Source organism: Thamnophis sirtalis, unplaced genomic scaffold (genome assembly GCF_051295495.1).
Source record: "Thamnophis sirtalis isolate CommonGarterSnake01/CBP01778 unplaced genomic scaffold, rThaSir2_p1.2 scaffold_11, whole genome shotgun sequence".
Lineage (NCBI taxonomy): Eukaryota > Metazoa > Chordata > Lepidosauria > Squamata > Natricidae > Thamnophis > Thamnophis sirtalis.
This window is the reverse complement of record NW_028261391.1, coordinates 5,283,600-5,343,282: the sequence shown is the minus strand read 5'-3', so window position 1 is coordinate 5,343,282 and position 59,683 is coordinate 5,283,600. Positions and strand designations below refer to the sequence as shown.

The 59,683-nt window shown below is 41.1% G+C and overlaps 3 protein-coding genes across 8 annotated transcripts in view; 2 read left to right on the top strand and 1 right to left on the bottom strand.

Moving 5' to 3' along the window:
• Window positions 1–8,665, top strand: part of LOC148043460 (cytochrome P450 2J2-like) — a 17,295-nt gene extending 8,630 nt beyond the window's left edge. For 2 of the 6 annotated variants that reach the window (XM_087726103.1, XM_087726104.1), the window contains 5 exons: window positions 540–717; window positions 3,079–3,225; window positions 6,135–6,322; window positions 6,595–6,736; window positions 8,481–8,665. In XM_087726103.1, the coding sequence (XP_087582229.1) occupies window positions 540–717; window positions 3,079–3,225; window positions 6,135–6,322; window positions 6,595–6,736; window positions 8,481–8,665 (840 nt within the window). Of the gene's footprint in view, window positions 1–539; window positions 718–3,074; window positions 3,226–6,134; window positions 6,323–6,594; window positions 6,737–8,480 lie in introns of all 6 variants that reach the window. The other 4 variants (XM_087726106.1, XM_087726107.1, XM_087726105.1 and 1 more) reach the window with 3 other exon arrangements.
• A 4,854-nt stretch (window positions 8,666–13,519) lies between these two features.
• LOC148043459 (cytochrome P450 2J5-like) lies at window positions 13,520–27,225 on the top strand. Its single transcript, XM_087726102.1, has 9 exons — window positions 13,520–13,687; window positions 17,566–17,728; window positions 20,018–20,167; window positions 20,388–20,548; window positions 22,021–22,197; window positions 22,898–23,039; window positions 25,491–25,678; window positions 25,986–26,127; window positions 26,944–27,225. The coding sequence occupies exons 1-9, from the start codon at window positions 13,520–13,522 to the stop codon at window positions 27,126–27,128; spliced, it is 1,476 nt and encodes a 491-aa protein (XP_087582228.1). The 3' UTR covers window positions 27,129–27,225.
• A 3,762-nt stretch (window positions 27,226–30,987) lies between these two features.
• LOC148043458 (cytochrome P450 2J5-like) lies at window positions 30,988–47,956 on the bottom strand. The gene is made up of 9 exons (XM_087726101.1): window positions 47,789–47,956; window positions 44,587–44,749; window positions 44,037–44,186; window positions 40,068–40,228; window positions 37,973–38,149; window positions 36,659–36,800; window positions 35,427–35,614; window positions 33,185–33,326; window positions 30,988–31,644 (listed from the first exon to the last, which is right to left on the bottom strand). The coding sequence occupies exons 1-9, from the start codon at window positions 47,954–47,956 to the stop codon at window positions 31,448–31,450; spliced, it is 1,488 nt and encodes a 495-aa protein (XP_087582227.1). The 3' UTR covers window positions 30,988–31,447.
• Window positions 47,957–59,683: the final 11,727 nt, after the last annotated feature.

Below are 59,683 nucleotides of genomic sequence, written 5' to 3'. Positions count from 1 at the left end.
GGTGGTATGTGGCAGAAGACGGCTAAGGCTCCTTCCTGTCTCCTTGTTGCTCACACAGTAAATTTCAGAGTCCAAATAGCCCTCATTGGCTTAGTTGCTATGCCTATTCATTGGCTGACCTTGTTACCATGTGTCAGCTGAATACCATGGATGCTGGTAGGCAGAAGTAGATTTTTTTCTTATTATTATTTCCCCCCCCCCGAAAAAAACCTAAGATGTGTCTTATACTCCAGAGCGTCTTATACTCCAAAAATATGGTAATAAATATTTCACATTGTAAGTTTCTTTACTTTCTAATGATTCAACTTTAACTTTATAATGAGTTATCTGTCTCCATCATTATCTGATTTCTACAAAAATTTGGAAAGAGCTTTTCTGGAGGATTTTTGAGATCTGACACAATGTATGTCTGCCATGTTTAATATATTTTTCTTACTGTTTTTCTTTGATTATTAAGTACTGCCTATTATACTGAGTTATTGAGAGTCTTCTGTAACTCTGGTAGAAATAGATAACATTACCTCTTCTTTTTCTACTAGATGTCTAGTGAGTTCCCACGATTAATGAAGCACCTCCCAGGCCCTCACAAGGAGGCCATGGCTGCTGCAGAGTTTATCCGTTCCTTTGCAAGGCAGGAAATAGAGAAACACAAGGAATTTCACTCTCTACATGAGCCGCAAGATTTTATTGATCATTATCTTCTTCAGATGGAGAAGGTATGGATTTATTGTACTTCAATACTATTACATTTATTACATTCCTCACTATGTATAAACAAGAGGCACTGGTTCCACCACAAATGCACGCACAACAAAAGCGCGCCTGACTAAACTGTGGTGTCTAAAGCGCAGTGACAAAACCGCGCGATGAATGAGCGACTAATTAGCCCTAAAGCGTGCCGACAAAAGCGCGCTGACAGAAGCGCGCTGTAACGTAACCCTCAACCTAACCCTCAACCTAACCCTAAACTTAACCCTAAACCTAACCCTAACCCTAACCCTAAACCTAACCCTAAACCTAACCCTAAACCTAACTGTAAATCTTACCTTAAATGAAATTGCGCTTCTGTCGGCGCGCTGTTGTCGGTGCGCTTTTGAAATCACGGTTTTAGTGCCGCGGTATTGTCGCCGCGCTTATGACGTTCGCGCTTTTGACGGGTCACGAGAGGCACTACTAGTTTTGTTTTCCATGGAGGTCTTTGTTTTTTTTCATTCAGCTCTCATTCTGAATTTAGCCTAACCTAAATTCTGGATGCTTCTAAGTAAGAGCTACATTGTACCTCTTCAGTATCATACATTTGTTAGATATGGGAAATTCTTTATAGCAATAGCAATAGCAGTTAGACTTATATACCGCTTCATAGGGCTTTCAGCCCTCTCTAAGCGGTTTACAGAGTCAGTATATCGCCCCCACAGTCTGGGTCCTCATTTCACCCACCTCGGAAGGATGGAAGGCTGAGTCAACCTTGAGCCGGTGAGATTAGAACCGCTGAACTGCAGATAACAGTCAGCTAAAGTGGCCTGTAGTACTGCACCCTAACCACTGCGCCACCTCGGCTCACCACCTTTATGGTGGGGAGGGGGAGATAGAAATGTTTCTTTTTGTCATTCTCTTATGTTTACCTATCACTTGTTTCCTCCTTTTCTAAAGAAGTTCCACTAAGAAGGAAAAGAATTAACAGGGCATTTTGATTAATGAAATGATTGGAAAAGGACAGATACTTCCACAACCTTGACAATAAGTAAAAATGTAAAACAGTTTGAAATAAGGAAGAAAGTATGGCATAGCAGCCACAAAAGCTTATAGTTAGAGACATCTCTTTGGCTATAACTTTAAATTAGAATGCATGCAGGTAATCCTGCTTGCAAACGTTTGTGATTCACTCTAGTATTTATACATTTATACATCCAGATAAGACCGAGTGGCTGCTGTGCTTCCCTCCTACTAATTGGCCAAGTGTTCCATCTCTCAGGCTGGGGGGTCAAATAGTACACCCCTCAGATAGGGTCCGCAACTTGGGAGTCCTCCTGGACCCACAGCTGACTTTTGAACACCACTTGTCGGCTGTGACCAGGGGGGCATTTGCCCAGGTTCGCCTGGTGCACCAGTTGCGCCCCTACCTGAACCAGGAGGCTCTCACAACAGTCACTCATGCCCTTGTGACCTCTAGGCTGGAGTACTGCAATGTGCTCTACATGGGGCTGCCCTTGAAGAGTATTCGGCGACTTCAGCTTGTCCAGAATGCAGCCGCGCGAGCAATCGTGGGTGCGCCTCGATTCACCCACGTAACACCTATCCTCCATGAGCTGCACTGGCTGCCTGTTGATCTCCGGGTATGCTTCAAGGTGCTAGTTGTCACCTACAAAGCCCTTCATGGTATTGGATCTGGGTACTTGAGAGACCGCCTACTGCCAATTACCTCCACTAGACCAATAAGATCCCACAGACTAGGCCTCCTCCGAATTCCATCAGCCGGCCAGTGTCGACTGGCGACTACCCGGAGGAGGGCCTTCTCTGTGGCTGCTCCGAACCTCTGGAATGAACTCCCCATGGAGATTCATACCCTCACCACCCTCCAGGCCTTCCGCATAGCCCTTAAAACCTGGCTGTTCCGACAGGCCTGGGGCTAAAGACTTGCAGCCCCACTTTGAATGGTATGATTGTTGTGCTTTTTTAACTGTGTATGGTCTTTATGTTTTGTAACTTTGTCTGTTTTTCCCCTCCCTTGAGTTGTGAGCTGCCCTGAGTCCCTTCAGGGAAAAGGGCGGCATACAAATAAAGTAAAATGAAAATGAAAAATGAAATCATTAGTCACTGTACTGAATATTTATTAAAGTAACCAATCATAAAATAAAAACGAAACACATACAGGTTCATCCAAAGCCAAAACCCTCTTCAATCTTGGCTATGTTAAGACAGTGTCTTACTCAGTGTGAATTTATTATATAATTATTACTTTCATGCACTGATTTTCCTGTAGAACTACCTGGACAATATTTATTCTCATGACTTGCAACATGGAGGCAGAAATAACCACGCAAAAGTTCCATATAATTCATTGTAATTTTCATTTTAAACATCAGAGCAGCAATGACCCCGATTCTACCTACAATGAAGAGAACTTGGCTCAGTGTATTAGTGATTTTTTTACTGCTGGATCAGAGACAAGCTTCACTACTATAATGTGGGCTCTGCTCCTCTTGACCAATCATCCTGACATCCAAGGTGAGACAGCCATGGGAACAAGGATCACTCTCAGGTTCTAAAACACATAGAAATGATTTGAAAAGCTGGATGATGGAACTGAATCTATTCTTCATAATAATCTTTCTATGGAGATCGTTGTCCCCATAAGCAGAAGCATGAACTTAGCAGGGTTAAAGGAAAGCCTGGAACATATATCCAGAGATCTTTCTTTGACTCATCAATAAGATATTGAGTAAGGAACTAAAAACTCGAAATCAGTACAAATCTGAAACATTAACACAAATTAAATGCAGATATTTACCAAGGTTTTTGTCCCAAATTGCATTTAGAAGACCAAGTTACAATAGGATAATGAATATAAAAAATATCAAGATGGCGGGCATGAGGTGATGTTCAATGTGAAGCTCCATGCCATGAAGAGAAGGGATGGGAACATTGTAGGGAGAAAAAAGTGTTTGTACTGCAGCTCCAGATGAAACAGATCATCTGGATCCCTTTCAGTCAGGCTTCAAGTCTGGTTGTGGAACAGAAATAGCATCATTTGTACTTATAGATGATTTCTGTGGGGAGCAGGATGTGGTGGTACATCCATCCTTGCTCCTTTCAACTCTCAGTCGCTTTTGATAGCTTCACCAATGGTTTCCTTTGGGCCCACTGTTGGAATTGGGGCTGGGTAGCTCAGTGATGTGCTGGTTCAGCTCTTTTCTTCAAAGCCAATTCCAATTGGTGGTGATGGGGAGGAAAGAGATCCAGCCCATGGATGCTCCTTTTTGGCATGCTGAAGGGCTCTGTACTCTTCACTCCTCGTTAACTCCACATTACTGGTGTCTGCTTGTATTACAAAGGGCTCATCTGGGTCAGTGTGTTTTAGGACTGGTTTGGCAGCATAAAGATGTTTACATTTTTCAAACATGGCTTAGCATTCTAGTTTAGGAGTTGGCTGGGCCTGGGTTTAGCTTTCCCATACATTTTCAACAGGTTCATGATCGATAGGGCTATCTGAGTGAATGTGGGAATGAATTGATGATAGAAGTTAGCAAAGCTGTGGAAACTTTGTAGTTGTCTTTTTGTTCACTGGGGCTCCCACTCTAGAAACACTCTGACCTTCCTAGTATCCATCGCTGTACATTCTTTGAGATTTGATAACCTAGGTAGTCCAAGCTGGTCTTACAGAAGTCACACTTGGACATTTTCACATAAAGCTGAGCTTTCTGCAGTTTCTCAAGCATTGCCCTGAACAAATTCACATATTCCTCTTTGGTTTTGGTAAAGATCAATATATCAACCAGATAAACCAGGACCTCCTTGTACATGCTTGCATTCCAGAGTTTCACTCCCAAACTTTCTAGTGCCTTCCCTCCCACCTTCCATTATTGTTGTCTGGTTATGAGCAGGCTGAGTAGTAAGTCAAACATGACAGAGTGGGCTATCACAAAGAAGATAGGATTGAATAATTCTCTAGGGCATTAGGGGGACACGAAATAATATGTAGAAGCTTATATAAGAGAGATCCAACCTTGAAGTATGGAGACATTTCCTGTTGTGGAGAACAAATAATCATTGGCTTACCTCTGGAGGTTGTAAGTGCTCCATTACTGGAGGTTTTGAATGGAATGATATAAGTGTTGTGGCCCACCAGCAGCCAGCAAAGCTGGCAGCATATTCACACAGTGAGGAAGTTGGGGAACAAGATGGGCCAGTCTTGGAATCTGGGGAAGACTCGGATAAGGGCTCTGTGTCAAAGGCAGAGAGGGGGCCAGAGCCATATGCCAGTTATCAGCTGTCTTCAGAGTCAGACATCACTGAGGCAGACGAACAGCTGGAGCCTGTTCCCAGTATAAGCATGCACAGAGTTGCCAGATGAAGGGAACAGCTAAAGAACAGGGGTTGACTTGGGAGTAAGGCCACAGGTGGACGATGAATGGCCTCTCCCAGAGGAAATAAAAGAGGAGCAAAAGGGGAGTGGAGTTTGCAGGAGACAATTAGTTCGCTTCATTGGTTTGTGACTCTCCGAGTCTCCTTGCCATATTCTGCAGATATCGGCCTGTCAGCTCTCCAAGCTAGATAAGGTCTGGGACTGTAAATCCTCCCTTGAAAGACTTTGCTGTATGTGAATGAGCAGAATTCACAGTAAGCAGGGATTGGACTAGAAGATCTTCATGGGGCTGCCCCTGAAAAGTGTTTGGAGACTACAATTGGTCCAGAATGCAGCCGTGCGAGCGATATTGGGTGTACCAAGATACACCCATGTTACACCTATCCTCCGCGAGCTGCACTGGCTTCCTATCGGTCTCCAAACGCACTTTAAGGTGCTGGTTATTACCTTTAAAGCCCTACATGGCCTAGGACCCGGATATCTGCGAGACCGTCTTCTGCCACATACCTCCCAATGGCCGATAAGATCACACAGATTGGGCCTTCTCCAGGTGCCGTCGACCAGACAATGTTGTCTGGCGGCTCCCCGGGGGAGGGCCTTCTCTGTAACCGCTCCGACCCTATGGAATGATCTACCCCCAGAGATCTGGATCCTTCCCACTCTCACGGCCTTCCGAAAGGCTACCAAAACCTGGCTATTCCGGCAGGCCTGGGGCTGTTGACCTCATGAATGAGGTCCACCCCCGCCTAGATTGAGTGCATGTAGTGATCTTTTAATCTTTTTTTTTCTCTATTTTTTAATTTTTTATTCTTTTAGAGATGTATTTCTGTAAGTCCCCCCGGAGTCCTTCGGGATTGGGCGGCCTATAAATTTATTAAATACTTCAATACTTAAGTTCCTCCCAGTCACATGAGTCTATCAAATGATTACTTTTAATGCATTAAATGCTATTCTACATCCTGAAATTCTATTGAGGATTAAGATTTGGAAATAAATAAATGAAACACAATACTGAAAATAAAACTTCTATTCCTGTCATTTTTTTTCCTAGAGAAAGTCCAGAAGGAGATTGAAGATGTGTTTGGCTTCTCAGAGTCAATTTCCTATCAGGATCGGAAGAAGCTGCCCTACACCAATGCTGTGATTCATGAAATGCAGCGTATAAAATATGTCTTACTAATTGGAGTTCCCAGGGAAAGCACAAAGGATGTGAAGATGAGGGGCTACCACATTCCAAAGGTGAGAAACACAGTCAGATTGCATTCCAATAGCCCAAAATGGAAGGAAGAGCAGAATATGGATTTGGGCAGAAGATCTCTATTTTAATGAAAGGGAGGGGAGAAAGAAAGCTGCCATTGAATAACCACAGCTCTTAGGATTTGCTTTGAAAATAAACAAATAGGGGCCCATAAAGCCAAACTAAAAAAAATGTTTCATTAATATTGTTTGAACATTTTTGCCCATTTCCTTATGAAACTGTTCTATTTAGTCCTATCTTTCTTTTTTTACAGGGGACCATTATTGTTGCAGACCTGCGCTCTGTCCTTCTTGATCCTGAGCAATGGGAGACACCTGAAGAATTCAACCCCAATCACTTTTTAGATAAGGATGGGAAGTTCATTGAACGGGAAGAGTTTCTGCCATTTGGAATAGGTACATCTATGAACCCAAAGTAACCTATAATTTATAGTTTATCACCACCACCATTGAGTTATTCTGAAACCATCATAGTTTGAACAGAAAATCAAGGAATCTGAATTCCTTCTAGTTGCAAAACTGTGAGAGTCTGAAGTTCTCCTTGGGCTACAGAGTTTTAACAACAAAACCCTGACAAAATACTAGTTATAATTACACTCTAGTCAGTATAAGGTATTATGGCCCAGCAGGAGCCATTGGAGCTGCCACCAAACTCCGACAGCAAGGGGCCCTATGAGTCGGCCCTGGAGGATGTGGAGGACCCTGGATAGGGTTCCGACTCCGAGTAGGGCGCAGAGAGACTGGTTGGCCACCAGGTGGCGCCTGAGCCTTGGATCAATGGAGAGGAGACAAGGGAGAGTGATCCAGAAACCAACAGTGAGTTGTTCCGGGATGCACGCTGTTGAAGAGCTACTTGGCGTCAAGAACAACTACGTAATTACAGGAGGTAATTACGCTCAGCTGATGGTCATTAGGCTCCTCTCCAGACTATAAAAAAGACTGCTTGTGCCACACCCTTCTTGCAGAAGTCAACGCTTTGACTAAAGAGAAACTAACTTGGCAGGCTGGATTGCTGCCAGAGTTAGTCTGATTGCCAAGGTTTGTCGGACTTGCTGCCAAGATCCTTATCTGTTTGTTTACTTGGCTTTCAGCCACCGAGATTCTGGTCTTGTTATTAAAGGACATTCCAGTTAAGCATGTCTCAGCTTTTGTTACTGGACAGAGGAGGGGTCAGAACAATAAAGCATGTAGAAATTTGCACAATTGTGCCCTGTTGCCTCCTGAAAAAAATACCTTTGGGATAACCATGTCTTGGATTACTGGGAATCTCTACAGACTCTTATGATATTTCAGAATGACTTCTAATGATAAATCAAGCTGTGATTAAGCTCTGCTAGTAAAAAGAAGCACTTGTGAGTGATGCGGTCACTTCCCAGACCTTCTGCATATTTGATAAATCAGCCAGGACTCCACAGAAGGATGAGGCATAAGATTCCCTTGGTGTAATCCATACAGGACTGTCTGGTATCTGGACCAGACTATTTTAGTGGTCATTTGTCCCAACGGAATGTGGTCTGAAGAAGGTCATCTCCAATTCTACAGAAGCTGATTTCCAGCCCTGCAGAATGAGAATTATGGAAAGCTGCATCTTGTTCTGATGGGAACAAAATACAAAAGGTGCCGACTGGGACTCAATACTAGTTGGGACAGGTCCATGCTAAATCCAATATCCAGGATCATTCCTGAACTGATAATCTCAGCATGAGTATTTAAATCCCTGGGTGAAGAAAATCAAATGTAGTCAAATTCCACTTACTCGGATAGGGGTGGAAAGAAGGGCTGTTTTGTGACATGCTATTTTCACATTCATCCAGGAAGTCAGATGTAGCAAGCAAAAAATAATAGGAACAGGTGATTATCTCCATTCCACCTCCTGTAGTCTGGTGCACCATAGAATAGTTTGGTGGACGGAGACGTGAGAAAGTGTCTTCCCTCTTGCGGGCCCATCTCTGGAAATACATCCAACATCTGTTATTTTCAAGGATGCATAGCTTTGCCTTTGAAATGGTGTACCATCCAATACAACCTGAGTTAAAGTTATGCTCAAAGATACTAGGTCAACAGGAACAACTTGATGATGTAGTTATACTCCGAAGAGAAGCTCATTATCCTTTTTCTGTATGTCTTGTCTCATCTACAGGTGAACGTGCCTGTGTGGGAGAGCAACTGGCAAGAATTGAGCTCTTCATCTTTCTGGCCAGCTTGTTGAGGTCCTTCAGCTTCCGGTTGCCTGAAGGAGTGAAAGAACTCAACGAAGAGCCTGTTGTAAAAGTGGTAGTGCATCCACACCCTTACAAACTGTGTGCTATTCCCACCCAGGCTTAAACATAGACACCATAAAAGCATAAAACTAAACACAGAGTAGCTGTTCGGTATGATACCTGTACCTAGTCATTTAATATTGTGATTTGCTCCTAATTACTCAATACTGAAACTTTGTCAATATATTGCTGGGTTCACACAGCATAGCTAACGTGGTCAACCAAAAACCAGGAGGTTGTATATGGAAAATGTGCTGTATGCCTAACTTTTTTTCTTTTCTTCGCTTTGGGTGCCAATAAAACTTACTACTTGAGAAGGTCTAGCTTGTGCATTGAGTACCAAACAAATGATGGCTACCAAGTCAAAATATTTGAGAGGTTTCCACAAAGAGGACAGGGTCAACTTATTTACTAAAGCACCAGAGGAAGGACAAGAAACAATGGATGGAAGCTAATCAAGGAGACAACAACCTGGAACTAAGGAAAAACATCCTAACAGTGGGGACAATTAATCAGTGGAACAGAAGTTCCCTTCAGAAGTTGTGCGTTCTTCATCAATGGGTTTTTTAAAGAGGCAATTGGACAATCATTTATCTGAAATAGTATAGGGTCCCTTGCTTGAGCAGGGGGTTGGACTAGAAGACCTCCAAAGTCCCTTCCAACTCTATTCTGATTGATTAATTGATTATGAGCCACATTGATTTGAACAGTGGCACAATGGTTAGAGTGCAGTACTGCAGGCTACTTCTGCTGACTGCCGGCTGACTGCAATTTGGCAGTTCAAATCTCCCCAGGCTCAAGGTTGACTCAGCCTTCCATCCTTCCAAGATAGGTAAAATGAAGACCCAAATTATTCCCACTAGTAACCAATCTTTGAAACCCCCTTTATCATGTTTTTCCTGGTGAACAGCTTTTCTTATCAAAAGGTTTCTTATAATAAATTTCAAAATCTTCATATATTTTTAAATAAAATTCAAGTCTGCCTGGTCCCTCAGTTTGATTATCATTTTCCAAAATAAAGATTCTAATCACTCTTTTGCTGTTTATTCCAAATTAAGAATCTTAAAAGACTTAAAGTTTCATAAATCTTCATTAGCCAAGTATTAAAGGAAACTCACATAGTGTAAGCAAACTTGCCGTTCTGAGGGTTATTAATATATATATTTAAAAAGCCATTAACAAGCAGATTCCACAAATGATTGAGAAAGGAAGTATCCAAACTTAGTATCCCTTTGAAGGTGTCAACTATGGTTTGGGTAAAGATAGCGATCCTTTGGATTCCTGAGCTCCAAATTGTCTGATACCAGTGTCTTCATAAAGAGTTTCTGTCCCACTCAGTCACATGGCCAGCAAGCCACTCCCACCCAGTCACATGGCTGGCAAGCCACTCCCACCCAGTCACATGGCTGGCAAGCCACTCCCACCCAGTCACATGGCCGGGAAGCCACTCCCGCAAAGCAGGCCACACCTACAGAAGAGGTACTAAAATGTTTTGAAACCCACCACTGCCCAATGACCAATGATGAAATACTCTTTTTTAAATGATTCAGCTGTCAGTCTGTTCTCAGCATGACACACATCAAAACAATCAGTGACTTGGCAGTAAGGAATAAAAAGAATAATAAAAGTATTGGGCCATAAGGCAAAACACAATATCATAAAAGATGGCTAGGTCCTACCTAGGTCACTTGACCTTCATTGAGTTTAATGATGATTTAGAGTTAGGCAGGAAGCCCTGTTCCTGTTAAAAGTTGTGTTATTGTTAGTTGCAAAGTCATGTCTGACCTATCGTGACCCCATGGACAATGTTCCTCCAGGCCTTCCTGTCCTCTACCATTCCCCAAAGTCTATTTAAGCTCACACCAACTGCTTTGGTGACTCCATCCAGCCACCTCATTCTCTGTCGTCCCTTTCTTCTTTTGCCCTCCATCTTTCCCAGCATGAGGCTCTTCTCCAGGGAGTCCTTCCTTCTCATTAGGTGGTCAAAGTACTTGAGTTTCATCTTCAGGATCTGACCTTCTAAGGAGCAGTCAGGGTTGATCTCCTCTAGGACTGACTGGTTTGATCATCTTGCAGTCCAAGGGATTTGCAGGAGTTAAAGTTTTAGCATGGATTTTTAGCATGTTGAAGTGTTAGCATGGATCATTTCCAGGTTTGCTCTAGGCAACTCATGCGCTGACCTCATTTTTTGGTAGATATTGCTCAACATGTATAGTTCACTACCTATAATTTAATGCTTGGATTAAGGAGAAATGTTAATTAATAACAGCTGCTGTGGAATCTATAATAGCTCCAATTATTAGGGTGAGGGTATTCATTTCTTTTAGTTGCAAAATATAACTGATAAACTACAAAGAATGTTCTCAAACAATCTGATGCCCACATGAAGATGTTCTCTTATTTGCAGGGGAAGATGAGGGAGATTTTTTTTTCATGATAATCTCCTGATGAGCGATTTACATGGGTATACATGAGACATAATGCTGAAGTACAAATATCACTATGACCCACAAGATTCTCATTTATTTTCATACAATTGAATTGAAAACTCCTGATACTGCATTAATATTACCCTACAGAGTAGAATTCAATATAGTTACTGCTCTGGGATAGAAGCAGTTGTACAGCCTATTTGCCCTTGTTTTGATTGACCTGTACTGTTTGCCAGATGGTAATAGTTCAAAAAAGGGGTGCCCAGGATGAGATGGATCTAATTTGTTTCATGAGATGGTTTAATACAGTACAATAGCAGAGTTGGAAGGGACCTTGGAGGTCTTCTAGTCCAACCCCCTGCCTAGGCAGGAAACCTTACACCGTTTCAGACGAATGGCTATCCAACATCTTCTTAAAGACTTCCAGTGTTGAGGCATTCACAACTTCTAGAGGCAAGCTGTTCCACTGATTCATTGTTCTAACTTTCTGGAAATTTCTCCTCAGTTCTAAGTTGCTTCTCTCCCTGATTAGTTTCCACCCATTGCTTCTTGTTCTGCCCTCAGGTGCCTTGGAGAATAGTTTGACTCCCTCTTCTTTGTGGCAGCCCCTGAGATATTGGAAGACTGCTATCATGTCTCCCCTAATCCTTCTTTCTATTAAACTAGACATACACAGTTCCTGCAACTGTTCCTCATATGTTTTAGCCTCCAGTCCCCTGATCCTCTTTGTTGCTTTTCTCTGCACTCTTTCTTTGGGACGGTTTAGGTCCAAAAGGACCGTCCAGCGGCAAAAAAAATCCACTGCAATCTTGGAGCTCCAAGATCGCACGTCGTACCGTTGCGACATCAGCTCCTGTTTTCCTATTTTCAGGTAGATTTCATGGACATAAGGCACACCATGATTTTAAAATAATTCTGGCCTAATATCATGATAGGGAGAAATAGGTTTATATAGTTCTTGTCTGTGGAATTTCTCAATCATCCAGGCCATGCTTTTTCCAAAAGGCAACTGGACTTCTTGTTTTCTTTCTTATCACAAAGGTATGCACTTGTCTGTTTGTGTCAGGGTGTTTTGTCTTTAAGTGAGCAAGCTTTAATGTATTCCTGGGTTTAAAGCAGAGGTGAAATGCTCTGAAGTCTGCTACTGTTCACAGGCACGAAGAAGCCTTTTCTGCAAAGGTAAGTAGACCAGTGATGCCAGGCAAGAGCTGTGCCATGTGATTTATATTAGCTAGAAAGCAGGATTTCCTGCTTTCTAGTGAATATAAATCACATGGCATACTTGATTGTCACACAGCTGATTTGATTCGCCCAAACCGGTAGTAAAAAAAATGCTTTAAAAAGTTTTTAAAAGTTCCTACGATCAGCTGTGCAACAATCAGCTGTGCCGCACAATTTCCAGTGAATATAAATCATGTGACGCAGCTGATTGTCACACAGCTGATCGTCGGAACTACCAGTTTGCCCGAACCGGTAGCATTTACCGTTTGGGGCGAACCGGCCAGAACCGGTAGCATTTCACCCCTTGTTTAAAGTATTTAAAGCATGTTGTGTTGGTTGAAAATCCTTCTGAGATATTCAGATATTCCTGCAAAGCATGGAATAAGAACATCATTCTGTTTGCTGTTCTCTTCTTTGTCTTTATGATTCATGGATGGATTTTCCTGTGGAGAGACAAAATAGAGCAATGCGGGATATGCAGTGAAATAGAGCAAGACATGTGGGGACCCTGTAAATTGGGGAAACAAAATCACTTCACAAACACATGACACAACAAGGAGAACAAACTCATAAGGACAGGATTCAGCAGTCCATGTGCATCTGAAAGACACGGGTCACTATTTTGAAGACAATGAAGTCCACATTTTGGACAAAGAGGATCACTGGTGTGAAAGAAGAGTCAAAGAGGCCATCTATGTCAAAATTGAACAGCCTTTCCTCAACAGAGTAGGAGGAATATGACACCACCCACCTCCCATTAACAACACAGTCCTTTCAGGAGTCCCAAGAAGGTTCCACACCCATTTACATTCTGATTCAGGTGACTCTCACTCCAGAGAGATGAGGATCAGATGACTACAAAGAATATAAATCCATCCATTTCCCCACCTGTTAGAACTGAAGAAGCTTCTTGGGTGAGAGGTAAAATGATTTCAAACAAAAAACCAAGAAATTCCAATTAACCTTTTGGAAAAAGCATCTTTGGGATACACAGTCCTTGTCTTTGTTTTTATTTCTAAATGTCTTCCTTGGTTATTTGCATGACATTGTGATCAGAGGCAACTTATAAACACAAATTAATGTGATAACATCTTGTTGACAAAGTGCTAGCACTAATCCGACAGATGAGCATTAAAAGACAGGTTGATATTTGTTTCCCATCAATGGACTAGATAAAACAGGAAGAAAAGGAAAAAGCATCAGGTGAAAAGTATACACCCAGCTCCAGATCACCCAGAAAGTCTCATAGATCCAGCAGAAGAATTATGGCGATGGGGACATTTCTGTTCATTTTGTTGCTTGCTCTACTGGTTCTCTTCTTCTTGAAGCAACTCTGGTCCCGAAGACATTTGCCTCCTGGTCCTTTGGCTCTACCTCTCATTGGTACCTTGTGGGCTAATGGGGTTTGGCTTCGTGAAGATTATTTCATTAAGGTATGTCATTCTAAATAATCAACCAGTCGTATGCAAAATAATTCTCAAATTTTTTTGTACCACTAATGCAGACAAATGAATTAACCTAGGAAGATATTCTTGCAGGATGAGAAATGAAATTAATCAAATGATGGTGATGACACCTGATTAGTTATTCTCCACATCATGCCAGATTATTCAAGTCTAGACCTGCATTTCACAGAAATAAGGCGTTGAATTATTAGAAGACAGATTCTAGTTCAATCTTGCCAATAAATGGACAGATTTGATAATGGAATCAATTGACCAGAGGGAGGGTGGTTTCCCTTTCACTCTGCTCAAATGAGGTTAGACATCCCTCTCTGGAAGATGCTTTATTTTGTATTTCTGCAATGCACAGCAGGTGAAACATTATAGACTCTTCTATAATGATGAAAAAATTATGGATCTAAGTTATAAAGAATAAGATGTGATTCGCATGTAGGTGGTTGGGGAAGGAAGGAATAGAAGAGGTTTCTATGCAGCCTTCATATTAAGACCTAGATATCAGTGATTAAAAAATCAAATTGAACCACTTCTCCAGTTCTGGCAGTTCTCCTGTACCAAGGCTCTTCGCAATGTAAGATTCCTAACTTCTTAGAATTCAGAAATAGTTTTATGGAAATTGTGTTTAATGGGATGTACTGGGGCAGTACTGTTGGTGCAATTATACTGTAGCAATATTGCTCCAAAAGACAATATTGTAATTATTGTGTGCTAAGTCAAGTTGAAATGATACTTTTGTCTAGATAACTGAAGCCACATTCTTCTTCATCATTCCATGGTTGCATTAAAAAAAAAAAGGGAAAAAAATCATACAACTCAAGATGTAGGTAAATGAAGCATAAGATTCAGAGTGTGGTAGTAGATTCATTTGAAGTGGCTGAGTACTGTAGAATTATTTTGGGATCCTAGAATAATACCCATAGGCTTTTTTTAAAAAAAAGGTATGTATCTTCAGGCAACAGTTTTACAGAGCAGAACAAAAAGTGATTTTAAAAGTTTATGAGCTGGGAATGTTATTGGTGACTGACTTCCAAGCAACATCTGTGCATTTTAAAGAAATAATTCAGCTGGAGAAATGAAAAGGCTCATTCCCTTTTTCTTCTCAGTCTAAGAAAAGCCAATGAAGAGCTTATGATATTGGTGATCTGAGAAGTATTTGCTGTGTTATTTTCAAAAGCAGGTTGGATAAAAATTATTTATGTGAAGGATTTGCTTCTAGGCTCAAGTTCTTTTCCCTGAGACTAATGTGACCATGTTTTTTGCCATTTTGTCTAAGAGTGGGATCATCCAGGGGGGAAAATCTTCCATTTCCCTGATAGATTTTAGAATTTCAGTACATGAATAGCGTCTCTTCCCATTTCAATAGATGCACCTTGAAAGGCCACACAGCATATGTAAACCAGCAATTCTGTGTCATTTCTGTATGCAGAACATAGTCTTATTTATTTATGAAATGTATACATTGGCCCTTTCATTTACGTGATTCTGGATGGTTTACAAATAAAAGCCATACTGACAGATAAAAACCAAATGAAAAAAAATAGCAGTAGATCATCATTGGTGAGGCTACTCTAATTCTATTCATTAAGTTGAAACTTGCTATACTTGCAGCCTTGTCTCCAGCTTTTCTATCTTTCTCAGGAGCCAGAGAAATTAGCCCTGCTTATTTTCCAAATTTAGCAATTTAATAAATTTGTATGCCGCCCAATCCCGTAGGACTCTGGGCGGCTTACAGCAAGATAAAAATAAGAATTAGAAAAATAACGTGAGATATAATTTTAAAAACAGCACACCATACATTCCATTTAAGTGGGGCTGGACCTTGTTCAACAGCCCCAGGCCTGCCGGAACAGCCAGGTTTTAGTGGCTTTTTGGAAGGCCGAGAGAGTGGGAAGGGTCCGGATCTCTACGGGTAGATCGTTCCACAGGGTCGGAGCAGCTACAGAGAAGGTCCTCCCCCAAGGGGCCGCCAGCCGGCATTGTCCAGTCGACGGCACCCGGAGAAGGCCCAACCTGTGAGATCTAATTGGTCGTTGGGAGGTATGTGGCAGGAGGCGGTCTCTCAGATATCCAGGTCCTAAGCCATGTAGGGCTTTAAAAGTAATAACTAGCACCTTGAAGCGCGTTCGGAGACCAATAGGAAGCCAGTGCAGCTCACGGAGGATAGGTGTAACATGGGTGTACCTAGGTACACCTGATATCGCTCGCGCGGCTGCATTCTGGACCAACTGTAGTTTCCGAACACTTTTCAGGGGCAGCCCCATGAAGATCTTCTAGTCCAATCCCTGCTTACGGTGAATTCTGCTCATTCACATACAGCAAAGTCTTTCAAGGGAGGATTTACAGTCCCAGACCTTATCTAGCTTGGAGAGCTGACTGGCCGATATCTGCAGAATTTGGCAAGGAGACTCAGAGAGTCACAAACCAATGAAGCGAACTAATTGTCTCCTGCAAACTCCACTCCCCTTTTGCTCCTCTTTTATTTCCTCTGGGAGAGGCCATTCATCGTCCACCTGTGGCCTTACTCCCAAGTCAACCCCTGTTCTGTAGCTGTTCCCTTCATCTGGCAACTCTGTGCATGCTTATACTGGGAACAGGCTCCAGCTGTTCGTCTGCCTCAGTGATGTCTGACTCTGAAGACAGCTGATAACTGGCATATGGCTCTGGCCCCCTCTCTGCCTTTGACACAGAGCCCTGTCTCCGAACACTTTTCAGGGGCAGCCCCATGTAGAGCGCAGTAGCAGTGAGAGTAATATAGGTTCACCAGGGCATTTTTCTCCTCTGTTGAAAATGAAATCTGTTCCCAACCATGTCATAAGTCTCCCTTCAGTCTAAAAGATGTTGTGTGATTCTATTTGACTTGGGACTACTATTAACTAATAAGGTGTACCACCGAAGTATTTTCATGAGCCATGTATCCCATGGAATGTGGTCATTTATTTTAAAACCAACTTACCCAATAATATGTATGCAGATTGTATGGAGAACTGGACATCCAGTTGCCTCTTGAGAAAAGCACCTTTGGGACAACCATGACCTGGGTCACTGAGAACTCCCATAGACAATTAATTCAGGTTGCAATCCATCAGATAAAGGGCAACATTCCAGGGCAGATCAAAGTCTCTAGATTGTCCTGTGAACCTAGCAATCAGTTGGAAAGTTGCAAAGTTGATGACTTAAGCGGTTGAGAAACCCTCTACAAACCATTCAAATTGCACTGCTCAAAAGATGTGACTCATGAACAAGCTGTTTCAGACAACCATTGGCTCACATATCTGTCAGTCGCAGGAGGGGTGGGCACTAAAAAGGCCATCTCTCATCCAAGGCAAGGGGGGAATGGAGCAAATAGATAGGAGATGGTGGCTTTCAGGCAGAAACAAAGGGAAAGGAATATCCCCAGAAAATGGAAGTGGATCAGGAAGTTCTTGGTATGAATCTTAAAGAGAGAAAATCAATCCTGTCCGGAGGATCCGGATCCTCCCTACTCTCCTGGCCTTCCGTAAGTCTGTTAAGACCTGGCTGTTCCGGCAGGCCTGAGGCTGTTGATCTTGATTGAGCTTCAGCTCCATTACAACTGAGTGCATGTTGTGCTTCTGTTTTTAAGTCGTTCCGTCTCGTGTTTTTTAATCTAATCTTTTTTAATATTTTAAATTGGTTTTATGTAAGCCGCCCGGAGTCCTTCAGGATTGGGCAGCATACAAATCTATTAAAATGACAAAATTACAAAAATTTCTAAAGAGTAGAAAATACAGTGAAGGAACTTAGAATTTAAGAAAGATTGTAGATGGCATATTACCTATAAATCATCTGTTTTCTTTGATTGTGACATTTCTCAACATTGATTCTCTTGGCAGGATGTAAAACAATATGGAAACATTTACTCCATGTGGGCTGGACCTCACCTTATAGTAGTACTGTCTGGATTCAAAGCTGTGAAAGAAGGAATGACCAGCTTCCCAGAAGAATTCTCTGATCGGCCATATGATGGTTTCTTCAGTACTTTAGAGATCAGAAAGGGTATGTGCAAATAGTAAGAAATGGTATCTTATGGTAACCACCAGACTATAATAATTTGGGCTAAAATTATGCATATCATGTGAAGGAAATTTTTTACTACCGGTCCTGTGGGCATGGCTTGGTGGGTGTGGCAGGGGAAGGATACTGCAAAATCCCCATTCCCACCCTACTCTGGGACCAGCCAGAGGATTTGCCGGTTCTCTGAACTACTCAAAATTTCCGCTACCGGTTTTCCAGAACCTATCAGAACCTGATGAATTATACCCCTGGGGAAATGTAAGGCATAGAAAACAAAATGATTTAAAGGTGTGTGTGTGTACGTGTGTGTGTGTGTGTGTGTGTGTGTGTGTGTGTGTGTGTGTGTGTATAAAATTTGGTGTAAAGTGGAGTAAGATAGATAGATATAGATATAGATAGGTATAGGTATAGGTATAGGTATAGGTATAGGTATAGGTATAGGTATAGGTATAGGTATAGATATAGATATAGATATAGATATAGATATAGATATAGATATAGATATAGATATAGATATAGATATAGATATAGATATAGATATAGATATAGATATAGATATAGATACAATACAACACAACACAATACAATACCAGAGTTGGAAGGGACCTTGGAGGTCTTCTAGTCCAACCCCCTGCCTAGGCAGGAAACCCTCTACTGTTTCAGACAAATGGATATCCAACGTCTTCTTAAAGACTTCCAGTGTTGGGGCATTCATAACATCTGGAGGCAATTTCTCTTCCACTGATTCATTGTTCTAACTGTCAGAAAATTTCTCCTTAGTTCTAAGTTGCTTCTCTCCTTGATTAGTTTCCACCCATTGCTTCTTGTTCTGCCCTCAGGTGCCTTGGAGAATAGTTTGACTCCCTCTTCTTTGTGACAGCCCCTGAGATATTGGAAGACTGCTATCATGTCTCCCCTAGTCCTTCTTTTCATTAAACTAGACATTCCCAGTTCCTGCAACCGTTCCTCATGGTTTAGTCTCCAGTCCCCTAATCCTCTTTGTTGTTTTCTCTGCACTCTTTCTGGACTCTCAACATGTTTTCTAAATTGTGGTGACGAAAACTGAATGCAGCGTTCCAAGTGTGGCCTTACCAAGGCATTATAAAGTGGTATTAACACTTCATGTGATCTTGATTCTATCCCTCTGTTTATGCAGCCTAGAACTGTGTTGGCTTTTTGGCAGCTGCTGCACACAGCTGGCTGTTATTTAAATGGTTGTCCACTAGGACTCCAAGATCCCTCTCACAGTTACTATTATTGAGCAAGGTACCATCTATATATATATATATATAGATAGATAGATAGATAGATAGATAGATAGATAGATAGATAGATAGATAGATAGATATAGATATATATGTTGTATTTGAGCTGATAAATAAATAAAGGGAGGAAACTAGTATAGATCTATTTCAAGCTATTTAGCTCTCATCAACACCCCCAATGAAAGATTCCCAGTAAGGGTATGGCCAGCTGATGAGAGCTAAATAGCTTGAAATAGATCTATACTAGTCTCCCTTTATTTATTTATCAGCTCAATTACAACACAAATGTAACAAAGGCAACAGTAAAAATATTGGCTTTCTGTCTGGATGGTCTCTTGTGATGAGCCGATAGACAGAGAAAGGAAGCAGTATGTCTCCTCCCATATTTGGGCATACCAGGGGTTGTGACACGAAACACACACACACACACACACACACACACACACACATGAACCAATTTTGTTGTATTTAAGTACAATGACAATAAAGATTATACTTATACATATGTACATACATAGAGAGAGAGAGAGGAAGAGAGAGGGGGAGAGAGAGAGAGAGAAATTCAACTAAAATTTTCCCAATCTTCCCCTTCCTCTTCAGTCCTTTTTCTTCATATTTTGCCTCTCTGTTCATACATATTTTGTTTCTTCCTTCAAATATTCATTGTCACCAATTATCTCTCTATGAGCAATTCATCTAAAGACGTCAATTTCAGAATAACCATCCACATATATAATCATACATTTCAGTATTTCCACGTACAGGAATTAATTAGTTGGGATTGTTTAGTTTAGTCACCATACCACATACATCTTCCAGTGTCTATGTGACTTACAAAATGATTAAATATTTTTTAAAGAAAAAAAACATGGCTATCGTTTTAGAAAAGGACAGCATGTCAGAAGGATTTTGTATTCCCAGCTGAAATTCAGTGACTGAAACCACATCTGTTTTTTAATGTGAATTGTATCAGGAATTATTCATAACTGTCTGCTGATGCCTTCAGGAATTGTTTTCTCCAATGGCCACACTTGGAAACAGCAGCGTCGCATTGGCCTCACTTCTCTGCGGAAGCTGGGCCTGGGGAAGAAAAGCATTGAGCATCAGATAGAAGACGGAGCTCAGAGACTGGTGGAGATATTTAGGCAAACGGAAGGTCTGTTTTGGGTAATGGGTAATTTGGGTAATTTTAGGTAGGCTCAAATCTGCATCTGCCAAAATGGTTTCTATTCTGAGTATTTTAAAGAAAAAGAGATTATTTGACTTGATTTTTAATTTTTTTAAAAAATAATTGGCAGAGTTCCTAAGTCGTTTCCTACATCCCCTTACAGCCCCTTGTTCCTTAAACATTCATTATAAAATCTCTTTGTCTGCAGGACAGCCATTTGACCCATCACTTCCAGTCCTAAATGCAATTTGTAACATCATATGTACTTTGAGTTGTGGATGTCAATTTGCTCCTGAAGATGAAAACTTCCAGAAGCTAATTCAGGCTCTGAAAAATATTGTGAATTTCACTGGTAACTTTTTCCATATTGTGAGTCATGCTTTCTACTAAAGGGATGAAGCTCCCAAGCCAATAATGTTTCCATTTGCCTTAGTGCTTGAGTTGGGACTAGTACTCAGAGTTTCTTAGTTTCTAGATTGGCGCATTAACCACTATACCAAAGTGGTTCTGCCCATGGAGGAAACCATCCTTTTAGGATCACCAGCCACCACTTCCAATGGTTAGTCTCTTGTACTGCTTCCAAATGTTCCTTTTCACTCATTCCTTCCAAGACCCTTGTCATCTCAGCTCTTCCCTCTAAATACATCCCAATTTGGAAATGTTGTTCCTAAAACACAGTGCAGAAAACTAAATATAATATTCTAGTGGGGTCCGAATCATGAGGAAGAAAGAGGAAAAATGATTTATCTTGATCTTGATTCCCGATTTATACTGACCTACCCTAGGACTACCCGTTTCTTTCAGAGTATAAGATGCACTCTCCCCCACTCTAAGACAGGCTGAAAAATTGGGTGTGTCTTATATTCCAGTTCATAACAGTTGGGAGAAGCTGATGACAAAAGATTTGAAGATTGCCTTAAGAGGTACTTATTTTGTCCAGTTTCTATTTTTGGAGATAATCCCTTTAAGGGCAAGACAGGGTTTTTTCCTATGGGCTATCTGAATTTTCTCAATGGTTTTCTTCAGGCAAGTGCTGGGCTGGTTTATTGATTCAGTTTTGTTACATTTTTATGAAGTGTGAAGTGCTTTTGACCGAATGCCCAGACATCTAGTTAAGTTTGTGAAGAGTTTCCCCAGCTGCCTGGGGAAAGAAAAAAGTGGCAAAAAGTGTCATTTATTATACTGATGTATTTGTTTGCTTTTCTGGTGTTATGGGAATAAAAATGAATACCTGGTAGGCGGATATTTTTTCTTATTTTCCTCCCCCAAAACTAAGGTATGTCTTATATTCTGGTGTGTCTTATACTCTGAAAAATATGGTATACTCCTTGCAACCAAAATTGCATCCTGAATTTTGGTTTCACATTGTTGCTGTCATAATGCATTACCACATGTCACCGTGGGATTGGACTTGATTTTACAACTATTTTCTACGATTATGGAGATTCTCAGTCATCCAGGTCAGGGTTGTCCCAAAGGGATGTTAGCTGGCATGTGAATCCAGCGGGTCTGATTTATTACATCACAGCTCAGTTAGCCATAGGTAACCATATTTACAAAGTCTCCTGGAGACAATGAGAGAATAAAAGAAGGAGAAGATAATTTTATAGTAGCTTTATAATAACCTATCTGCCTCCAACATTATCCATTTGCCAGAATAATTTGTAAACAGCTTTTCTAGAGAGCTTTTGAAGTCTGACTGCATACTGCTTGCCATGTTTTAATGGGTTTGTAATGTTTTTCCTTGGTTATTGAGTGTTGTCTACTAGGATGGGCTGCCAAGAGTTTTCTCTAATTGTGGAGCAAAATAATTCATTCTTTTTCTCCCCCTTTTCCATTAGATGTATGGTTTGTTTCCACAAATAATGAAGTATCTTCCAGGCTTTCATCAGAAGGCCCTGGCTTCCAGAGAGCTGATCCTTTCCTTTGCAAAGCAGGAAATAGAGAAACACAAGGAATCTCACTCTTTGCATGAACCACAAGATTTCATAGATTACTACCTTCTTCAAATGGAGAAGGTATGGCTTTATTGTAGTTCAATACATGAGCAAGGAATTATTACATCCCTCGATATAAATAAACAAGGGGAGCTAGTGGAACAGTGTTCACATGTTCTTGATTCTATCCATTTGTTAATGCAGCCTACGACTGCATTAACTTTTTGACAGCTGCAGCACACTGCTAGCTCATATTTAAGTGATTGCCCACTAGGACTCCAAGATAGATCCCTCTCCCAGTTACAAGGATTGAGCCAGGTACCCATCCATTCGATCCCTATGCTTTTCTTGCCTAAATATAGAATCATACTTTTCTCATTGTGGGAAATAAGCAATTGGTCTTATTTTCGGGAAGGTCTTATTATTTTTGAGGTGCAGGAGGCAGTGAGAATGGTCACCTCATGGCTGCTGCCATGTTGCAATATTATCAGGGAGGCCTTATTTTTTGGGGGGAGGGCTTATTTTAGCACAGGTGCTCAAAAGCTTGATTGGGCTTATTATCCAAGAGGTCTTATTTTCAGGGAAACAGGGTATTTTAACATAGAGTCTTATACATTGTGAATCTGCCATTTTAATTTTTTACTCTTCTGCATTCATATTCCTATATAACCACCAAGAATATATTTATTCTTCTCATGGCTTGTGACATTGGAGGAAAATATCCACAAAAAAAATCTGCGTAGAAATAATTGTAATTTTTATTTTCCATTTTAAACATCAGAGCAGGAATGATCCCAACTCTACCTACAATGAAGAGAACCTGGCTCAGTGTATTTTTGATTTTTTTGGTGCTGGAACAGAGACAACCTTCGCTACTCTGATGTGGGCACTGCTTCTCTTGACCAACCATCCTGACATCCAAGGTGAGAGGAATCTGGGCTGTGGGAACCGGGGCCAGTCTCAGGTTCTGGAACAGAGAGAAATTATTTGAAATATTAAGGCCTATTAAATGACAAAAGGGATGTGGTGGCTCAGTGGCTAAGACACTGAGCTTGTCGATCAGAAAGATCGGCAGTTCGGCGGTTCAAATCCCTAGCACCACGTAATGGAATGAGCTACCCTTACTTGTCCAACTTCTGCCAACCTAGTTTGAAAGCATGTAAAAATGATAGTAGAAAAATAGGAGCCACCTTTGGTGGGAAGGTAACAGCGTTCCATGCACCTTTGGCATTTAGTCATGCCGGTTACATGACCACGGAGATGTCTTCGGACAATGCTGGCTCTTCGGCTTTGAAACTGAGATAAGCACTGCCCACTAGAACTGGGAACGACTAGCAGATATGTGCGAAGGGAACCGTTACCTTTATTGAATGACAAACTCAACCTAGTCCTCATAATGATTTTCCAATGTAAATTTGTGACCCTATGAGCAACAGCATGAACTTAGCCATATTAAAGGAAAGGAAAGACTGTTTATACAAAGCCTTCTTTGAATCCTGGCCAATAGGGAACAACTGCTTGTGTGGGTGATACATTGAGTGTGTGATTGTGGAGAGTGAGGAGTCCCATTGGCACTGAGAGCTATGGGATAATGATAGATCCTCCCACCTACCCTTAGATAGATCTGTATGACTGCAGGGTTAAGGTTAAGGGGAGCAACTTGGCCAAACTGGGACAGTGGACATGCTCAGGATAACATGATCTAGTGGGGGATTTATCTTTATCCCCCCTTTTGTGGTCAACCATACCCAGGTGACCTTGAGATTTTCCAATGCTGTCTCTCCCTCCCCCTGCACTGCAGGGAGGCAAAATCTATTCAAATAGACTGCCCTCAGTGACTGATGGACCACTCTAGAGAGAGTTGGTGGATGCTGCATAGTCTTGTGAATGCTCTGGTTACAGCCTGGATTTCAACATTCCAACTGACAAATCGAAACAAAGCTGACACAATTGGGACAATCCAATCTCTTAATGCAAAACTTTATTGAGTACATCATTTTGGCACTGATGAGGGCAAAACCATGTGTAGCTAATTCCCACGCAAACCTACATAATTAAAGTACAAGACTCTCCCTCCTCCTATTAGTGCAGGTTACATTGTCCAACTGAGTCTCATTCTATTGTTATGAGAAAAAAGTCTTTGACTTGGCAAACACTTGCTGAAGTGTCCTTGGCTCTCATGGCTGTCTTCTTAATGTCTGGGCCAAGCTGAGAAAAGATAATGGTTGCAACAGCAAAATCACATTTTGAACTTGACACTGAAATCAGAAAGCAGGCAGATCCATATACAGGATTGTGCCCATGCACTGTCTTCCTGGTCTATCATTCCTGATACTTCCATGATTTATAGAGGAGTTGAGAGTGTCAAAAGTGGCCAAGAAAGAACTAGAATGTCGCTGGAGGAATACAAAGATTGAATCTGACTGAACATGGGTCAGAGTTTTTATTAAATCCTACCTTATACCTGAGTGTTGCCCAATGAGTTTGTCAAAGGTCACCAGGACCTTTCTTGGGGAAACAGAGCCCTGATCATCATTTATAGGAACACAAGGAGGAATTTCCGAAACACCTGACAAATAAATCAAAGATGCTCTTTTTCAGAGGACAATTGGATTGTTTTTCCCTTGAGATAAGAAAAAAAATGTTTCTCATGTCATCCAAGAAGTTGTGATGGCAATTGCAGGGGGCGGGGGTGGGGAGGATGGAAGGATAGGTATTGACTGGATAATGAAGGGATGGAAGGTTAGGTTTGCAGTGGATGGTGGTGATGGGGATGGAAGTATTGTATATCTTTGCAGTCATCTGGTCATTAGCACTCTCCCTGAGAGCTCTTGAGGCCTCTTGGGAGTTTATCTCTGTCCTCAGGATTACCTGATTCAGAGTGAAATTGGTTGTTGAATGATCATGCAACTGCTGCATGATCTGTGTTGTATACTGGAGATAAGTGGTATCTTATCCCTCCCTCTCTTTGGGGTGAGAGAGGTCTGCTCAATGTCAACACAAATGGCCTCTTTTAGCCCTCTTTCAAACTAATGATTTTCTCTATCCAAAATGTGGACTTTGCTGTCTTCAAAAGAGTGGGCTTTGTCTTTCAAATTCACATGGACTGCTGAATCTTGTCCTGATGGATCTGATCTCTTATGTTGTGCCATGCGCTGGTGAAGTGCTTGTTTTGTTTCCCATATGTACAGATCTACACATCTCTCATTGCATATATCATTTTGCTCATTTTGTATTTGGGTATTTTATCTTTAGAGTGGACGAGTGTCTATCTTAGTGTATTCTTGGGTTCCACCAAGAAGGAATGAAATTATGAAATAAATAAATGGAATACAATACTGAAAACGACGCTTCTATTTCCATCATTTTTTTAGAGAAAGTCCAGAAGGAGATTGAAGATGTATTTGGCTTCTCGGGGACAATTTCCTATCAGGATCGGAAAAAGCTGCCTTACACCAATGCCGTGTTTCATGAAATGCAGCGCTTAAAATACATCTTGCTAGCTGGGGTTCCCAGGCAAAGCACAAAGGATGTGAAGATAAGAGGCTACCTTATTCCAAAGGTGAGAAACGTGGTCAAGCTGCATTCCGACATGGAACGGAAAGCAGAATATGGTAGTCGGACAAAGGCACTTGGACAGAAGCAGGAAATATGCACCCATATCTCTGTTTTAATGGAAGTGAGGAGAGAAAGAAAGCTAAACAGTTGAGCAGCTACTGCTCTCAGAATCTGCTTTGGAAATGAACAAATATGGGTCCACAATTGCAAGCTAAACCATATATGTCATCAATATTAAGGTTTTTATGTCTGTTTCTCTTATAAAAATGTTTTGTTTAATCATCTCTCCCTCTCTTTTTTTAAAAAAACAGGGGACTGTTATTGCCACAGATCTGCGCTCTGTCCTTCTTGATCCTGAACAATGGGAAACACCTGAAGAATTCAACCCAAATCACTTTTTAGATAAGGATGGGAAGTTCATTGTACGGGAAGAATTTCTGCCATTTGGAATAGGTACATCCATGACCCTGAAGCAACTGATAACTTATAGATTCCCATCACCCTCAACACTGAATTATTCTGAGGTCATCACTACCTGAATAGAAACCCGTCTAGTTGTAGCTTCTTGCCAATGAAACTGGACCACAAATGTATAGTTCCAAATGCATTAAGCTCCGGATTTTTAATGACTGTAGCATTAAAATCCCCCCACCACAGTGTTTCCATCCTTTGTTTACCAATGAATATTTCTCCATTGATGGTGCAGGTAGCAAAGGGACATCTTAAATTAAGTTCACCTCCCTCTACTCCTGCTGTAGCCTGATGCAATGTAGAATAACTTATTATTATACAATGTGGAATGACAGTGAACCAACTTGCCTTCAGAATTTGGGGGGGCTTCATCACTGTAGGTTTTAAAGAAGAGAGTGAACTAGTGAATTTGTCTAAAATGGTATAGGGTCTCCTGCTGGAGCAGGGAGATGGACTAGAAGACCTCTAAGGTCCCTTCCAGCCCTATTCTGATTGATTGATTGAAAGTAGTGGACAGGGAGGTTAGAAAGTGACTTCCCTTTTGTGGGTGTATAATTTTTCCTTTGAAATGGTGTACCATCCAATGCATCCTGAATTGAAGATATCTATCTGATGGATATCAACAATACCCATTAGGGTATCATTCCCATTAAGAATTGAATTTGCTCAAAGATAGCATTCAACATGGACAACTATTTCACCTGCTTGATACAAATCTTTACTGAATTCCTTGGTGATGGGGTGTACTCTGGAGAACAGATTATTATCCCCTTTATCCATGCTTTGTCTCATCTACAGGTGAACGTGCCTGTGTGGGAGAGCAGCTGGCAAGAATCGAGATCTTCATCTTTCTGACCAGCCTGTTGAAGGCCTTCAGCTTCCAGTTGCCTCAAGGAGTGAAAGAACTCAACGAAGCACCTCTTATAAAAGTGACAACGCATCCACACCCTTACAAACTGTGTGCTATTCCCACACAGGCTTAAACGTAGACACCATAAAAAGCATAAAACTAAATACAGAGTAGCTGCTTGGTATGATAAATGTTTCCTATATACCTATTCATTTAATATTGCCTTTTGCTTCTATTTACTCAATACTGAAACTTGTTCAATATATTGCTGTGTTTACACAGCATACCTAACCAGGTAAATGTGCTATACGCTTGTTGAGTTTTTTTTCCTTTTTTCCTTGGGGTGCCAATAAAACTTATTACTTGATAAGTTCTAGTTTGCGAATTGAGTACCAAACAGATGATGACTACTAAATTATTTGCGCATTTGAGAGATTGCCACAAATAGGAGGGGGTCAACTTATTTATCAAAGCCCATGTAGGCAGGACAAGAAACAATGGATGGAAACTACTCAAGGAGTCAAGCAACTTAGAACTAAGGAGAAACTTTCTAACAGTGAGGACAATTTAACAAGTGGGACAGCTTGCCTTCAGAGGTTGTTGGTGCTTCATCACTGGAGGTTTTTAAATAGAGACTGGAGAGTCACTTGTCTGAAATGGCATCTTGCTTGAGCAAGGGGTTGGACTAGAAGACCTCCAAGATCCCTTCCAGCTCTATTCGGATTGATTGAAATGTTTGCATTATAATGCATTGTGGAACAAATTTAATGAGTTTCAAAGCAGTCGAGTACCAAGGTACCACTCCATTTATTTATTTCTGATCCCCACTAGTAACCAATCTTTGAAGACCCAATTTTATCGTGTTTTCCCTACTGAACAGCTTTTTTTAAATGGAAAGCGTTCTTACAATTAATTTCAAAACCTTTATATGTTTTTAAATAAAATTCAAGTCTGCCTGGTCCCTCAGTTTGTTTATCACTTTCCAGAATGAAGGTTCTAATCAATCTTTTGCTGTTTATTCCAAAATAAGAATTTTTAAAGACCTAATACTTTCATAAATCTTCATTAGCCAAGTATTGAAGGAAACTCACACTGTGTAATCAAACTTGCCCTTCTGAAGGGTGTGTGTGTGCATTTGTGTTTGCGTGTGTGTGTGCGTGGCGTGTTTTTTTTTTTCATTTTTTAATGTTCTGCGCATGCACAGATCTATTTATGGGCAACTGCACAAATATGCGGAGCAAATTTGTTAACATACTGATAATAAACTGATTTATTTAATTGCACCAAACTCTAAATAAAACGAGAACAGAAAGTCCTAAGCTCTAGTGTAGGCCTATGCTACTCAACTTTGGCAACTTTAAGGTGCATGGACTTCAAGTGTGTGTGTGTGTGTAGGAGGATACATACATACCAGTGGTGGGATTCAGCCAGTTCACACCTATTTGGGAGAACCAGTTGTTAACTTTCTAAGCAGTTTGGAGAACAGGTTGATGGAAGAAATCTTACTTAATTTTTTCCCATTTCACAGGGCTAATCCTTAAGGAAGGCAGGAAGGAAACATTCTGTCTTTTTTTTTTGAGTGCGCACTTTTTTATTTAAGTATTGTAACAGGAATTCATGGGTTTTCATTTTAAATCTCCCCCCCCTCCTCTAATGGACAACAAACTCTGATTCTGGATTTAAAAGTCAGCTGAGTGACATCCGAAAGATCAAAGGCAGAGAGAAAAAATGCCAATAAAATAAGTTACCTCAGGAAGAGGCAGAAAGTTATGGAATCTCTAGCTTAGATTCCAAAAGGGAGCCAAGTGGTAATTTTATTCCCCTTAGGCCATCATCTTCCACCATTGTGCACCATGAAAAGTCTCTTTGCCAACCGATGAAGCCGAGATGGCGCAGTGGTTAGGGTGCAGTACTGCAGGCCACTTCAGCTGACTGTTATCTGCAGTTCAGCAGTTCAAATCTCACCGGCTCAAGGTTGACTCAGCCTTCCATCCTTCCGAGCATCTACATCTACATCTACATCTACATCTACATCTATCTATCTATCTCTCTCTCTATCTATCATCTATCTATCTATCTATCTATCTATCTATCTATCTATCTATATCTATCTATATCTATCTATCTCTATCTCTATCTCTATCTCTATCTCTATCTCTATCTCTATCTCTATCTCTATCTCTATCTCTATCTCTATCTCTATCTCTATCTATCTATCTATCTATCTATCTATCTATCTATCTATCTATCTATCTATCTATCTATATCTATATATCTATATATCTATATATCTATATATCTATATATCTATATATCTATATATCTATATATCTATATATCTATATATCTATATCTATCTATATCTATCTATCTATCTATCTATCTATCTATATCTATATCTATATCTATATCTATATCTATATCTATATCTATATCTATATATCTATATATCTATATATCTATATCTATCTATATCTATCTATCTATCTATCTATCTATCTATCTATATCTATATCTATATCTATATCTATATCTATATCTATATCTATATCTATATCTATATCTATATCTATATCTATATCTATATCTATATCTATATCTATATCTATATCTATATCTATATCTATATCTATATCTATATCTATCTATCTATCTATCTATCTATCTATCTATCTATCTATCTATCTATCTATATATATATATATATATATATATATATCAAAGCCCAATAGTAGTTGGGACAGATCCATGGCTGGTTGGTTTATTGGATTTATATGCGATCATGGCCAAACTGGACCATTCCTGAATTGACAATCTGTCCATAAATATTACAGTTCCTGAGGAAAAGAAGAGTCCCATACCACAGTAGCAATGGACCAGGTAGAAAGGTATTCCCCACCCCCCCCCCACTGAAGGGTATCAACAAACAGAGTAAAGGTAAGAAAGAAGCTGTAGAAATTGAATCTGTTAAAAGATATCAAGTTTCAACGTGGAAATCTGTTTTGGCTGTTACAAATTGTTTCATATTTCCTTGCTGATAGGGTATACCCCTGTTCTGTCCTCCCTACACATTAGTCTGTATGCAGCTCGACTGCAGCTAAACCCATCTATCTTCCAATAAAACAGACCATGTGAGTAGATCTGAAGGCATTATTAAAAGAAGAGGATATGGTGAAACTGAGGAAAATAGGGATATATACAATGAGAACCAAATACAAGATAGACAGTATTGAGTTACTGCTGAACATAACAATTAATAAGTACAAGTAATTTAAATCTCACCAGCGATGCTCTGTGCCTGAGATGTGGGTTTGTCCTTGGATGGCCATGTGCCACAGATTAAGATGCTCCAAATGCTAAAGGAAATGGAGTCATGCTTCCCAGCATGCACTTGTTTTGAGAGTATCAAATAATATTCTTGGTATTTGTCTCTCCGGCCACTAGATGGATCTCCAAACTAGATTGCAGAAAATATGACTTCAGCAACAGAGTGGTGAATGCCTGGAATGCACTACCCAACTTTGTTGTTACATCCTCAAAACCCCATAACTTTAATCCCAAACTGTCTACCATGGACCTCACCTGATTCCTAAGAGGTCCGTAAAGGGGGTGTGAATTAGTGGACCAGTGTTCCTTCCATCCCTATCCCTTTGTCCCCATTTATTTGTACTCATTTCCATTGTTCATGTCCATGTTTAAACTTATAGCTGTTATCTTGTACATGTTTGACACACTAAAAAAAAAAAGTACAGTTGATCAACATTTACTGCACAAAAAGGTTGCCTTTTTGACTTTTCAAAGCACAAAGGTTAAAGAAATGTGTAATTGTATAGTTTACTGCAGCAGTTCAATATGATATCCAATGAGTTTCATGAGTGCCGGAAAAACTACAAGCAAGGATATTGAATATGAGCTCTTTTATTGCTTCAGAAAACTTAGCTGTTGTATAACCTAGAGCCACACAATGTTCAAGGCAAATAGCTTGAATTTAATTCATAGCAAGAGACCAACCTTGTCAAAAGGAATCAAAGAAAGTTTTACATGTTTTATAAGTATGGGCAGTTCTCTACTTACAACCATCAATTGAGCCTAGAATTTCTGTTGCTAAGTGAGACATCTGCTATGAGAATTTTGCCCCATTTTAGGACGCTTCTTGCCATAGTTGTCAGGTGAATCACTGCAGTTGTTAAGTTAGTAACCAGATTGCTAAGTGAACCGGGCTTCCCCATTGACCGTGCTTGTCAGAAAGTCGTAAAAGAGGATCACATGACCCCAGTACACTGCAACCATCATAAATATGAGTCAGCTGCCATGCATTCAGGTTTTGATCACATGACCTTGGGGGAGACACAACACCCTTGTAAGGATGAAAAATGGTCCTAGGTCACTATTTTCAGTGCTGTTGTAACTTTGAACACTAAATGAACTAAATGACTACCTGCAATAATGATTTTATGGAAATTGTGATGTTTGGCGGGGGATGGCACAGATTCTAAAAGGATGTGGATGCAAAGTCATAGTAATTATAGGTTCGTCATTGAGCTTCTTGACTCCTTCAGGTAGTTGCAAGACGAAGGTCCTCAGCAGGCTGGTTAATATGATGAAGATCTCAGCTCTTGCCAGCTGTTCTCCCAAACACGCGCGAGACCCTACGGAAAAGACACGGAAAGGGCAGAAAACATGTTATCATTTTAGACATATACTCTTGCAAGCAATTTGATTGACATCTGTGGAAGTGTGAGAGACTGTAGAACACAGAATATCAGAGTCGGAATGGACCTTGGTGGTCTTTGAGACCAACACCTGCACAAGCAGGAGACCCAGAGGAGGTATTCAGCCGGTTTGCACCGGTTCACCTGAACCGGTGTTGAAAATTTTGCCCAGTTCAGCAAACCAGTAGTGATGGCTGGCTGGCCATGCCCCCAAACCGGTCCACCTGTTGATGGTTGTTCACCCTGCCTGCCCATTGATTGCTCACTCACTCCAATGCTCTGCAAAGTGGTTTTCAAAGAGGTGGCGACTGGCCGTAGGCTGCTGAAAAATCCTCCAGTCAGTGAAAAAGTTGCTGCCATCGCCAACATGTTCTTCGAGGGCTTTTCAGCAGCCTGTGGCCAGCCGCCACCTCTTTGAGAGCTGCTTTGCAAAGCAGATCTCAAAGAAGCAGCAGCTGGGAGGCTTTTTTGCCACCCAGCCGCTTCCCAACAGTGGTGGTTGGCTGGGGGCCACTGAAAACCCCGGTCAACTTGCCCTCTGGACCAGCTACCACAGGACGTAAGCAAACAAAGAGGCGGTGGTGGGGAGGAAAAGGGGAAGACTGGCGAAGGGAGGGTGGGGGTAGATAGGAAAAAATCGTAAAAAATTTCCTACCTTTTCCTGTGGGCGTGGCTGGGGGGACATGAGACTGAGTGGGTGTTAATGATGTCAAGTTGGCCATGCCCACTCAGTCACGTGCCTCCCCCATCTAGCCACATCCACCAAACCGGTAGCAAAAAAAATTTGGAACCCACCACTGAGGAGACCTACAACATTTCAGACAGGTGGCTCTCCAGCCTCTTCTTCAAAGCCTCCAGTGATGGACCACCCACAACTTCTGGAGGCATTTATTTATTTATTCACTGGTTATTTACTCTCGCTGTCAGGAAGCAGATGGGAAGCAGAAGGGAAGTAGAGGGGGAGGATGAGTTTAATGGGTGAAAGAAGAAGTAGCACAGCCTAAATTCGGGAGCCAATGGAAAGAAATGCCCTTTAAAAATTCTGCCTTAACTGGATTATCATAGAACTGCCCTGACTTTTGCTCTTACAGCTTTCAAGTTATAATAGAATAAAATAACAGAGTTGAAAGGGACCTTGTAGGTCATCTAGCCCAACCCCCACCGGCTCAAGCAGGAGACTCTATATATCATTCCTGACAGAAGACTGCCCAGTCTCTTCTTGAAAGCTTCCAGTGATGAAGCACCCCAAACCTCTGAAGACAATTTTTGTTCCATTGGTTGATATCATGTGTTTTACTTCTGACATTTTTGAAGATCCATTCCCCACTATCCTGTCAGGGCTGAAGAAGCTTCTTGGATGAGAAGCAAAACATCTTCAAAAGAAAGGGGGGGAAAGCAAGAAAGTCCGGTTGCCTCCTGAAAAAGCAGCTTTGGCACAATCTATAAAACGCAAACTGCTCCACACTTAAGGATTGACCTTTTCCAAATGGCAGAAATGCTTCCCGAGTTTTAAAATTCCCATCTTGGTCCAAAAAGTGATTTGGATTGAATTTTTCAGGTGTTTCCCATTCCTCAGGATCGAAAAGGACAGAGTGCAGATCCGGCACAATAATGGTCCCCTGAAAGGAAAAAAGGAAAGACAAACAGACCTGTTTTACAACATCAACAAATGAGGAGAGGAGAGCCTTCTCTGTGGCAGCTCCGACCCTATGGAACGAACTCCCCGTGGAGATTCGTACCCTCACCACCCTCCAGACCTTCCGCATAGCCCTTAAAACCTGGCTGTCCCGACAGGCCTGGGGCTAAAGACCTTAACCCTGCCCGAATAGTATGAATGTTGTGCTTTTAATGATGTATTGTCTTATATGTAACTTGGTTTGTCCTTCCCTCCCCCTGAATTGTGAGCCGCCCTGAGTCCCCCCAGGGAAAAGGGCGGCATACAAATAAAGTATCTTATCTTATCTTATCATCCCAAAGTGGTTTTTTTAGAGGAAGTGGATTTGTTTTTCTTTGAAGATGTTTCACTTCTCGTCCCAGAAGCTGCTTCAGCTCTGACTGGATGGTGGGGAATGGAAGGATTTATACTCTTTGCAGACAGCTGGTCATTTGCAATTTTTAGGGGTCATTAAAAAGGTAACGGTTCCCTTCACACATATGTGCTAGTCGTTCCCGACTCTAGGGGTGGTGCTCATCTCTGTTTCGAAGCTGAAGCGCCAGCGCTGTCCAAAGACGTCTCCATGGTCATGTGGCTGGCATGACTAAACGCCGAAGATGCACGGAACGCTGTGACCTTCCCACCAAAGGTGGTTCCTATTTTTCTACTTGCATTTTTTACATGCTTTCGAACTGCTAGGTTGGCAGAAGCTGGGACAAGTAAAGGGAGCTCACTCTGTTACGCGGCGCTAGGGATTCAAATCACCAAACTGCCGACCTTTCTGATCGACAAGCTTAGCCACTGAGCCACTGTGTCCCTAGTGGGTCATTAAGGTCACTAAAAGAACACAGATGACCAGCTGTCTGCAAGGAGTAAAAGTCCTTTCCATTCCCCACCATCCAGTCGGAGCTGAGGAAGCTTCTTGGATGAGAAGCAAAGCGTCTTCAAAGAAAAACAAGAAAGTCCACTTGCCTCTTTAAAAAAAAGCACCTTTGGCGTTCTCATCCAAGAAACAAGCAAATAATAATGTATATAGTTTCAGATAAATTTCCTTAGGGGATTTCAAGGCATCTGGGATGATGATCATTGCAGTCCACCAGAAACAGTGAGATGGCTAACTTCCTTGGATAATGAACTATAATGTCTATCCCAATGTTTCCCACCTCGGCCATTATAAGAGGGGTGGACTTCAACTCCCAGAATACCCCAGTCATCTTTGCTTTGCGGGGGTTGAAATCCAATGGCCAAAGTTGAGAAACAGTGGTCTATCCTATTGGGATTCTATGGCACCATATTATGGAAATGTTAACATGGTTTTACCCTCATTTAATATTTAGTGTTATCTATTATATTTGTTTTGGTACATCTAATGTATTTTATTTGTGGATATACCAGTGATTGTCTCTGTAGATGTCGTAAGGAATTTTGGGAGAATGCGTCTAGATGGCTCAATGTCATACCGGAATATTTTTTTCACCTTTTGAAATCTCTCTCAAAGTCTTGGCTTATCTGCAAATTAGTTTGTTTTCTCCCTCTACTAAAAGAAAGACCCTGGAGGACTGAGACTAGCTGGATACAAAAAGCCATAATCTGAATTCCAAATTGGTCTATAGCAGTGTTGGTGAAACTGGAAGAGATGAGCTTCCGGTTTCTGGTGTGCAAATGTGCACTGGTCACCTGGTCTTCTGGTTCTTGGTGTACATGCGTGTGCCAAGACCAGCTGGCCAGCACTCATGTGTGTGCTGGAACCCAGAAGAGGAACAGGTGACAGCTGGCATGCCCGGAGGGATGGCTCTGGGTGCCACTTCTGCCATGAGTGCCATAGGTTTGCCATCATGAGCCTATAGTCTCGTGTGTTCTTTCTAGAAGAAATACAAAATATTGAGTGGATTGCCTTTAAAACAATTAACATTTGTAACTCCAAGTCTTAAAAAAAATCCTTTATTTACATGATTCTTGCCCATTTAATTGATATTAGTACACATATAGTATTTCTCTCATTGCCATCTTGTGCTTTTCCTTCCATATTGGACCACTGGGGTGCAAACGGGACACGTTTCTCTACCTGTGGAATGTGGTAACCTCTCATCTTCACATCCTTTATGCTTTGTCTGGGAACTCCAAATAATAATACGTATTTTATACGCAGGATCTCATGAATTACTGCATTGGTGTAAGGCAGATTTATCCGATCTTGATAGGAAATTGAGCTTGAGGAACCAAAGGTATCTTCCATCTCCTTATAGATCTTTTCTGGAGGCAAAAAAAGCACTACAAATTATAATGTAGGTGGGTAAATAGATAGATATGACTGGAGAGAGATGGATAGATGGATAAATAGGTAGATAGATAGATAGATAGATAGATAGATAGATAGGTAGGTAGGTAGGTAGGTAGGTAGGTAGGTAGGTAGGTAGGTAGATAGATAGATAGGTAGATAGGTAGATAGGTAGATAGGTAGATAGGTAGATAGGTAGATAGGTAGATAGGTAGATAGGTAGATAGGTAGATAGGTAGGTAGGTAGGTAGGTAGGTAGGAAGGAAGGAAGGAAGGAAGGAAGGAAGGAAGGTAGGTAGGTAGGTAAGTAGATAGATAGATAGATAGATAGATAGATAGATAGATAGATAGATAGATAGATAGATAGATAGATAGATTTACATTCTCCAGATAAGATAATCCTACTAAGATCCTACCTTCATTTTAGATTCCAAAATCTACCTACATACTGTGTTTCCCCGAAAATAAGACAGGGTCCTATTTTCTTTTGACCTCTGGAAAAAACGCTTGGCCTTATTTTCGGGGAGGTCTTATTATTTTTGAGGTGCAGGATTCCCCTTAACCTTGGCGCACCCTGCACAGATCAGCTGATCCAGAGAGGGTCAGAAGTTCTGTCTCTGTTTCTGGCATATTCTTGCCAGCCCTAGCATCGCTGGGCCTGCCTCTCTCTTTACGGCTGCCACTAAGAGAAAGGGCATGGTAGTTAGAGTTTGTGGGAGCGGTCTCTGCGAGGCCATTCTGTGTAGAAGGCAGATGCACGTGGGGCGCGTGGAGTAAGTCCCTCCCTCCCCCCATGAAATGGCAGGGACTGGCTGCTCATGCGTTTAAATATTTTTGTGGAGGGCTTATTTCAATGCATGCACTCAAAAGCCTGATTGGGTTTATTATCCGGGGAGATCTTATTTTTGCGGGAAACAGGGAAAATCATTGCAAAGAATAAATTCATCTTTTCATTCCATAGCTATTAAAACACAAAGAATTTTATTATAGGATTGTTCCCCTTCAGGGATTTTGGTCACCTTGAATGTCAGGATGATTTGCCATCATGAGTATTGTCCACTGCAATGTAATAGTAATTGTTTCCGTTCCAGAAAGAAAAAGGTCACGGATACATTGAGCCAAATTTTCTTCATTGTAGGAAGTCTCGGAGTCGTGCTTGCTCTGACGTTCAAAAGGAAAATTTAATTTGTTACACTTATTACAGATCAGATGTACATATATATTTCTTCCCTGCACAGAGACCTCCATACACAGTGGTCATGTCTGATAGTCCATGAATCAGAGTACGACCTGCAGCAGTAGAATCGTATTTTGTGAATGTTCAGCAGAAATTCAAAATCAAGATTCCTATCTATTCTTAGGCAAGGAGGTTCACATGAAAAATGAGAAAATGTGTGGAAAAAAGAGAGCAGGCCTCAAAGATCAGATTTATTTTATTTAAATCTGTTTATTTTAAAAAAGAGAGAGATGCTTGCTTTTGGTGCTTTGGTAAATAGTTTAACGAGGGGCTCAAACTATTTTTCAAAGCACCAAAAGGCAAGATGAGAAACTAACCGAGGATGGAAACTAGCCAAGCAACCTAGAACTAAGGAGAAATTTCCTAATGGTGAGAGAGCAATCCACCAATGGAACAGCTTCCCTTCAGAAGATGTGGATGCTCCATCACTGGAGACATTCAAAAAGAGACTAGACAGCCATTTGTCTGAAATGATACAGACGATTGCTCGAGGAGAGGGTTGGATTAGAAGACCTCCAAGGTCCTTTCCAACTTCCTTTCTCGTCTAGTCTAGTCTATTCCGAGCCGAGGTGGTGCAATGGTTAGAGTACAGTACTACTGGCTACGTCAGCTGACTGCTAGCTGCAGTTCGGCAGTTCAAATCTCACTGGCTGAAGGTACACTCAGCCTTCCATCCTTCTGAGGACCCAGATTGTTGGGGGCAATATGCTTACTCTGTAAACTGCTTAGAGAGGGCTATAAAAGCACTATGAAGCGGTATATAAGTCTAAGTGCTATTGCTATTCATTACAGGGCTGTAGTATAAAGCTAAAAAGTCTTGTTTTCTTAAGACAATTTTTAGTTTACTCTGTCTTGAAGCTCAATTTTTATCACATATATCTATAAAGGGACGGAATTATGTATGGCAATCGACATAAATTTACTTATATTGGGTCTGTATGCAAATCAGGAATCAACATGCATTTACTGATACAGGATTCTCAATGCAATGAGATAAGGATACAGACAGGGAAAAAGTGGTCCCTTACTGTTCAGCAGTATCAAGCAATCCAATCATTTTCCACGCAGCTGGTATTGAAATAAAACGAATACCTACATTTTCTATTTGAAGTAGATAGTGATCAATGAAATCCTGTGGTTCACAGAGAGAGTTGTCATTCTTATGCTTCTCCATTTCGCGCTTTGCAAATGAAACTATGAAATCTGAACTGTCCATTGTCTTCTTGTGAGGCCCCGGAATATTTCTCATCAGCCATGGGAACAATTCATATAACTTTAAACAAAGAGCAAATTTCCTTCATTGTCCAAAGGTAAAACAGTAGCGCTGTTCATATGGCATTCTTTTCACAATTTAAATTGTCCAGGTGGGATTTAATGGAACAAATTAAACCATAAATTAAGTTAATCTACTGGGTTTCCACAGTGCACCAAAGTAAAATGAAGCTGTTCGGTTCATGGTCTAGTACGCTATGCAAATATTCATTCCTACCAAGTGTGCAAAGAGAACAGAGAAGTTCTCCCCCTTGAATCTTTGCACACCCACCTGACTGGCCAAACCCTTGCACGCCTTTCCCAATCTTCACCACCTCTCTTGCGCATCCCCTCATTTCCTTGTACCCCCCTCACTGACCACACTGCACTTCTTGTATAACCCTTCCCACCCTTGTACACCATAGAGAGTATTTTAACTTACTGCACCTGTGTACGGTTTGCCAATTGCACAGTGGCAGATAGGACAGCGCTCCAGAGGGTCAACGTCATTGCCCAGAGGATCATTGGTTGCCCTATCCACTCTTTGGGAGAGCTTTAGAGCTCCCACTGCCTTAAGAAAGATCCATCTTATCCTGGGCACCCTTTTTTTTTTTTTGAACTATTACCATCTGGCAGACGGTACAGGATAATAAAAACAGGGGTTTTCAATTCAATTGTATACAGAATGCCAAGGATGTATGTTTGTATTTTATTTCTATAGTTATAATGTACACTGAAGATGACATTTAATTTTGTTGTACAAGGTGCAATGACAGTAAAGTAAACTAACTAACTATCATATTTTTGGGAGTACAAGACATACTTTTTTCCCTCCTAAAAGAGGCTGAAAATTTGGGTGCATCTAATACTCCGAATGTAGCCCCGGCCACCCATTGGCCCCTACCCTTCAACCTCAGCATGTCCTCTTCCTGGCTGCAGAGATTGTCACGAGCAATGGCTTGTGTTTTGGGGCTCCAAGTGTTGCATTTTCAGCCTCTATATGCTTGACATGTAGTGTCCAAAATGGCTACCAAGAACAGCTGCTGTCTACTCTTACCCCTTCCCTGCTTTGCCTGCTTTAGTCACTGGAGCTCCCTCCAAGGATCAGCTGTGCTTTTGAAGCTGTTTTTCAGCCCAAACAGCCTAAGCAATCTTCAGTGCTTTGCCTGCTTTTCTACCGTATTTTTTGGAGTATAAGATGCACCTTTTTCCCTCAAAAAAGAAGCTGAAAATTTGGGTGTGTCTTATACACTGAATACTGCATTTTTTTGCCTCCTGAAACCCTGCCTCTTCACCAAAATGGCCATGCATAGCCTCTAGGAAGCTTTTAGAGAGCTTCTGGGGGCCGTGGAGGGCAGAAATGAGCAAAAAGGACCCATTTTTTGCTCAAATTTACCCAACTCCAGCCCCAGGAGCACTCTATAAGTTTCCTAAAGGCTATCCATGCCCCCCTTTCTTTTTTTACAAAAAAACAACCCATTTTTGCGAAAACGGGCTGTTTTTTGAGGTTTGCAGAGTGCAAAACCTTTTTTTTATTTGCCTCTTCAAAATCTTGGTGCATCTTATGCTCTGAAAAATACTGTAATTGCTGCTCCCTCTGACAATCAGCTGTGCTTTATAAGCACAACCCCCATCATCCCCAACCTTAAAACCAACAAGTGAACTAATGTACTGAAGGACTATCCAGATGAATACCTGGTAGGCAGAATTCCCCCCCTCCACTATTTTCCTCCACAAAAACTAAGGTGCATCTTATACTCCGAAAAATATGGCAACTGAATTCAGAGCATTTGTTAAACTTCAAAGTATTACATACATCCAATGACACCATTATCTATTATTTATATTTGATAATTGGGTTAAGGATTTGAGAGACGAAGCCCAAGGGTTTGAATATCTTGATAGGTGCAGCTGCCTGATTAGCAGGAAAGATTACTCACCAAGTGAAAAAAGGTGCCAAAGAAATCTACTATATCATCAAGTGCTGCAATTAACTTCAAGAAGTTTTCATCTTCCAAAGCAAATTGGTATCCAAAACACAATGCACATATCACATTAATGACTACATTGGATAATGGGATGGAAGGATCAAAAGGTTGCCCTGAAAATGAAAAGACATGAAGAATAAGTCAAGATCCTTGTCTTAATTAGTTAATATTTCTAGCTGGAAGCAGGAAGGCAATTGGATTGTTTGGCAATTCATTTTCAATTTAGAAATTGAATAGAACACATAAAAAGACAAAAAGACAAAGGAAACAATTATTGCAGGAAGAGATTTGGGCAACTGTCAGTGGGAAAGCTGCCATTTCATGGCTTCCCAGAGTGCCGTGCACTTCTGGGCGCGCTCCTCCGCACTTGGGGAAGCCGCAAAAGTGACTGGGGAGTGCCGAGAACCTTCCTGCCTCCGCTGGACTTCGCGCTCTTCTCCGCACTTCCCGGCGAGCTAGTGAGGGAGAATCAGGCTGCCTGATCCTCGCTCGCCCGCCCGCCTGACTGCTTTGGAGCAGCTCTAGCTACTTCCATCCTTCCGTGCCTGGCAGCTGCGGCGACATCATCAGGACGAAGTCCAGTGGAGGCAGAAAAGTTCTCGGCACTCCCAGAGAAGAGCATGAAGCTTCTATGCTTAATTTTATGTTAGGGTTATTAGCATTATATAAACTTGTTTGAGATGGGTGGCCATAGAAATTGAAAAATAAATAAATAAACATTAGGTTTTTATTCCTTTCTCTAATTGGACTCTTTTGGAGTTTCATTTAAAAATGTCTGCCTTGTTCACAAATATCTGATTTAAAGCAGGGGTGTCTAACTTTGGAAGCTTTGAGATGTATGGACTTCAACTTCTGGGAATGCTGGCTGAGAAATTCTAGGAGTTGAAGTCCACCAGTTTTAAAATGCCAAGGTTGGACACCCTTGGTTTAAAGTGAAAAAAGGGGGGGCAGAGCACAGCAGTGCTTTCAAAGACACTTCTCTGTTTTATCTGTGCACAATTTGAAGAAAATCTCTTTCCCAAGGGAGATTTATAGCCTTCTGAGAAGCTGCTTGAAGTTCACACAGGAGAGGGTAAGCATTGTCTTGAGAAAGAGCTTTTCCTCACAATGTGGTGGGACAATAATAAATGGGGAAAAAAACTAATAGAAGAGCAATAGCAGTTAGACTTATATACCGCTTCATAGGGCTTTCAGCCCTCTCTAAGCGGTTTACAGAGTCAGCATATTGCCCCCACAGTCTGGGTCCTCATTTCACCCACCTCGGAAGGATAGAAGGCTGAGTCAACCTTGAGCTGGTGAGATTAGAACCGCTGAACTGCAGATAACAGTCAGCTGAAGTGGCCTGCAGTACTGCACCCTAACCACTGCGCCACCTCGGCCACTGCCACGCTAGCCTTCCAGGCTTCTTTTATTTTTTTAAATTTTAGGTTGACTTAAACACAAGTTCTTTTATGCTCTTCAAAGGAGAAGGGTTCTGGGTTTTTTCCCCCTTTCTCTCCCCTGCCAAAATAGTTCTCAAAAGCACCTGCAAAAACAATTCATGCCCTTGGCTCTTTATCAGTTTCTGTAAACAATTTGAAAACCCTTCAACTACAAAGTCAGTGAGATCAAAGAGGAAAAGAGAAGAGATACATTGTTTCAAAAACTCCAAGTGACCTCCAAGTGGCAGTGTTGCTACTTTTCACTTTCTAATATGCATATCTGGCTTATAGGAAGCAAAGTTCTTTAAATTTCTTTAATGAAATTTAATAACAAGTAATAGGAAGAATTGTTAAAATAAAAAGGAAGGTTTTAATCCAGAAGTAAAAAAATAAAGCAACAAAAAGCAGAAGAAAAAAAATCAATCCATTCACTTTAAGAGGAGAAACGAGAAACATTGCAAGCAGTTCAATCCACAAAGTATAGTTACAAAGAAAAAAAAAGCTTTCCAAGGCAATCCAATATAAGTTAATTTCGTCGCTTAATTCTTTTGCTTAAGGATCTGGCTTTAAAAAAAAGTTTCTTTGGGCAGTCTTTCCCAAAATAGAAAAAATGCCTCACCAGATGGACTCACTTTCTCTTTTCACTTCCTTTATTCTGGAGCCGTCCCGACTTCATCAGCCTCAGGCTGCTTATTTACCACTGGCTTGAAGAGCTTCCTTTGGGTTTATCAGGGACTTTGCGATGTCCCTGAGACCAGCAAGACTTTGTCTTCCTGATCACAATCTCTGCGGGATGGTTTAGGTCCCAATGGACCATCCAGCGGCAAAAGTATCAACAGCAGTCTCAGAGTGTCGAGACCGCACATTGTAACGTCATGACATTGGCTCCTCCTTCCCAAGATTGTGTTTGTCTACTAAACATTGCCTCACTCTTCGAAATACTTCAGGGCTATATTAACTATATTGTTACCTCAAAAGCAAAGGTATTGTGCCACAAGCTGGGTCTGGGAACTGTGGGCATGCTATGCAAGTAGCTTACTATCTTGAAATCCCTTTCTCTCCAATCTCTTTGCTGTGTGAAGCGGCTGGGTGGGTGGACAAAGCAACTTCTGTGTGCAATCTCTGCTTTGCCTGACCCTTTCCTGCTGCCAGAACACACATTGCTCTCAATGTGTAGGAGAACAAAAAGCTTACTGCATTGAAATTCCCTTTCAATCCCTCTGCTTTGTGGGGAAGGGAAAGGTCCAGCAAAGGAGATATTACCTACAGAAATTGTTTGCTTTTTCTCTTCCTCTACCCTCACAGTGAAGAGAGATTGTGAGAGGCAGGTGCATGTGTGAGCTCACGCAACTGTATTGCACAATGGCAGGTAGGCAAAAATTGAGTTTCATGTATGAGCATAAGTGCCCATCACTCATGCCAGTGGAGTTGTGTGTGTGTGTGTGTGCATATGCTCTCCACCACTCATGCAGCCTGGTTCAGAATGGAGTACGGACCAGTTTTAGCTCTCGCCCTAGAGTAAGGGACCCCTGGCCTAGAAGAGTAAACAGCTTAACGTATTGCAGTCCCTTTCTCTCCAAACTCTCTGCTCAATAATGGGGTGAAAGAGAGCAAACATGTCAGGCACTGGGTAAAGGTGAGGACCCGGACTGTGGGGGCAAGTTGCTGACTCAATTTGCTAAAAAATTTGTAAACCGCTTAGAGAGGGCTGAAAGCCCTATGAAGTGGTATATAAGTCTAATAAATAAATAAATAAATAAATAAATAAATAAATAAATAAATAAATAAATAAATAAATAAATAAATAAATAAATAAATAAAGAATAGTTGGTAAGGGAGGACTACCTATACACCCATGCAATATGGGGTGCCCAGCCAGCAGAGGGTAACACAGCCAAACAGAAGAGGTGAGGAAGAGGACCAACCTACCTCTTCATACAATTGCCTGTTTGCTTGATGAGTTGGCTGCTATTACTCTACTTTGTGAACACCATGTTCCTTTAAACATGCAAATCCAACTACTTAGGCTTGGTGACCACTGAACTTGGGCTTTTTATGCTGTCATTATTGCATCCTATGCACACTCTTTATTTTGCTTTCTCTGCCAGAGGCCTGTTTCGTTCATTAACCACACTTCTGTCACAGGTGGTATTCAGCCAGTTCTGACAGGTTCTGGAAAACCGGCAGCAGAAATTTTGAATAGTTCGGAGAACCAGAAAATAGGCTGGCCACGCCCCTGCTGCCTCCCAGCTGATCTTCTTTTGTTGCCCTGCACAGGAGAATGGAGCTGGAAAGCAGGATAGTGGGGTGGGGATGGAATGGGGATTTTGCAGTAACCTTCTCCCAGGAGTGGGGAGAGAATGGGGTTTTTGCACTATCCTCCCCCTGCCTTGCCCACAAAGCCACATGATTCCCACAAAGCCACACCCACAGAACTGGTAGTAAAAAATTGAATCCCACCACTGACTTCTATACATTATTGTGACCTAATACTACATACCTTTTGTACATATGAAGATCTCTGTAAGCGAGCGGCATCCTTCTTGTATCTGGTACTCAATGCTTTTCTTCCCTAGTCCCAGTTTCCGTAAAGAAGTGACAACAATGTGTCTCTGCTGCCTCCAAATGTGACCGTTTGAAAATATAAGACCTAAGGGATTGAGTGAAAAATTATGGCTGACAAAATTTATGTTAGCAAGGCTTTGATTGGAATTCAGAAAGGAGCCACATTTCCTGAAGCTCACACTCTTGAACCTACAGTTGTTGTTGTTCCTTCAGATCTTGTGAACGTTGCTGTTGATGTTCACTTAAGTTACCATATCTAACCCACTATTAAATGATTAATAATTGACACTACAGGAGTTCTAAAAATATGTATCTATCTTCCCAACTCAATGGTGGGTGGCTTAATAGTTAAAGAATAGAGAAACCTAAAATAAAACCAAAAGGGCTCCCTGAGGCCAAATCCCAGAATTTGTTGTTGTTAGTCCATTTATTGTGAGCTGATTTTCACCCTCTTTTCCAGGAATCTAGCCAAATTAGCAACTTACCCATGTCTCTTCCAATAGTTGTGAAGAAAGGGGTCACCATTCGATCAGAGAATTCTCCTGAGAAGTTGGCCATCCCTTCTTTCACTGTTTTGAATCCGGACAGCACTACTACAGGTTGATTCCCCAACCACATTGTGTACAGGGTTCCATATCTCTTTGCTAGCTGCCAAGTGGGAATAGAAAGGCTACAATAAACATTTATTGTATATAATGAATTATTTTATATAACAAAATAATAGAATAACAGAGTTGGAAGGGATCTTGGAGGTCTTTTAGACCAACCCCCTGCTCAAACAGGAGATCCTGTACTATTTCAGATAAATGAGCCAAGGTGGTGCAGTGGTTAAATGCAGCACTGCAGGCTACTGCTAAATCAGCAGTTCAGCGGTTCAAATCTCACCGGCTCAGGGTTGACTCAGCCTTCCATCCTTCCGAGGTGGGTAAAATGAGGACCCAGATTGTTGGGGGCAATATGCTGACTCTCTGTAAACCGCTTAGAGAGGGCTGAAAGCCCTATGAAGCGGTATATAAGTCCACTGCTATTGCTATAAATGGTTGTCCAGCCTCTTTTTAAAGCTTTCAGTGATAAAACTACTTTGTGGTTTAGCAGTTATTATAAAACCACAAAGTAGTTTTATAATAACTGCTAAAAACATCTCATTTTTAGAATTCTGCTTCTAGTACAAACATAAGATTTTTTTTAAAAAAGCTTGATCATTTTACTTCTCTTAATTAACTAGAATATGTTTATGAAACCCAGAGCCAGTTTTCGTGTAGTTCTTAAAATTACAGAAACAGGTTCTGCAAATGTTGCCAAGAAAACTGAAGGAACTCATCCAGGCAGTTTGCCAGGAATCAGGCGCGGGGAGGGGAGATAAGGAAATAAAAGCAACACCCTAACTTTCAGTTCTGTAACCTTTTATTGTATGAAATGCAATAAAGATGCTACTAGTGTGCACACAGGGGTTTTTTCTCCCTAAAATTCCTATGGAACACATCTTTCTCTTCCTGTTATTCTTATGGAGAGAGGGGGGGGAGGGGAGAGAGAGAGAGAAGGAAGAGAGAGAGAGAGAGAGAGAGAGAGAGAGAGAGAGAGAGAGAGAGAGAGAGAGAGAGAGAGAGAGAGAGAGAGAGAGTGTTATTTCATGGATGTGCAAAAGACTAACAGAATGCATTCACATGAGAGGTGGTATTCAGCAGGTTCTGACTAGTTCTGGAGAACTGGTAGTGGAAATTTTGAGTAGTTCAGAGACCCAGTAAATACCACCTCTGATTGGCTCCACCCCTATCTTTCTCTGCCTCCTGAGTCCCAGCTGGTTGGGAGGAAATGGGGATTTTGCAGTAACCTTCTCGCCTATCAAGCCACACCCACAGAACAATAGTAAAAAAAAATTGAATCCCACCATTGATCTATATATTACACAGTCAGATCTTATCTATGGATTTGTGTAACTGATTAGAAGCGAATGGTTTAGAAAGAGAGAGAGAGAGAGAGAGAGAGAGAGAGAGAGAGAGAGAGAGAGAGAGAGAGAGAGAGAGAGAGAGAGAGAGAAGTTCATTGATGTGCAGAAAACTAAGAGAATGCATCCACATCAGAGATGGTATTCAGCAGGTTTTGACTAGTTCTGGAGAACCGGTAGCAGCAATTTTGAGTAGTTTTGAGAACTGGTAAATGCCACCTCTGATTGGCCTCACCCCTATCTCTTCTCTGCCTCTTGAGTCCCAACTGATCGTGAGGGAATGGGGATTTTGCAGTATCCTTCCCCTGCCACGCCTACCAAGCCACACCCATAGAATGGTAGTAAAAAAATAATGAATCCCACCACTGATCCACGTATCACACAGTCAGATCTTATCTATGGATCTGTGGAGTTGATTAAAAGTGAATGCCTTAGACACAGAGATAGATAGAGAGAGAGAGACAAAGAGAGAGACAAAGAGACAGAGAGAGACAGAGACAGAAAATACAATCATTGGTTTACAGAAGTCCTTCCCATTTGGGCTTATCAAATTTCCAACTTGACTTTGGAAACTTTTAAATTTGGAAACACTAAACAGATTTGGATTATTTGTTTCATCTAATGTCTACCAGCTCGAAGTAAAATGAACCATAAGCAGATCCCTGACCCATGTAGCCCATTAGCCTCCGGCCAACTACACAAGGAAACAAGGATGCCCACAATCGTACTATCATCAAGAATTCAAAATTACTTTTTAGTCTTTGTTCTGCTCAACATAGCAAATGCTTTCCTGTTTTGATTGTTAATCATATACAATGCATAGCAATAAATTGTACCAGTAGCAATCATTACCATTTTAAATACTAATTAAATTAACAATAACTTCATTGAATAGATTTAACATTGTATATTAAGTTTTTAAAACTAAGAAGATAATGTTCACCCAAGGCATTATAGATAGATATTTCTGATGCAATAAAACTTGCAATTTTCTCAACAATATTTCACAATCTGGGACCAACAAAAGCCAGTTTTTTAAAATTATTAAGACAGTGAGCATGAAGTAAAAACAGTCTTCTTTATTCATTAAATTATTTTCTACATTAATATTGTGCCAGAATATTTTATTAGCAGAACCCGTTTCCCCACTATTGTTGTACCTTGAAAAAGTTTCAAAATTGTCTCCCATAATGTTTTATCTTAAACGTTGTTTAGAAATAAATGAGGGACAGTTTGACCTGAGACCTGGTTCCGTCTAGTGGTTAAGGCATTAGGCTAAAAACCAGGAGACAGTGAGTTCTAGTCCTTCCTTGGGCATGAAAGTCAGAGGGTGACTTTGAGCCAGTCACTCTCTTGTCATGCCAAGGCAGCAAGGTGATCATTCAATTCCTGCCACAAGCAATGGATCAACACTCAATTGATCTGTCTATGGAGATTCTCGTTCATCCAGGTCAAAGCCATCTCAAGATACTTTTTCAAAAAGGCAAGTGGACTGTTTTTTTCCAGGCTGAGGAGGGGAGGGGGGAGGAGGAGACATTTTGCTTCTCATCCAAGAAGCTTCATCCAGTCAACTGATGAACTGATCAGTTGAACTGATGAAGCTTCTTGGATGGGAAGCAAACTTTCAAAAAGTCATTTGCCTTTTTGAAAAAGCACTTTTGAGACTGGATTGATCTGAAACCAGCAGACCCTGCGCCTGTCAGTAAATGTTAAGAAGAAAAAGCAGGTTTGGAAACAAATACCTTAATCAATGTATCTTTATGAAGTCTAGTCCCAATAACCCACGTACTTCCAATGAGAGGAAAGGAAAGAGGCCCAGGAGGAAAACGCCTTCTTGACCACCGATGTGCTAAGAAATTCAAGATCAACACAGCCAACAGTAGAAGAATCAAAATAATCCATGTCTCCATCCTCCTGCTTCCTCGTTGATTCTGCCTAGTCGATCTGAATAAAGTGAACCTTATCCTCAGCTACCTTTAGATTTCTTTACACATGTTGCTGCTTCCCTATTTATATTATTTTCATTTTGTATACACCTTTTTAATTAGGAAAGACTTAACTGTATCTTTTGGAACCAAGCTAATTTGGCACCAGATAAAAAAGTTATGATCAAAGCTGCAGGCTAAACCAATGGGATTAAGTCTGTTATTGTCAACAGTAGTTGGATCAATAGAGTAAGCAGAAAACAAAACCAACCCTGCCATTAATTATTTCTGTAATTCTTTATGATATATTTGATTAGGTCTACTCTTCTTTCTTGGGTGTGAATGCTTTTTCTTTACTTGATGTTATTTTCCTTTGGAAATTTATACATTTATCTCTCTAATTACATCTTTGTAGCTCTTACGTTGTTGTTAGTTGCAAAGCAGGGGTGAAATCCAGCAGATTCTGATGGGTTCTGGAGAACCAGTATCCGAAATTTTGAGTAGTTCAGAGAATCCGCAAATGCCACCTCTGGCTGGCCTCAGAGTGGGGAGGGAATGGAGATTTTGCTGTATCCTTCCCCTGCCATGCCCAGCAAGCCATGCCCACCAAGCCACGCCCACAGAACTGGTAGTAAAAAAAAATGAATTTTACCACTGTTGCAAAGTCATGTCCGACCCATCATGACCCCATGGATAATGTTCCTCCAGGCCTTCCTGTCCTCTACCATCCTCTGGAGTCCATTTAAGCTCATGCCGACTGCTTTGTTGACTCCATCTAGCCACCTCATTCTCTGTCATCCCCTTCTTCTTTTGCCCTCCATCTTTCCCAGCATGAGGCTCTTCTCCAGGGAGTCCTTCCTTCTCCTTAGGTGGCCAAAGGATTTGAGTTTTGTCTTCAGGATCTGGCCTTCTAGCAGTCAGGGTTGATCTCCTCTAGGACTGACTGGTTGGATTGCCTTGCAGTCCAAGCGACTCACAGGAGCCTTCTCCAGCACCAGAGTTCAAAGGCCTCCATTCTTTGGCGCTCAGCCGTTCTTATGGTCCAACCTTCAGAGGCATACATTGCAACTGGGAAAACCTTAGCCTTGACTATATGCACTTTTGTTGGCGTATAGTCAAGGGCATGGTGTTCCCAGTTGCAATGTATGTTAAGTACCAGCAAATGTAAATAAGGAATGAATCTCATGATTGTATCACTGTATTGTACATGAAGATTTGAGAATGATAGCACATGACAATGAAATCTACATGAATATAGAATATAGATGTGTGTGTGTGTGTGTGTGTGTGTGTGTGTGTGTGTGTGTGTGTTATATTTGTGCTGATAAATAAATATATACAGGTGAAAAATAAATCTTTATTTATTTATCAGCACAAACACAACAAAATGTAACAAAAAGGCAACAGTAAAAATATTGGGTTTCTGCCTGGATGATCTCTTGTGACGAACCAAAGGACAGAGAATGGAAATAGTGATCTTCCTCCCATATTTGGGCATACCAGGGGGTTGTAAAAAAATCTAATAGATACCTTTCACCCTGGCTTCGCTGATAACGGATAAGAGCCTGTGGCCTAATGGCTAAGATCTCTGCCTAGTATGTAATATAGCCCAGGTTCAAATCCCAGTAAGGGTATGGCTAGCTGATGAGAGCTAAATAGCTTGAAATAGATCTATATTAGTCTCCCTTTATTTATTTATCAGCACAAATACAATATATATATATATATATATATATATATATATATATATATATATATATATATATATATATGTGTGTGTGTGTGTGTGTGTGTGTGTGTGTGTGTGTGTGTGTGTGTGTGTGTGTGTGTGTGTGTGTGTCAGTGTCAGTGTCAGTCAATATGAGAGTTTGGCTACTGTACAAGGTATGGATACACCAAACATGCCCTGGTAACCATCATGGTTTTGCAGCAACAACCCCTCAGTTTGTGAGAAACAAAACCTATTTCAAAGTTATGTCACTGTGGTGAAACAACAACAACAAATATTAGGCAGAAACATCCTGCCCAGCAAAGGAATGTTTGTGGGAAGCTGAACAATTTTGCAAGTCTGTAGATTACAATATATATTATTTCCCAGATCGGTTACACCGACCAAGACAAAAAAATGTTCAGTCTTGATTCAGTGATACCAACAAGATGAAACGTGACTTAGAGAATATCTTGCAGCTAGGATCAGATGCTTACTGTAATATACTGGAAGGATTATTAAAACAATGAAACATAGCTAACTGTCTAACTAGCTAACTGAAACATTGTGCTTAAATTGCTTTTCAAGAACAGACCTTGATAACAAAGCGCCAGAAAGCAAGGCAAGAAGATAATCGTGAGCTATGGTGGTCCAGCAGTTAGAACGCAGTATTGCGTGCTAATTCTGACAACTGCCCGAGTTCGATTCTCACCAGGTCAAGATTGACTCTGTCTTCCATCTTTTCAAGATCAGTAAAATGAGGACCCAGATTGTTGGGGGCAATATGGTGTTTCTGTAAACTGCTTAGAAAGGGGCTGCATGAAGAACAGGCCATGTGGAGACTCCTGGGAGGGGCAGACCCCGGTTGGAAGGGGCCAGACGGTCCTTGCAACAATTGGTTCGGCGAACCAGATGCAAAATTAACATCGGGTTTGTCTGAACCGGTACAAACCAACTGAATCTACCCCTGATTTTATTGCATCAATGCAAGAGTGTCTCTTCATTAAGATGATGTTAAGTTTTCAGATTAGCATTGAGACATTGTGGACACACACCCACACACCCCACTCTTTTAACAATATTTATTAGTAGTGGATGTGAATTAGCCCTCATTGTACATTCTATGGTGCATCTGAGAAAAAGTACCCTGTAAATTCGTTTTGCTGTTGGACGAATGTTGCGTGATGTGTTGATAATATCATTTTATACATTTCTTTTTATCTATTAAATACATTTATTTAATAATTGCCTTCAATAAGTAAAGATAGATGCTTGAAATGAAAACATCCATGATAAAAAAATAAGGCAGGGACTAAAAACCACAAACATAAAATAAAAAGAACAGTGTTCTGAGAATCTTCCCACCTCTGTGTCATTTCTCTGGAAAACTTGCATTTTCAGAAGTTTCCATAACATTAAATCTATGAGAGTCAGCCAGACTGCTATTGAAAAACAATTCTACAAATTGTTAGGTAAGCTCCCCATTGGGAGAGCAAGTGCATTCAGAGCAGCATTGTGAGAGTTGTGTTGGAGAACACACAAACCAGCATACAGAGACACTGCAGTTTAAATAGGCTTTTACTTTCGTGGAAATAGAGGTATCAGACTCCATCAAACAGTCCAAATCATACAAGGTTAGTACAGTCAGTCATCAACATCTTTCAGTTAAGGGATAATCCAAACAACATAGTCAATAACCATACAAACAGTCCAGTACACAAAGTTTGCTAGCAGTTGCAAAACTTACAATAGCTCACGCTGATCACTTTACGGCACTTCTAACAGCCAGCTTCCAGACACTCAGATCAGATCAGCATCTAACAGTGATTCTGGCTCCATCTTATGGCCGATTGAGGAAACAACCAATGACATTCACAGCATGATTTAAAGAAACAGGTATAGCATTGTTACATGATTTATATATTGCCAACCCAACCGTTAGATTATATTCCTAACATAAACCTCTCTACCAGAGACTTTGCAAAAGGGGTGCCACCAGTAGCTTCTCTCAGGACACACAGTTTGCGGGGTGAGGGGATCAATTCACACTTTCTAGGGTCTTGACATTTTTATATATATTTGGTCGCAACAGTATAAAAAAGATACTGAGACTCCAGAAAGAGAGCAGAGAAGAGCAATAAGGATGATTAGGGGCAGGGGTGGGTTTCAAAACTTTTTACTACCTATTCTGTGGGCGTGACCTATTTTGTGGTTGTGGCTTGGCGGTCATGGGTGGGCATGGCCAACTTGATGTCACTCACCAGGAGATGTCATGAACTGCGTTAAAATGTGGTGAAGCTCACTTAACAACACTCTTGCTTAGAAATCAAAATTTAGCTCAATTATAGTTATAAGTCAAGGACTATCTCTGCCTTCATCTGCATGGCAGTGTTGTCCTATAAACTCCTTCTCCTTTCTGGCAATTTTCCCCTCTGTTAGAGGCACCAAAATAATCCAGACAATTTAAGGTTTCCTGCTGCAGTAAGGGGTTGGACTAGATGACCTTCTAGCCCTAAATTGCTATGCTGTTTTTCTTCCACATTTGTTTTTTTCCTTTGCTGAATTTCCTGACCTGAAAAGTGAATTTCCTTCCTTCTTTCTTTCTCTTTCTTACTCCATTCCCTCCCCACTTCCTCCCTCCCCCCCCCCTCTCTCTTACTTTTTAAAGCTTTTTTCCCCCCTTGCCTGAACCAGTAGGGGAAAAAAACTTTTTTAACAAAAGCTTCTGATGAAGCTTCTAATGGAAGAACAGGTTCGGGGACATGGCCAAGCCACCATTTTTACTACTGGTCCTATCCGGTATGCCAGATTTTCACTACCTCTTCTGGCGTACCGGACGATATAGAGAGGAACCCACCTCTGATTAGTGGGCTGGAGACTAAAACATACAATGAACAGTTGCTGGAATTGGGTATGTCTAGTCTAGTGAAAAGAAGGACTAGGGGCAGGGGTGAAATTCAGCAGGTTCTGGAGAATTGGTAGTAGAAATTTTGAGTAGTTCATAGAACCAGCAAATACCACCACTGTCTGGCTAAGGAATGGGGTGGGAATGGAGATTTTGCAGCATCCTTCCCCTGCCATGCCCACCAAGCCACACCCACAGAACCGGTAGTAAAAAAATTGAATTTCACCACTGTCTAGCAGTAGTAGTCTTCCAATATCTAATGGGCTGCCACAGAGAAGAGGGGGCTTAACCTATTCTCCAGAGCACCTGAAGGCAGAACAAGAAGCAACAGATGGAAACTAATCAAGCAGAGAACCAACCTAGAACTAAGGAGAAATGTCCTGACAGTGAGAACAATTAATCAGTGGAACAACTTGCCTCCAAAAGTTGTGGGTGATCCAACACTGGGGATTTTAAAGAAGAGACTAGACAACCATTTGTTTTAAATGGCAGGGTTTCCTGCCTGAGCAGGGAGTTGGACTAGAAGACCTCCAAGTTCCTTTTCAACTCTGTTATTCTGTTAATTCTGGTTGGAGGAGGTACAGTAGCACTGCAAATCCCTTGGTACAAAGCCGTGTAAGACTTACAGGTAATGAATAGCACCCAGAATTATACAATGTGGAATCTGGAGTCCACAGATAAATATATTCATGATAACAAGTGACAGTTGGCAACTGCTGCATTCTGGAGTAATTGATGTTCTTCAAAGGTAGCCTCAAGGGGTGTACATCTAGGCACATGTAATGAAGGGATGAGTAACTGTAATTTTCTCTCATCCAGGTAAGATCACAGCTCTTAGAAGTAATGCCATCTGATGAATTATCAGCACAAGAATTTCCAGAACTCCCAGTGAGCAATACATCTGTCTTATTGGGACAACCTCAGTCTGTTTTGATTTTAATGGTTTACAGCATCTGTAACAGGACGTTAATATTTCCTACCTGACCTCACATAGCCACGTAGAATTGGGTATTATACCATGATATACAGATAGTCCTCTATTTACAACCATAATGGAGCCTGCCCATTATAGTTGTAAGTTGTGAGAGATATTAAGTGAGGTGCCCATGTACTGTATTTTTTGGATTATAAGATCTTCCAATGTATAAGACTCACCTAGCTTTTGGGGAGGAAAACAAGAAAAAAAATCTACCTCTGCCTCCCAGCAATTTGCTTCCTTGCAGCAAACAGCAAACAGCCTGTTTCAGTTTCAGTTTCAATTTCAGCACAGAGTGATTAGCAGGGGGCCGGTGGGTGGGCAGGGCTACATTCAGTGTATAAGATGCACCCAAATTTTCACCCTCTTTTGTGGGAGGAAAAGTGTCTTATACTCTGAAAAATATGGTAATTATCTCATTTAATGTCCCCCATCTCTTCTCTTCCCAATGTGGTTGTTAAATGACAATGGGGTTGTGAAGCAGAGCCCGGGGTGCAGGATCCTTTGGGAGGCCCAGCAAAGGCCTCAGGCTTGACAAGGCTTCCTCCACCCCCTGAGGCACTCTGTGCTCCACTTCCCCCTTGCTTTCCAACCCAGTGGCTCCCATACCCTCCTCCCATCCCTGCCACTGGTTCTTCACTGATTACTTTTTGTAGATCTCCTTCTGAGATCATGAGCTATGGTGGCACATTGATTACAATGCAACATTACCATCCTACTGAGGTTGATAAAATGGGGACCCGGATTGTTGGGGGCAAGAGGCTGACTCTGTAAACCACTTAGAAAGGGCTGTAAAACACTATGAAGCGGTATACAAGTGTAAGTGCTTATTGCTATTGTTATTGCTATGCCACTGGAAAACAAGAGCAGGCTATTTCACTCCTTGGCATCCTTAAGCCATGTGGATCTGTCACGGAAGTGGGCATAAAACCCAGACACTCTCAGCATCTCTTCCCTTTCTTCCCAGCATCTCAAATCATGTGGTCCTGTCCACCATTAAACCATCTTTCCAAACCTTCTCCATGTTTCCAGTGTCTTTTCCCCCATGTGGAACTGAGCCCCGGTGGACATTTTTCCAACACCTCCTCCTGTTCCCTCTGCCCCCCTTTCTCCTTCCTTTGCTTAAACTTTTCTTTATTTAGCCACTGCTTAACTTTAATCAAACTTCACATCTTTCTCCCCACGATGGAGCTCCAATTGATTCACTGGTTGCATTGGCATAGCACCAGAGGTTGCTGGGAGGAATTACTCACCACTAGCTGAAAAGAACTGGGACTTTTGTCCTGTGGATCAAGCAAGTGGCCCGCATGCCTAATGGTGCACAAACCATGATCTGGATGACTGACAATCTGCATAGACATTTCAGGCAAATGCTTGTCCAATCTCTTCTTAAAATCCTCCAGTGTTGGAGCGCCTACAATTTCTGGAGGCAAGTTGTTTCGCTGATTGTTCTCACTGTCAGCAAATTGCTCCTTAGTTCTAAGTTGCTTTTCTCCTTGATTAATTTTCATCCATTACTTCTTCTCTTGCCTTCGGGTGATTTAGAGAATAGATTGACCCCCCTCTTCTTTGCCACAGACCCTCAGATATTGGAACACTACTATCATTTCACCCCTCTCCTTCCTTCCTGTTAAATTAAACAGACCAAGAAGAACATGTAGCTGTTCCTCATATATTTTAGCCTCTAATCCCTTATACCTTTTTGAAAAAGCCAACTTTTGCAGAAGCTTTGTGTTGCCGGCTGGGCAACAGCATTATGTAGAATGGACACATGAACACATATTTTCCCCAAGTTGTCAGGAAGTTAGAGTTACTAATCTTCAGTTCAGACCTTATTTTTTATAATGAACAAAATCCTTTGTGTTTCACTATTGGAAGTTCAATCAATCAATCTAAATAGAGCCTGAAGAGAACTTCAAGGTCTTCTAGTCCAACCCTCTGCTCAAGTAGGAGACCCTACACTATTTCAGACAAGTGGCTGTCTAGTCTCTTTCTAAACGCCTCCAGTGATGAAGCACCCACAACCTCTGGTGTTCCACTGGTTAATTGTCCTTGCTGTTAGGAAGTTTCTCCTTTGAGAAAGGTAAAGGTTCCCCTCCACATATATGCTAGCCATTCCTGACTCTAAGGGGTGGTGCTCACCTTCATTTCAAAGCCGAAGAGCCAGAACTGTCCGAAGACTTCTCCATGGTCATGTTAAAGTAGGACGTAAAGTGAAATTTGGACATTAAGAGTGAACTTACTGGGTCAGGCTGAACAGCTTCTCGGGGGCCCTTTCCTTCTTTATTAAAAGGCCACATAGGCAGAGTTGCAGCTTGCAAAAGAACAGGAAGTGAGTGCCTAACCACAGAGTTCAATAGTTCTCACAAAACCACAAGGTTCAGCTAAAGGTCGCTTAGAGACATGTAGTCAGTACCTATGACCCAAGACAAAAGGAGTAGTAAGACCCTATCTACTTATAAGGCTCTTTCCTCAAGAAGTGAAGTTAAGCATTTCCGTGTACGTTGCTCTTAGAAAGATATATAAGAAACTGTCTAAATATAAGTTTTTGTCCAGATGTTAGAAATTGTTACCTCTGTCTGGACCTTTTGGCCAAAATAAAGCATATCTTGATCTCTCAGCCCTATCTCTTGATTTTCTGCAACAATGTGGCCAGCATAACTAAATGCCAAAGGTTTTCAAACTGCTAGGTTGGCAGAAGCTGGGACACGTAATGGGAGCTCACTCCATTATGTGGCGCTAGGGATTCAAACTGCTGAACTGCCGACCTTCTGATTGACAAGTTCAGCATCTTAGCCACTGAGCCACCCTTCAGTTTCTCCTTAATTCCAGGTAAATTCTCAGCCACCCAATGGTGGGATTCAAATAATTTAACAACCGGTTCTCTGTGCTAATGACTATCTGGGTAGGTGGGGCTCGGTGGTCAAGTGACTGGGTGGACTTGGCCAACTCAAGGTAACTCAGGTCGATGGGCGCTTCGCCTTAGCTGTTACAATGTCATCAGGGTTAACCAGAGAGGCAGTTTCTGTAAGCAGGTCAATAAAGGTTAGGCTAGAAACAACACTAGAATGTTTCTTTCCTGCCTTCCTTATAGGATAAGCCCTTTAAAGTGGAAAAAAACAAAATGAGATTTCTTCCAACAATCGGTTATCCGAACTACTTAGAAAGTTACCAACAGGTTCTCCCGAATAGGTGCGAACTGGCTGAATCCCACCACTGCAGCCACCTACAGCTCGATGGGAGGGATACAACTATCATTTTTTAAATTACTCAACAACTACTCCAAATTTGAAGGGCTGTGCTTACAAAGATAAAAGTGCACTAATTATAATCTCAGAGATTAAGAAATTCTACTGCTATTTATATGGCATTTGAAATTTGCACAGATCATAGTAAATCTGTAGTGGGAATGTTGGTATAACATAAACCAACCCTCCCCATTTTACCTTTTAACACATGAAGAGATGGCAGGTGCTTACGCAGATCAAAATATTTCTGCATTCTTACCGTGTTGGAGATGCACCACCTCCTCATTAAACTGTAGTGAGTCTTAATTGTGATGAGTTGAGTTGTTCATGCTTGTGACTGTCATAAGTGCCTGCTTTAATTTCACAGGATTTCAATCCCTTCCCACTCCGCCCCTGCAGTTTTTTATGGATTAGCAAGAGCCAATTACATGGTTGTTGTTGGTTTTTTTTTTTTAGTAAGAATTGGGCAGCTGCTAAGACAAAAAAAAACCAGAAATCATTAACTAATTGAAATTAGAGCAGCAAGTTTCTTTTGCAACGTAGAAGAGAAAATACCAAATCCAATACCATCTCTCTCTCTTTCACATGCTAATTAAAAATGAAGGCCAAACGCTGGAGACTAGCTCAGAGTTGTGGCTTGTTCATTATATGATTATGAACCTTCATCACGAAAGTTGATTCCTCTGGTGAAACAGGGCTAAAAATGGGACACCAGAAAATTTCATCAGGACTACATAGGTTGTGTCCAGGTGCTGTGAAGAGGTAAAGCCATGTGTGGACTGTGACGTGGAAAAGGAGTAGGATGAAATTAAGACATAGTATTAAATATAGTAGTGATAGCATCTTAATTATTTATCGTACTTATGTAATCACATAGTATTAGCTATAGTAGTTATAGTATCTTAAATATCTATTTATCATACATATAACCACCCATCTTGACCATGTGTCACAATGGTCAAACAATTGGCAACTTCAAATCTCAACCAAGAAATGCTCTGTCTTACACATTGGCAAAAAAAAAAAAATCAGAACACAAAATACAAGCTGGGGGGACATGACCTTGTAGACGACCCACAATTTTTCAAGGACCTTGAAGTATTCATCTCTAATGATCTAAGGGCCAGATCTCACTGTAACGATATTGCCAAAAAGGAACTAAGAGTTGTCAACCTAATCTTGCGAAGCTTCTTCTCTGGTAATATTGCACTGCTAACCAGAACCTACAAAACCTTTGCTAGACCAATTCTCGAATACAGCTCATCTGTCTGGAACCTGCACTGCAGTTATGGGATTCAGCCGGTTCGCACCTATTCGGAGAGAACCGGTTGTTACCTTTCTAAGCAATTCGGAGAACCGGTTGTTGGAGGAAATCTCCTTTTGTTTTCCCCCACTTTACAGGCCTAATCCTGTAAGGAAGGCAGGAAAGAAGCATTCTGGTGTTGTTTTCAGCCTAGTCTTTATTGCCCTGCTTACAGAAACTGCCTCTCCGGTTAACCCTTATTACATTGTTACGAGAAGAGTCCTCCACTCCTCTGCTCAGAATAAGAATACTTTATGCCCCCAGGTTTGAAAATTTGGGCTTGGAACAACTTGGAACTTTGACGGCTTCGATCCAACATAAGCATAGTACATAAAATTATTTCTTTCAATGTCCTACCTGTCAATGAATACTTCAGCTTCAACCACAATAATACATGACCACACAATAGATACAAACCACAATAATACATGACCACACAATAGATACTCTAAACTTGATTGCAGAAAATGCGACTTTAGCAACAGAATGATCAATGCCTAGAATGTTCTACCTGACACTGTGGTTTCTTCCCCAAACCCCCAAAATGTAAACCTTAGACTGTCTACTGTCAACCTCACCCCATTCCTAAGAGGTCTATAAGGGGTGTGATAACTGCACCAACATGCCTTCTGTCCCTATTCTAATGTTCCCTTTTATTTGTATCCATTTCATGTATTCAAAATCATGTTTACACACATATATATATATATGTTATCTAATACATGCTTGACGAAATAAATAAATAAATATTTTACATTAAAAATTACTCTGGGCCATACACAACAAAATTAAAAAAACCAAAGACACTTAAAAAAAAACAACCCAAAAAGTCACATAAAGCAAGAGGGAATGATATTAACCACAGTAAGGAAGTCGTTGCAAAAGCCCCCCAATCCCCTGGGCTCTCTAAGACTGATAACATAGCCAGGTTTTATGGGGCTTGTAGAATTCAAAGGGGGAGGAGTTAATCTCACCATGGGGTCCTTAGTGCTCTCTGAACTTGGTTATTTTCTTTTTTTTTCTTTTCACTTTTAAGTTTTTATTTCCATTCCATTCTATACAATCACATGTTTACTGTGCATAACCGGGGCATATAACATTGAATAATAAACACAGCCCTCACTTATATAGAAAATGCCCTCTACAATACAAGCCCAATATATCTCCTTGGCCCACCATACACCCTCTTTCAACCCCCTCCAACTTTCATTCTTCCTTCTTACATACCCCTCTACTACCTACTTCCCCCCCCCCCCATCACTCCCTCTCTTAATCCAATCCCTCCCTTCCTTCTCTTCCTCCTGTCTCTCTCTCTCTTCCTTGGTTATTTTCTTGGACACCTTTCATTACCCAACTAGGTAACATGATCAGTGCTAGAAGGGAGTGGTCTCATTAATCTTTGTTCTCCGTTTACCTGTATATACATTGGCTTGCCATATCGGTGTTGATGGGACTGTTGTTTTCTTCTTGGTAATTCCTTGATTGAGCTATTGTTTATTATTTGACTATTTATTGTTTATTGTTTGATTATTTGTCTGATTGGAGTTCCTTAATAGGGGCATTGTTTATTGC

What these genes read in the sequence shown, in the direction of transcription:
- LOC148043459 (XM_087726102.1), top strand. Translation starts at nt 13,520, where the DNA reads ATGGCGATGGGGACATTTCTGTTCATTTTGTTGCTTGCTCTACTGGTT. An exon ending in GTGAAGATTATTTCATTAAG is followed by an intron (nt 13,688 to 17,565) that starts GTATGTCATTCT and finishes TTCTCTTGGCAG; the next exon opens with GATGTAAAACAATATGGAAA. An exon ending in CAACCATCCTGACATCCAAG is followed by an intron (nt 23,040 to 25,490) that starts GTGAGAGGAATC and finishes TCATTTTTTTAG; the next exon opens with AGAAAGTCCAGAAGGAGATT.
- LOC148043458 (XM_087726101.1), bottom strand. Translation starts at nt 47,956, where the DNA reads ATGGAGACATGGATTATTTTGATTCTTCTACTGTTGGCTGTGTTGATC. An exon ending in ATAAAGATACATTGATTAAG is followed by an intron (nt 44,750 to 47,788) that starts GTATTTGTTTCC and finishes CCCACTTGGCAG; the next exon opens with CTAGCAAAGAGATATGGAAC. An exon ending in AAATCATCCTGACATTCAAG is followed by an intron (nt 35,615 to 36,658) that starts GTGACCAAAATC and finishes TTTTGCCTCCAG; the next exon opens with AAAAGATCTATAAGGAGATG.